The sequence below is a fragment of the Fringilla coelebs genome (assembly GCF_963513975.1).
Source record: "Fringilla coelebs genome assembly, chromosome: 2".
Lineage (NCBI taxonomy): Eukaryota > Metazoa > Chordata > Aves > Passeriformes > Fringillidae > Fringilla > Fringilla coelebs.
In genome coordinates, this window is record NC_140029.1 from 31,554,245 (window position 1) to 31,615,192 (window position 60,948).

General features: G+C 41.3%; 1 protein-coding gene across 1 annotated transcript; it reads left to right on the forward strand.

Moving 5' to 3' along the window:
* Positions 1 to 24,817: 24,817 nt before the first annotated feature.
* CRACDL (CRACD like) lies at positions 24,818 to 60,451 on the forward strand (the record flags this gene model as incomplete). The annotated part of the gene is made up of 11 exons (XM_084225489.1): positions 24,818 to 24,855; positions 35,735 to 35,811; positions 36,770 to 36,935; positions 39,855 to 39,990; positions 40,355 to 40,519; positions 41,138 to 41,206; positions 44,337 to 44,564; positions 46,235 to 47,792; positions 57,480 to 57,679; positions 59,306 to 59,438; positions 60,306 to 60,451. 11 exons carry the CDS (start codon positions 24,818 to 24,820, stop codon positions 60,449 to 60,451), a joined length of 2,916 nt encoding a protein of 971 aa, XP_084081615.1.
* Between the last annotated feature and the right edge of the window lie 497 nt (positions 60,452 to 60,948).

Here is a 60,948-nt window from a genome sequence, read left to right on the forward strand (position 1 = left end):
CCATCAGTTTTCTTCTCTGTGGTCTTGCTTCATAACAACAAGCTCAGGCTTTGGCCCATAAAACATAGTATTTACCCAGCAATGCACAGTTCATTTATCTTTTTGTTACAGAAGCCTAGAAGTGCCTTTCTGCAATTGTAGGTGCTGATGAACTGAATATGGCTTGTTTGTTGAAGTCCAAAATACTAAAGGCCATCCACTTGAACATGGGAATCTTTGTTGGAAGGCAATAGAATGAAGGCTGTTCATGCCAGGATTGTAAGATATTCTTAGAAAAGCTGCTTCATTTCTCAGGTGTGCATATACTGGAAGAAAGTTAACAATCCCAAGAGAGATGAAGTTCAGTCATAAAATGTAATTTATCCAAGATATTAAATATACAGTCTTCTCTTACTATAAGATTTATGGTTCTGTATTATTAAAGGGAGAGTCTGTGCGAAAAGGTCAGGAAAGGAGACCATTTACCTACCTATTTTATTGCAGTGAAACATCCTTTCATGGATGTTGTCACTTAAGGAAGATGGCTTTATCTGTACCAAAGCATTTCTGTGCATTGCTGCTCATCCTCAAGTCAGCAGAACTCCCTCAGAATTATTTGGGTTTGATAAGCTTGGGTCCTTTCAGTTTGTTTTTGAGTTGGCCAATACTTGCACAAATCCCTCCCCAGTGGCTTCTCAGTGTGGTACTGCAGCCTCTCTCCTTCCACACTACATCTGAAGAGGGTTAAGCTGAGACAGGCTCATTAAATCTGTGTCATCTCATAAATTCATTAATGGAAAGGTCTTCCTGATACAGTATCAAATTTGATTAACTTTTTGGAGGTAGATGTGGGTAAAACAGTGAAATATAACCGTGCAATATAAGAGTCTGGCTGCTCTGGAATACATTTAAAATGAAAAGTTTTGAAATTAAACATAAAAGTAAACAATGCAATCAGTAGAGGAATTCTGGAGTACTCAATTTTTTGGTGTCTATAAAGAGTGCACATAGTGGGTTGTAGAATTCTGAGTGTAAAATGCCTACATCTGTTTGATGAGCTATAACAGGATGAAACTAAAAGTCTTGGCAGCTCAAAGCCAACAACTAGGTCTGTTGGCCTCTGGGAAAATGCAGACAGCAGTCTGGGAGCAGAGTGTAAATGTATTAGTCAATGTTTCTGTGAAAACTATCTGCAGTGGTGCTTCTAGTGAAGCTCAGACTTAAGTAATCACTGTCCTGATTTCAAGGGTACCATTTTATTGTTTTCATACCTCTTGCAAATCCTATTACTCTTGATGCCTGTACTCTATATAGCCTCAAAGGGAGTCAACAGAATTCCTCTTGGCAGTAGTGGCTTATCCAGTAGTTGCAGGAATGTAACAGAAAATTGTCTTGGAACATTTCAAACAGCAGATGGTGTATCTGCTTTTGTGCAGTACTTTTGAAATGCACCTTGGGAGCAAGTTTCACTGTAGACATTGGTGATGCCTTAAATTCTGACAAATTTTGAAATAATCAAGAGGAAGATTACATCAAGGACTCAGAGAAATATGGATCAAAACAGGTATAAGAGATGAAGTGGCACTTTTTTAGCAGTTTATCACCATTCATGACCTTGAATGAGTCTAGTGAAGTGTAATTACTAGAGTATTTACTTAGGGTAAATGGTTTTTTAGCCAGCCTGTTGATGTTCAAAGAGAATGAGATTAAACAGGACACAGATTTCTTTGGTGTTTCTCCCAGTGCCTTTTGTTTCTCAGAATTCTCAGGCTCGTGGTTCTCCATGCTCCCAGCTGCTTCAGAGGAGACTTCATCAGTCAGCTCCAGGAGTGTGGAAAACCTACGTGTGTATAAGCTGGCACATACATTCAGTGGTGTCCTCTGCCAGCCGGTTCTCTGCTGAAGTTTGTTGCTAAGTTAAGACAGAAATAGCTTTGAAAAGAGTCCTTCGAGGAAAATTTCTTGACAGTACTTGACAGCACACCTTTTTCTTTTTTGGAAACACAAAATGATTTTAGGGATAATGTCTGAGTTTACAGGCAAGGCACGCCTGAGAGTACACAGTTGTAAGAAGTGCTTCAGCTTGCACTGCTAAGATACAGTCCCCATAAACAGTTTGTTTGTTCTGTGGATAAAAATACAGCGTAGCTCTGCTTTTGTTTATTTTTTTCTTTTTTTTTTCTTTTTTTTTTTTACAGAAAAGGAGTTTATTTTTTTAAAAGTCTATTTATTTTTAATGAAATTGTTTAATATTTCATCCCCGAAAAGCTAAAAACTCAGTGTGTTTTGGTTTGTTTGTTTCTATCTGCAGCACGTAAAAGTTCTGGGCAATAGAGACAGGTAGCATTTTTACTTCTTTGTATCTTAAAGTGGTGAGTGAGATGGGAAGATTACACAATTCTCATTCTCCATGTCATTCTTCTTTTATCACAACAGCTTTGGCAATTCTGCTATATAAAGAGAAGTAGCATATAACAAAGGAACTGCTTCATCTTATAACTCATTGTCTAATACAATGCAATCAGCTGCCTGTATTTTAGAATTATGGGGTTTGTTTGATTCTTGAGTAGATTTCTTTCCTTCCTAAAATGGAAAGTATTCTAGAACTGAACAAAGAAGCTATAAATACAATATAATATGGAACTTAAAGGACTCAGGGCACTGTATGCCATCAAAATTAGTAGCTCTTTTAATCTTACAGTTGTGGCATTCTTTCCTTAATACTGGAATCAGTATCACTAAGGTTTTTTCAAGGTATTGGGGGGTTGGGCAAATGCAGGAGTTGCACTGCATCAGCTGACATGGAAACACGCAAGAGTTTCCATAGGTACTTGGACAAATTGGAGGTTAAGGAGGGACAGACATATGATCTGTCTATCTGTCCTTCTAATTCCATTCCTAGAAGAAGAACAAATTGCTAATTTCTGCAGCTGCAGGCCTTTTGAGTTGGTGTAGTGGTGTTTACTGCATCACCATAGAGTCGACAGTTTCACAGGTAGGAGCACTGTGCAAAACATCCCTATGGCTTGGGTCTCGACTGGTAGGGCTACAGGACGGAGAGATTCCAGACCCACATCGCTTTGTGAGCTGCTCTGCAGTGGAAGGCATGTATGTCTGGTCTATTTGAGGTCTGATTTTTACTTAATGGTGTTAGCTTCAGAAAACTATAGTACAGAAAGGCATCAGGAGAGAAAGAGAATTAATGTCTCTGCTTAGTGGTCCTAATCAGAGTGCAGAAGTAGAGCATGAATGAAGTCTATATGGGAGTATCTGGGGACAGGTCTCCTTTAGGGCTCACAGAAACTTCAGATCTAATTTCCATCCTGTCTTCTGCTCTGTAGGCTGGTTGTGTAGTGTGTTCAGGCATGCTCTCTGGTGTTTGAAAAGAACCATTCATGCTGGTTTAGTAGATATTCACCTCAGAGTCACCTGTTCTGATCAGACCTTCTGAAAGCAGTCTCTTCACCAGAGAACATCAGAGTGTCCAAAAGCGGGGAGATTCCTTGGTGGGTCTGGAAATCACAGAGGAAAGATGAGCAAAGCGTGTCCCCTCAACCATTTTATTTGATGTTTTCCTTGCTGGGTGGGGTGATGTTGAAAGTTTTAGCAAAAGATAAACAATGCAATTTTTAGAAATTTAAATGAAAATCAAAACTGTGCAGAGGTAGTGTGGCATTCAGAAAGACTATAGGTGGCAGCATCATAATAAAATAGAGTTTATTTAAAGTTATTAGTCAAAGAGAAATCAGCCCTTGGGTTCTTCTAAAGCATGTCATGAACAAATATATAAGACAGTGTGTAACAAAAAGAGGAGATAAGAAATCTGGAGTTGATAATCATTTAAGCGAACAGTTAAAATATGCCAATCAGTCTCTTAATCTGTGTGATGTCACTTCTGTAAACATGAATGAACTTGCAGACTTGCAGAGATCCTTCTCCATATCTTTCTTGGTGCATTCAAGCTATTAGAGGTAGCTGAATTTTGCCACACTGGCACATAATCCAAGCAAGAAAAAGAAAATGCTATTCTCATAAGGACTGTTGTGTCAGGATTTTAAAAAGGAGTATTTGAAGAAAGACAAGTTAGTGTACTTTAGTGAAGTGTCCTGTCCTAGGTGGCTAATGTCTTTGAGACATTGAAGGTGGATGGAATAAAGGTTGATTTTTTAATGGAGAGGAGTACTCAACAGTCTATGAAAATGGAGCCCATTTCAGGTATTTTGGATGTAGCTTCCAAACATGAATACTTTCAAGTTAATTCTGAAAAAGAAATCTGGTTTTGAAATAAGGAGGACAACATTTTTTATTTTTGTCCCTCTTACTTGCTATTAAGGTTTATAGAAACTGTTAATGAGGAGCAGTTTCTTGTGTCAATCAGCTGGGTGCTATAATTTTCTCCTAGTACTGGTTTATAGGAGAAATGAGAATTTTTTCCCCTGCAGCCCAGGGAGAACTGTCAGACCCATTTGGCAGGGCACAGATTCACTTTTTTTCTTGTACTAATGCATTCCCCTCGAATCACTCAGTCCAAAATTATCAAAGTGAAGTCATAGGCTGTATCTGGTCCATGGGTTTCTTGTTCCTCAGCAGCCTGCTCTATAAGATACTGTAGAGGTTACTGCCCTCAAATATTCAATTATATATGTACTTCTCTCAAAAGTTATTTGATACAAAATCATGGGATCACAAGTATAGATTTGTTTTTATTTAATCTTGTAGCCTAGCTCTTTTTCAAGTCTTATTGTGAGATGAAGTATGGTGCAGACTGTAAACTCAGTTCGTTTAATTGCTACTGAACCAGCTGGTGAAGAGTGAGTGCTATGCTTTTTTATTGGTTTATTTTTTAAAAGTGAGGTGCCAGATGTATGTTAGTGTTTTAAACTGACTGATTACAGATTACAGAGTTCTGGGTGACTTGCATCAGTGAAAGGATGCTGGGGAAAAAAAGTCAAATGTCACTGTGAAACTTATTTGTTCTTTCTAATGACTTAAGGTTCCCTTTTTTTGATTATGTTTACAAAACCTCTTTGACCAAATGACAGACCAGTGTGAATTAAACTATTTAACTATTTCTGCCTGTCTTGTGTCTCACGCTACTAGGTAGTGTTGAAATTTACCTGAGCAGCTTCAATTTGTTTGCTCAGAGATAGACATGAAACAAGGTTGCAAAGCTGAAATATGCAGGTGGTATTTTTTTTACCCAGCAGAGGGAGGAAAACACTTGCCTGTACTATTACTCCTGTATTTCTTTCTTTCATAAGCCAGTGTAATGGATTAGAGACATTGTACTTTAATATAAAGAGATAACAAAGGCATCACACTCAACACAGAGGCTTTTAACATCTTCAGGGATAATTCCCAGTCAACTGCAACAGGAAGGAAACACCTAACCTCAAAATCTCACTGTGCATCTTATTGGATAATGATTCCTATTCACTGCAAGAAGTGATGGCTCCCACCTGTATTTTTAGGTATTTAATGGCTGTGAAAACTTGACCCTCAATAACTATTTATTTAAAGAGTGAGTGCTTGTAGGGGGTACTTCTGAACTTGTGAGCACTGGGTGTGCCATGTCTGTAGTATACAGACATGTCTGGGTAGTAGCTGTATGTGCATCATTTTCACCCTTTTTCCTTGTTCACATACCCTGATTTCAAGAAAAAAAGATTTGGTTCTGTGAGCAAAGAAGTCAGCTGCCATGTGCCTTGGACATGCTACAGATCTGAACAATTCTGATAGGTGGACAGGGAAGATGCATCTAAACCCCTGAACAGTGCAGGAAATGTTCCTGGCTCAGGCTGTCATTGATCTTGGGTTGTTGGAACAGCTCTGGACACGATTGTGGTTGGATAGGCTGGTGATGGTTTGCAACAAGCAGAGTGGATGTACTCAACCTCTTTTGAAGATCATGAGAGTTTAGCATTCTGGTTTCAAGCATTGACCTGGTGCCACAGAACAGTCCTGAGAGTGTTTCACTTATAAGAGCAGATGCAGCTTGAGACGGAAGCTCCTGGATATGGGCTAGGCTGCATCAACCACATCAAGCAAAGGGATTTTGTCCTTACTCTGGCAGGTGTCAGTAGGTGAGCATTTAGGTATATTGAAGGGGAGGGGAAATTGTGTCTTCTGTTTTGATGATTTTTTTAAAGCATACTTCTATTTTCTGTGGACTTTTTATAGCATGTTCTAAGTCTGTGGACTTTTTATAGCATGGTATGAATGATTTGTGTTTGATCCCACAGCTAGAGAGAGCACTTCCAGTCTGTAGGGCAAAGGAGGTCATTTATGTGTTGCTGTGAAAGGCTGTGGGAGCAAATGCCAATTTTCTCACAGTCACAACTCACACTTCTCTTTACACTTCGGGGCTGGAGGTAAGGTCAGTGGGCAGCAGGGTGCCGACAAGAGTAGGAGTTCACTGGAACAAATGAGTGCTCACGCAGCTAACACTTATTTCTGTCTTTTCTTTTGCTGTAAGATTATAGCCCCTAACTCAAAGATGGTCTAGTACAACACTAGTCCAACAGCTGCTGTAAGCAGAAGATATTCTGGGTATAATTGGACTCTGTACACTGATGACTGATCACACAAATGTGATAAATTCTTATGACAGGATCTGTGGCTTTGAGGTTCATTGTAGAAGCCAGATTGTGCCTTATTTGCTGTTAAGGCTTAATAGAATTGCCCATTGATTTCTCTGCAGCCACGTCCCCCAAGGGATTTATTCATTCAGGGATTAAAATTGTTCCACGGTTGTCTGATTTGTTTAAAGCTCATGCGTTTCTCTTAATTGGAGACAGTGACCTCAAAAATAGCCGAAACCTTCCATTATCTTTATGTGGAAGAGAAAGGTGTACCAAAAAAAACCCTCATATTCTAATTAACTGAAGGCTCCTACATTTCTACTTTTGTACCTTCCTACTTCTGTTTGCTTGAGTCAAAAATTACTTGAAATATCTGTCTGATGAATTTGTTTGGAGTGGAAGGAAGCCAAGAATTATTTTAACAAATGTTTTAGCTTGACACTGAGTATGGAGGCTTAGTTTGCCAAGCTGGAAAAGTGAATAACTAGGCAGTTTTTGTGAGGCTTATATAGGGTGTGGGTCATCTTGAATGTCAGTTCCAATCTGTGTTACATATTTGTAAAGGAGCGTATATCGTGGATGAATTGACATGTTCTCATAAGTGTCGTGTTTCTCTGAAACAGCAGATTAGTTTTGAGAAACTGTGGCACATAGTGCAGTCAGCAGAGAAGCTGAAAGGACTTCAGGAAATCAGCTCCTTCTGTGTGCTGGACAAACTTTCTGAGGTACCCGCAAATGTGTCTGGAGGAGCGTCGTGTTGGGCGCCGTGATGGTGCCAAGGGAACGTGTCTGGTAAGCTGGGGTGCAGAGTACAGTGAGGAGCATTAGGGCTCCTGGGAAAGGTGGATGGAGTTCGGCACAGGAGATGGGAGCCTGTGAGCACAGGGTCCCATGGTTTGGTGGGCTGCAGAGCCGTTGTCCTGTCTGTGGCCTCTTGGCTGTAGAACAGGCGCTCTTGCTTCTTTTGACAGGTGTGCCAGCGTTAATTCTTCCCACAGCTGTGAAAGAAATCAACAAAAGCCACCTGAAAGTCGATCTGCTGCTGCTTCCACTTTTGCACGGGCTTTTGAGATCACAGAGTAGTGTGTATGAAAAGCCATATGTGGGCAAGGCAGAACAAGGATCTCCTGCAAGGTCAGAATTAGGTTGTGTCTCTGGATTCACTAGAGATCTGAGGCTGTCAAAACTTGGGTCAAAACCAGGCTTTTAGCTAATATTAATCTGATGATGAAGCCAGATATAATCCTGGTAATTAAAACAAACCCCAAACAAACCTTGATCCCATGGATGAAGTAGAATTCATTGGAGAGGAGGCAGGCTTCTCTTGAGCATCACTCCCTACTTTGTTCTGCCACCAGTGAAGTGGTGCTCTATCATTAGCCCTTTTTAGGATTTTTTTTTAATAACTATTCTTGCTTTCACTCAGACCTTCTGCAGCCTTTACTGCTGTTTTTTCTGCAGTTTCTCCTTCATTGCTTTCTTCTTTTGCACAGAAACATCTCTGCCATACAAATACCTGCATTTGTGATGGCAATCTTAAGGGACACCTCTCTGCCCCAGAACATCAGTTGCTCCTTTGGACTCGCCATGCATCTGTAGATGATGTTTCTGTTGCTTTCATTGTGTCCTTGGATAAGGAAGCTCTGTTGCATTTTACTCTTGCTTTGAATTGCTTCAGTAATGCTTACACCAGTCATAACAAGGGGTTATTAACTTGAAATTTAACAGTGGAAAATGATAGGAGTAAAAGAAGTATATTTCTTTCCTAGAAGCAAGTGGAAATCATGGGTTTGTAATAATGTACCACTGCATATCTGATAATCCAGAGTCCCCAAGTGGGCTTCAACCCTTGAACAGGCAAGGTTTTATGACACTGAAGGTTAGTCCATTTCAGAAATACCTGAACTGAGTAAACAGTCTGGCTCCTCTGACATTTGCATTGAGTCTGCACTATACAGAAGGATAATAGTAGCTGGCCTGCTGTTTTGACAAAATTATGCTCTTTAAACTGGTTACCAACACTTGTGTAACTCAACACTGTTAGCACAAGCATATGAGTGTTTTTATTTGGACTCTGATGGAGTGCTTTAAGGAAGTGCTGTCTGCTCTAGAGTAAAGAGGTTGTTTCCATGACCTTTTTCACAGTGAGAGGATGTTTTTAGCAATAGCTAATTCTGTGAATCTGATATGAAATGATTCTGTGAGCAGAGAGCACAGTAAATTGTCATGTATACACAAATGATTTTTGGTCAGTTTTCTTGAAACATTCTCTGCAACTCTTGCAATGAGTCTGGTGTAACAAGTTCCTTAGTCAAAGCAAAACACTGGCAATTAAAATTTTAAGTCAGATTCTGTAGTTTTTACTTACATTCCTTCAATAGTGTGGTTTAATAACCAGCTCAGCTGCTTTGTCATCTTATTCTGAATGAAATTCACAAGCTGTAGGTCAGTCACAAGATAAAGAGGGCTATGTGTGCAGATTGGTACATCTCAACTTCCTGTCGAACTCCTAGGTACTTTGGATCTGTGGATGATCTCCAGCAAGGGCTTCTTAGTTCCACCTCCACAGAACAAACTTGCAAATTCTGCTGAAAATATTTCATTGTTTTTTCAACCACATCTGCTCCTATACAGCACTGCATTTGTCAGCTGTATTTCCATAATATAAAGTCTCATTTCCTCCTAGCTTTTTGTCTCTGACCAGTTGTTATTTTAATAGCCTCTATTTCTGAAGCATAGGGCAAAATAAAAGTGACCAATCTAGTTTTAGTCATTGTATTTATAAGTGATTACACCATTTTGTTTTCTCAGTCCAGTCTTTGGCATGGAATGTGGCTGGAATTTACAGTAGCACTGAGCATCATCCTAACTGTTTATTTGGCTGTTAGAATTAGACTGGAGCTGAGTGCTTATACTAGCTCAGCCCAAGAGTCTGCTGTGATGTTATTAAAGCTTTTTACTCCACAACAGTCTGTACAGTTTGTAGTGATCTGGAGACAATATCTGCTTTAAAAGTTTAGGGTAAGGAAGCAAAAGCCATTTACTAGTGAAGGTAAGAGTGCTACTGTGATAGGAACATGCAAATGATCTACTTACATGAGAAGATTCATTATCAAAATGATCTTCAACTTTTAGCTAGTCTGTGTGATGTTTCTTATTACTCAGCCACTTTGCTTACGAAGAGGAAATTGACAAATACTGGGTGAGACCACTTCAGTTTTTAAATGTCTTAATTAATTATATTGGATGTGTAATGCCTGATAAGATGCTGCTTGTTTAACCAGAACGCCCTGGCAATTTTGTGCAGCCTGCTTGTAGAAAGCATTATTTACTTTGCTGAGTCAAAGCACAGGGCTGAGTGTGTAAGAACCAAAGTTCATTGTGGAGCTCTAACCTGCCTCTTGTATGTGGGGGGGACTCCAATTACACCATCCCAAGTTATTCATCCTTTGTCCCCTCACTTGAAGGACCTAAAAGTTACACCACCTGCCAAAGTTGTGAGTGACTGAATATAATGAAGGAAATTAATACAAGTATCACTGTTATCTCTAATAAAATATCACTGGCTTACAGTGAAAACCTGAAGGAAGTTAATCAAGAAATAAAGATATTTTGTGCTGCATAAATCAAGGCTGATTTCATGTAGCTATAAAAGTGAAGATGTAAATTCTTTACATGCAGCTGTCAATTCTAAGACTTTGAAAACCAACTAAAATAGAAAATTACTTTTTCCTGGGCTTACATGTCATTGGAAAAATAAAGGGTACTTAAGTCCCATTTTCTTAAAGGCATTGTAGAATTTTACATCTTATTCTAGATTAGGAAAGTAGTTTGCTCTGCTGTGTAGTTATCAAATCAAATCATGCAATATTTAGTAACTAGATCACACCCAACTTATTTTAAAACAGATTATTTAAAAACATACCATGTAGTTAGTATAGCTTGGAAACAGAAGATATATTTAAAAAGAAGAAGGAACTTTTCTGCTTCTGTTTGGATATTCAGATGACTTTCTGGGCATGTAAAGGCTTTGTTTTCCTCAATTTTCTTTCTATTTCCCCTTTATTTTTGATATCAGTCTTTCTTGCCTCTAGTAAAACCCAAGAAAAACCTGGACATGAAATAAGCTGGAGAACTGGACTCACATATCTAAAACTAAAAATTGTAGCAGGGCAGGAGAATAAGAAAAGGAGATTATTAAAACAAACTGTATTTGTAGAAATTTTTTATCCTTTTGCTTCAGAGGTTATGTACAGTAGCATGAAAGAGGGTGCCTATTTCTTCTCTTCTGTCTGACTTCTGCCTGGCAGCTCTGCATGCAGGCACCCAGAATCCAGTCCAGGTGGGCTTAGCTCAGTGCTGGTGGTGGTACTGCCCCTCCTGCTCCAATGATGGCTGTAAGGAAATGGAGATAGATGGCAGTTCTGGGAGTGTTGTTTGAGTAACACAGAGCACTTGGGAACTCAAGTGGTTGCCCTTTGAATCATTTAAATCATAGTACATGTGTGAGGACATTGGTATCACTCTGTGTTGCGTGGAGTTTTGGCTTTTTAATTCTTCTGAAATTGCTTATGCTTCCTCTGGACATTGTCCTTCAATAGTAATAGAACTTTTATGACTAGTCATGAAACAGTAAAAATTGTAAAACCCAGCCTAGAGGTGATACAGTTGTGTCATCATAAATGTATTCAGAGCATACTCATAGACACAGAGGGAAATGAGCTACACTGGTACTTGGCAGTGCTAGATTAGCAGTTGGACTCGGTGGCCTCTAAGATGCTTTCTAGCCTAAATGGTTCTGTGATTGGCACCTAAATAGCGTATGCTGAGATCTGCATAGAAGGTCATTGTTTCTTTCTGTAGTCTTCACATCCCAACCAGCCAGTGTATGCCTTGGGTACTGTACTGTATTATGTATATTATAGTGGGCTGTTTCAATGGCTACTGGGTGTGTTTGCATCACCTTCAGCCTAGATGGAGCAAGAGCTGTGAACATGCAGAGACATGGACTGCAGTCAGCCATGGACTGCAGTTGGCCAGCAGGCTAGCCAAGCCCTCTGAGGACTGAAGATGCCGTGTTGTTCTCTTTTCCTTGTTGCTCTTATAATATGAACATGTCCCCAGCCTAAATAATCTCACTAGATGGTGTGAGCTGTTTAGCCCTCAAAGCAGAAAAGAATCCTTTGTTCCCCATCTCACAGCTCCTTTGCTCAGGAGATCCTCTCTTAGCTACCATGGATATGTAGACTGGAGGTACAGTCTTCCCATCCGTTATTCATACACCTACTAACATCTGCACCAGTGCAGCTTTCAAATATAGGTCTGGCTTGTGCTGGATCTGGCTAAATCTGGAGCTGTTTTACACATTTCTTTGACACATTGGTTTTGGCTGGTCGTTCTACCTTTTTGAGCAGATGTAACATTTCATAACTTGTCACTGAATTTTTATCCTTCCATTCATGATGGTGACAACCAGAAATCTGATTGTTAACCACCAATGTGAAGCATATAAAGCAGCTTGGGAATTTCAAGAAATTTGTTTCTCAGCACCCCTCCCTTGAACATTGGGTGGTGTATGAAGTATGAGGTTACATGGAGACCTGGAGTAGGTGGGTCAATTCCATACAGTTCAGCAGCAAAGGAATTTGCATTGCAAAAGAATATATACATCTTCTTCTTCAGGGGCACTCAAGCCTAATTGCGTTTGATTTGACACTAACTGGCTAATTAAGGAATCTTTATGCTTCAGTGGACATTGGATCAGAGCTGCTGAGACCAAGGGCACTGAACCACCTGGTTAGGTTTATTACCTTCATAACTAGGTAGGAAGCTCTGGAAAACTAGGACCAGCTCTGTAGCATCAGCATTTATCTAAACATTAAGAGATAAAGACACTGCAAACCTCACACTGTTCCCACTTACTTGACCATGTAATGTGTGGAGAAAGTGGAGAGTAGACAGGCTACTGGATGTCAGCTGAGCCACAGAGGAAACAGAAAAAGACAAGTGTGTTTGCAAACTTAAATATACAGAGAAGCATTGAAGTGGGAGTTCTCAAGCTTTTGTTCACTTGCACTGTTTGGATAAGCTGTTGGTCTTTTGTGGCATTCAGATATGAAATACAGTTAATATTTTTTCTGTCTTTACCTATAAAAGAAAGCCACAATAGTAATGAGAGTATTAAAAAATAAATGTGTTTGTTAAGAGTGTTGCTGTGGTTGTGATTTTCCAGAGCTTTGTGAGGTATTCTCAAGTACAAATAGCATCAAGGTTTTTACTGCTCTTATTATTTAATTGTATTCTTACAGTATTTAAAGGACTTAACCAGCACAAGAAGCTATTGTGCTTAGAACTGTGCAAACACTTGAGACAGAATAGTCTCTAAAAAATTCTGAGTTTAACGCAACAAGACAGGTAAAACATGTGCATTCAGGCAGCTCCGTAATACCTTGCTGCTAGGCATTTAGGTGGGGTCATAACAAGACTTTTTGTCACCTTTCCCTTCCTCCTCCTCTTATGCAGCTTCTTCCTCCTCCTGACACCCTGCCGAGCCAGCTGCTATTGCAGTTTTGCAAGCTCTTGTTCTGGCACTGCCTCTGTAGTGCAGCCCAGGCTGGGCACCCTGCAGGGTGCAGGCATGGTCCCATATCCACATCGGTTATTTCACAAGAGTCTTCATACATTTTCACTGAAAAGAACAAGACAGTTGCTGAGGACTCTGGAAAATTATTTGAAGGTTCCAAGTCAAGTTTTTTCCCACACAGCATTTGTTTCTTTTGGATGTCCACATGCAATTCTCTGCACTCAGCTGCTGCACAACTTCTCTTCTCTTTGTACAAGAGCACGCACAGCCAGCTGCTGGGGCTGCAAATCCTGCTTCCGAGAAATAGCTGCAACACAGACCACTTTCCATCACTGAACACGGTTCACAGCTCTTCTTGGTACCTGTCTTTCGCTCTGGCGTTGTACTTTGTTCCCTCTTAAAAACTTTGCTCCAACGCTGATGGCTCTCAAAGGGACAAGGAGAAAATTCCTGTTGGTGGAGCAAGGCATTACCCGGACCTGCCAGTCTGCCTGCCATGCTATTTTGGATGCCAAGTTGACAGAAAGAATGAATTTATGCCATGAGATTGAAAAGGAAGTGTATCATTCAGCTGTTTGGACCAGCAGATGGCAAATGTAAAGGAAAAAAAAAATCAATCTAAGAGCCAATTCAGAGAACAGACATTAAATAAAACCATCTGGCAAACATATGAAGGGAGAGAAGATGGTGAGACCAAGTTCTACTTTAAATATCTGCTCACATTGAGAGGAAGTTGGTGGGAACTTGTACCATGGGAGAGCAGGATTGGAGTCTATAAGGAGGGAGTCCTGTGTAGTGTCCAAACCTGTGGCAGTGTTGAGGACTTATAAGGACCTTAAACGATCAAGCATAAGTAGCAGCATTCCTACCTGTGTGAGGTCCTGGTGATATTCAGCACACAACAGTGAATACAGAGCTGCTTGATCCCCCATGATGGGTTTGAAAAGACCACACCTAGGAAACTCGTTTGTAGAAAGAGACTAGAAAGATAAGCATGGAAGTAAGCAAAGAGGGTGATCTAATTAGTTGTGGAAGCCCCATCCTTGGAAGTGTTCAAGGCCAGGTTGGGTGGGGCTTTGAGCAGCCTGATCTGTGGAAGGCGCCCTTGCCCATGGCAGAGGGGTTGGAACTAGATGATCTTTAGAGTCCCTTCCAACCCAAATCATTCTATGATTCCATGAGATCAGAAATTCTGAAAGACACTGATAAATCTATTTTTATGCCAACGCCGTGGCATTTTGTTACATTGCCCTACTACATTAATTCCTGGAGGAGAAAGATGTTTGTGGCTTTGCACTTAGGCTTTTATGTAAAATTTCAAAAGAGAAACATGGTCCCATGAAAATGGAATTGGTATCTTACATAAGTGCCCAGCCTTTCTTTTGGAAACTTGCTCTCAGGGAATGTGATTTCAGAGCCCAGAAGTCCAGCAGATGTTATTACTATTTCTATTTTACAGGTCAGTGCTTTTGGTTTTTATGCTCTGAGAAATGCCTACAGCTGCTAGCCTGTCTTTTATGTTATAAAAACAAGTCAATTCAGTATCATATTCTTAATTTATACATGATTTTTTCTTTTTCTGAGGATTCTGTTGAACAATGCAAAAACATCTAGTAACCAACAGTTTTGTTGGCAGGCTGTGTCATCTTATTTCCATGAAGGGCAACAGTGGATAATTGCACAGTGAATTTTGTCCTTGATATCCAGGCCGGTGGCATTAAACAGAACAAATAATCCCACCATTTAACTGCAGTAAAAGGAAAATATTTCAGTATTGTAACCTAAGTTTTTAATGCCTCTGTTGATAATAAGGTTCACATGAGTGATGATGTCATAGCAGTATTTTGTGCATTAACTGTTGTTTTGAGACATTTACACGGGAAAAAGTTGCCAGCTCTCACTGAACAAAATTTTAAAATATCTATTTTCTTTCATTTCATCTGTGTTGTTACTGATTCGTTGCTGTATCTGAGAAAGTTTTCTCTAGTTTCCCTCAGTGTCTAATAGCCAGACTAACAAAAAGGCAGTATTTCTGTCCCTCTGATCAGATGAATAATTCATTGCCCTGCATTTTCTTGTGTCAAGTAAATTTCAACTCTTGCTTTTGTAAAGATGGTTTATGAGAGGTCCTGGACACACAGAAATTAATTTGCTGCCTTCAGGCACGTCATTATCTTTGCTGAGAGGGAAGTAACAGTTCATTTCTGTTAAATTTTGGTTAAAGAATTTACTATGCTGAGTGTTGGAGGGATGGTATCCTTTAATTGAAGTTGGAGTTTGGCAGGTTTTTTCAGTGCTGTTCTGCTGCTATTCTCCCCAGCTGAGCTGAACAATGGGCTGGAGAGATGCTGGCAGTGTTGCTTGGTTACAATTCATCAGCGTGAATCAGTGCTGCACGCAGCTCCTTCTGCGGCTGAACCACCCGGAGACTTCTCGGCACTGTGTCGCTGATGTGAGCGGAGATGTGAGCAGATTAGGGACCATCTCAATTACTGCAATACTACACCTTTGCAGAGGGATTTGGACAGCTGTGTTTGACTTTCAGTGGTTGAAGTCAGGCAATTTGGAGCTGTCTGTTTTACATGGCTTTACAAGTATATAGCCAAGTAAAGCAAATTTTTAACAGTGTGTTTTGTTGCAAGGTGTGTTTGACAAGTTTGGTACTTTGGCATCCCTCTGTATTCATCAAGGAGATTAAATCCTTCATTAAGTATGTTCCTCTGGAATAGACATGCTGTTTGCTGAAGCCTGCCTGCAGGCAAAGTGAAACACGTGAGAGGAACTGCTACCTTCCTCTTATTGCATTTGACCAAGTCTTAAGCTGGCATAAAATGAAGCTGGTGGAGTTATGCCAGTTTAGACAATAGGAAGATGTGACAGATTATTTTTAACACTATGGAGGGAATTTTCTCTACCCCTCTTAAATCCATTTTACTACTTACCTGTTCCTGCTGTTCAAGGCATGACTGGAAGAAATAAATGTCAGAAGAGAGGAGAGGTCTCCGGTTTGTGCTTTCCATGGAATCAGCCTTTCCCACAGCATTGGTTCCATCTACATATTTTTTCTAACTTTTACATGAATCCTGAAATTATTTTCTTCTTCCTCTCTCTTTTGGGCTCAGGAATTCTCCGTTTGTTCTCAAGTCTACCATACTTGTGTCTTTTTATTTCTCTTTGCCTCTATTAAGAGCCTCACTAGTAAAAGCTTATATTTGCCACACCTTTGATCTTGCCAAGCTTTCTCTGTTTTCTCTAATATCTGCTATTTAATGCAGCTTGTTGTGTGGCTGAACATTAAGACCATTTGGAAGAATCTGTAGGAAAAAATGCACTGAAGTGCCATGCACTTCACTTGGTTTGCAAAACCTGAATCGATAGTAAAAAAATTAGTCTAGAGCTATCTAAAACACGAATATTTCTATGAGTAGATTCTCTGCACTGTTTTGCCTCCTGGTGATGGTATCTGTAAGATGGCCTTTCAAGATTATTTCAGAGTATCTGCACTGCTTAAAAATCAGTTGCGCTGCACAAAGCTGTGATTTCTGATTTGTGCTCTGTTGTTACATGATCAGTTTTTCTTTAGCAGCCGATGAGTATATATTTAATATTTTAAATTTTCAGTATGCTTCCTCTAAATGCCTGTTGGTTATCTACAGGGATTTATATATTTTGAGTCTATTTAAAACCTGGATTAATTTAACCCTGCTGTATTCAGACTGTGGCATTTGTAACTATTAAGTCTGGAAATTTAAGTGCTTATGGGATAGGACTTAATTCTGGCCTCTTCCTGTTTCTGCAATAAAATGAGAATGGGGAATGAATGAAAGAACTATAATTTTCCTATCAATATGATGAGCTTCAGCTCCTGTTCAGAAATGGTACTTGAAGCACCATAATACTCATCTAGTTTTGGGCAGTTATATTTGCTGCAGGAATAGACTGATTCCCTAGATAAATAGGGACATTTATGGGGAGGGAGAGATCTGAAGCGTAGCTAAGAGACTGCTTCCTGACCTCAGGCCTGTGCTGAACACAGATTTATCGGGCCACTGACGCTGGCTACAGTGAAAGGAGAACCTTTTTGGGGATCCACTGCATGCATTAGGAGTAAGCTTTAGGTGTGCCATTGCACATCTGAGCTGGGCTGGCGTTCTGCAATGCACTTGTGTGCCCTTCCCTTCCATTAAAACATTGCTTTGCTTCTACCAGCTAGAAGGCTATTGTGGAGTAATTCCTTTTAAGGTTATAGCTGGACTTCTCTAGACATGACAGGCCAGTTCTCCTGTCCCTGAGAACCTTCTTTAGGAGAGCAGTTAGGTGGTAGAGACACCCATTCCAAACTCATGCAGAGATAGGGAAGCTACTGCCCTGTCTGAGCTGGAGTCCTTACAGATATTCCTTTTGGGGACTGGCAGAATCTACTTGAGCAATGAGGGAGCTGCTCACGTGTGAGAATGTGCTCAGATGTGATGCAGAAGCAGCTGGCTGGAATGAAAGGACTTGTTTCTGCCCCGATACCCCTCAGCCCTCCCAGCCTCATGGGCCCCTCCAGCCTGTGGGAGCTTTGCCATACATGGTGTGCACAGCACTGCTTTCATGCCATTTTTGCCAAGAAGTTCCTTGGAGCCAGTAGAAAGCAAACAGGCATCTTTTCCACATAGCTGGGTCTTTGACATTCGTGTTATGCTGCATACAAGGAGGCATTCTTTCCTTTGGCCATGAGGATGATAGGGCCAGGTATACCCCATCCAAGGGACTCAGTGGCACTTTAGCTCTTCAGGTCTGGCTCAGCATTTACTTTTCATCTTTTAGAAAATACATCTTGAGGAATTTGCAAGCTAAATAGAATAATTTGTACAATGGCATGGGAATAACTTAAAATATTTACATGGCCAGAAAATGCAGAGTGCTTATGTCATCATAAACTTCCCTGATTTGATTCCTTTCAGTTTTATATGTTGAGTTTGGCTTTAGGTTATGCTTTATATTGTCATGTATGGGATAACATTTTTTTTTTGTTTTCATATGCTTAATATTCTCTCATTGCATTTGTTAATGTTGAGGCTGTGCACATGGTGGGTGGTTTCTTCTGCTTTATTTAATGACCAGATTTAAAATAGATCTTACTTTAAGGTTAAAAACTTTCTGGTTTCATTGGCATGAAGAACAGACAATGTTACCCTCCATTTTTGTATGTGTACTTCCTATTTTCACAACAGGTGCCTTTTTATCATAAAAATAGCTCAGCAGCTGTTTCTTTGTCCTGGATGCTACACAGTGACCTTTACAAAGCCAGGAGTAACTTTTGGCATGGCCCTCCCTTTCCAGGAAGGACCCAGCTAAGCTTCCTGAGTAACATCAGCCTCTGCTAAGAATTCAGGTCAGGATCTCCCTGCTTGTTACCTAGCAACTGGGGGATACTGGTGCTTTTTCCTCTGACCGACTCCTTCCGCGTGAGATCCAGGGATCACTTGGGGAAGGATCAGGGCAGTGCTCATAACTCATGCTCCGGGAAGGCAGAGCAGCTCCATGCTGGCTATCTGATGAGGTGTAGGATGCGCTGTCCAAGTCGAACGGAATTGAGACTTTCAGAATTCTCTGCACAAACTTGAAAGTGCCTCTGCTGGTTTTGCTATCACTTAAATGTCTGGCAAGGTGACAGATTCCTTCTGAAACACCAGTAGCCTTTTGTGGTGTGTTGAATCTGACAAACAGGAACCTAAGCAGGTAAGCAGCTGAAGAAAGTTTATGTCTGAGGTACTTTAAGGGTTGTTTTCCTACAGGTGAAATGCGTTTCTTGGTTACACAGGTGCACAACATTCAGTTCTGGGACTATTGACCTGCCTTTGTACTTATTAAAGTTTCATTGGATGGTAAGTAAAAAAGTTAAGTAGAAAGATGAACTGTCTTCCCTTGTTCTTCGTGGTGTGTGTTTCTGTACAAATTGTTGAAAACAACCTTTAGACTTCTCTAGTTAATTTATTGTAGAGCTGGCTAATGAAAAATCCTTAAGTGATCAAGAGTTATTGGTTGCCATGCTCTCACTGCAACTCACTGCTGGTTGCATATTTGCAAAATAGAAAGCAGCAAGTCCCTCTAGCTGTGTATTGTTTGCAGAGGCCAGCAATCATTGCCTCTGGTTAGTAACACAATGGGATTTTGTTTCCCTGTGATAGATTACAAGTAGAAACCCTTTGTCAAATGTAAAAATTAGGGCGATGTGCCATTCTAAGAAAAATACTTACCAAAAGAAAAAAAGTCTCCCTTGTGTTGTAGCTTCTCTTCTCACAAATAGTAGAGATGGTGGGAATCGAACCAGAGTGTGTTCATATCTAGTGCTGGTACAGGGCTGGCATGATACTTTTCTGAAGGACCACTCCTCACAGATTTCCATATTTTGAAAAACATGGAAATTAATGTTTCCAGGTGCATACAAGCTGTTTATTGCCTTTTTCAGAAGTCTACAAGCAGCACGTTCCATCTCTTCAGAAATATGAATTGATACAGCTCAAATTGACTTGAGCAAAGGCATGATGAGTGACATCAGCCAAAGATCTGGCTGCACATCTCTGGGACAGGTGCACTGTAAGCATGTTTATGTGGTTTTTGCACAGAAGGTTGTAGGGGTAGATTCTGAACAGGGAAATAAAAGACCAGATTATTTTTAAGCAATATATTTTAATTATTTCTAATACAGAGCTGTTTAATTTGAGTGCTGACTCTAAGGTGTTCAGAACCTGATTTCTTCAGAGAGACTAAGTGCAGCTTCAATTGATATTTTCCACATTTAGTATTCAGAAAAACAATTCCCGGAGTCTCACGTTGCATACCTGATACAGCAGCTGCTTTTTAAGTGTGCAAGTCCAATTTGGTATCCCAGCCTTTTTTGTCTCTATCATACTTCTGGGAGTGCTCATACATTCATTCCTAGCACTTGCAGGGTGTGTGTCCGCATTAGAAAAGTGAAAAAATACATACCAGGTCAGTATCTTGATGCAGTTCACCATGTCCTTTATTACAAAAAGCTCTCCCAAGTGTGTAACTTCATACTACTGTCTGATTAGGTGATGTAGGACAGAGTAGGGAAAATATCTGTTTGAGGAGGTGCTTCACATTTCATTTAATTGTTCTGGTCTCTAGGTCAACGACTTTCAGGAGGCAGTTAACAGCAGAAACCTCTTCAGTAGCTTTCATCCAGCTCTCTCAGTAAAATAGCACCCTCAGAGCATAGTGTGGGACCCGAGAGATTAAGTCACCCAGCACCTCCTGATCTTTTCTCCGTTCACAAAGCCTGCTAGTGTCCTCTTAGCAATGCTCTTCTGGCAGAGCTAGGAGGTCTGCTAGATAGCTCATTCCCTACCCGTTGCTGTGACTCACAAATATTTTTAAAATGTTTAAAAAAAGGAGGCCCCTAAGCAAAGAGGATCAGAATTTCTTCAGGCTTGAGCTAGTATATTTGCCAACTGCATGTAAAAGGCTAAATATTTTCCCATTATACCTACACCACAGACACTCTGTAGATACACAGATGGCTGGGCCCTTGCAAATTCAGCCAAGGGAGCGTATGCTGGCACTTCAGGGTTTGAAAAGAAGCTGGAATGGGTCCTGTAGTCTGGTATTGGCAGTCAGCAGCAGCATCTGGGTGGTTGGACCTAGGAAAGAGCCAAGTCTGGAAAGGTTATTTCAACACTGACCTTGCATGAACAGTGTTTTTTGATAAAACACTGTAAATAGCTCAAACATGTACTTGGACTCTTCAGTAGTCAAGAGGAGGCAGGTGAATGCTTTCTCTCTATTTGTCTGTCAACATGTGCAAGCCTAACTAGGAGCTGGGAAGCTTAAATCCAAGAGTTATCTTTGTGTCATTTAGCTATAGAGGCTGCCTGGGACCCAGTGTCTGGTTCTGGGCATCTGGCTGCCAGAAGAAGTAAGCTTGGAGTAGGGCAGGTGTAGAGAAGAGTTAGTAAAAAGTCAGGAAAATAGAGAGCTTCTATCTGTGAGGAAATTAAGATGTCATGACTTATTTGCCTTTGCAGATGAAGGCTGAAAGAGGAGACAGACATCTTCTCTAAATACCTGTGGCAAAAGAAAAAGGCTCCTTCAAGTAAAGTATTACATTAGCACAAAACCAAGCAGGTATACACTGGTCATTTAGTCTGGGATTTTCTAACTGTCAGAGTTACCAAGCTCTGGAATAGCACTTGAATTTGAATAGTTTTCAAAATAAGACTTTAATCAGCCTATGAAAGGCTTATATTGAGGGTTTGCTTGCACTGAATGCTCAGGTAATTTGCTCTGATAGTATGTTCCCAAGTTTTATTCTGAAACACAAATGTGAAGCTCGAAGATATAAGTGTACCAAAACATTCCTCAGGATTTTCCTAAGGAGTTTTCACCACATGAGAGAACTGAAAAAGTCCAGGCAATGCATGGAGCTCCTGCACTGAGAAGGGCCTGATAGGTGGGATGCATCTGATAGTGATAGGTCTTGCAAAACCCCAGAGCTAAAGAGCCTTTGTGAGCAAAATGACTCATCTGACTTTGGACCTGCCCAAGGGACCAGCAAAGGCCAAGAAGTGCTGGGACCCTTTTAAGATCCCATGAGACTGATTATTTTGGACTTGAGTTTCTGATTTGTTGCTGTAACTAGCTCCATACACATGGAATTTTCACCTGCTTCCCTGGGAAAGCAAGCAAAACACAGCAGTTTGAGGCAGGGAGTTCCCTCCCTGGGAGTGATGGGGTGACCCTGGAGGTCTGTGCCATGCCTGAGAGACAAGTTGTTCCTGTCTGAAACCACTTTGGTGGTTTCACTCTGCACCACCTGCCTTGGTAGAAATTATTGCAGACTCACAGGAGGTGGGAGAGAAGCCCACACAAATAGGGTTTTTTAAGCACAGCTTTGCTTTTTGAGCTTTGATTAGGAACACTGCTCTGCCACCCTCTCTCCCAATGGTGTCCCTTTTGCTGCCCATGGGGATATTGTCTGCTTCACTGTTTCTCTTCCTGCATCTGGGCTCTTTCTAGCATATGAAAGGCAATGGCATTTAATTTATGAATGCTGCAGTACGTTTTGTTGTGCTTATTTAAATAAGGCAGAGATCATGCATTGTATTTTCACATGTAAAGGTGATGGCAGATGAGTGCTCTTTATGTCACGCTGGATTTCTGCTGCACACTTGCATTTATATTTGCCAAATTGCAGGCAGGAAATTTTTGAATTAATGACAAATATTTCCCAACAGTAGTTACTTAAGTGCCTGCACATGTTAAATTAACCATAATAATCTTGTCATAGTCATGAATTAATAACCTGTGTCTCATTGGGCTTTTGAGAATTGAAGTAAAACATTTGTGGTACATTCAAAGAAGGGAACCTGGGGGATAAATGGAATGTCTCCAAATGGCTTTACATTCCTGTCCCCACCATCCTATCCTCCTTGCCAAGTAAGCCCCAAAGGCTTACAGGAACCTGAAAATTAGGTTTAAAAGGGGCAGAAAGGAAGAGATCTCCTCTGCAGAGGGGTGTCTCTTTCAGGTGAAGTGATTTAGTCTCATTCACTCCTGAAATGTCGTCCTCTTTCCATTGCTGAGAGGGAGATGCTGCCAGAGGCAAGTGTGCACGCAAGAGATTTCTGACAGAGATCTTAAGCAGTGAGGAGTTTAACAAGGAAGGTGCTTATCTTGTCAGAGGGGGATGGGAAGAACTTCTGTCCCAGTGGCAGAAAGGAGAAGAGACTTGGGGCAAGTGGTGATGCGGGAAAAGGGAGACATTTCTCACAGTCTATTCCCCATCCGTGGACCATGGAACCCCTTCCAGTGGAGACCTGGACAGCATGATCAAGTTCCCTTTGCCTCCTGAGTTCCACTAGCCCACAGGGTGCCAGGGGGATCTGGGCCCTAGGCCAGAGAGGGCACCTCAGTCTATGCCATTAGCTCCAGTTTAGCTGGACCAAGGGACAGGCCTGGAGCTGAGCATCGCTCCTGCATGACAGGCTTACTCTGGTCCCTGCTCTGGGAGTAACTTGAAAAACATCAGGAGAAGCATGTAACCTCTCTTGTGAGGAGAGGCTGCAGGAGCTGGGCCTAGTCAATCTAGAGAAGAGAAGACTGAGAGGGGATCTTATTAATGGATATAAATGTCTCAAAGGCAGGTGTCAGGAGGATGGTGCCAGACTCTTTCTAGTGGTGCCCAGTGACAGGGTGAGAGCAAAGGCTATAAACTAAAACACAAGAAGTTTTATCTCAACATGAAGAACATCTTTATGTATGAGGATGACAGTGCAATGGAACAGGTTGCCCAGGGAGGCTGTTTAATTCCTCTCTCTGGAGACATTCAAAAACCCTCCTGGACATGTTCCTATGTCACCTGCTCCCAGTGACCCTACCTTTGGGCCAGATGATCTCCAGGGCTCCCTTCCAACCCTAACAATTCTGTGATTCTGCGCTACGCTTTCCACTTCCCAGTCCAAGGGAATGAGTGGGCTTGTGCAGGTGGCACACTAGAGACTTGCTTCTGGATTTCTGATAAGGTGGCAGTAAAAACTATTAGGCTGCATTCAGGGTTTTGACTTTCAAAAGTCTGCAAGTCTGAAGCAGCAGCTGGAGGTGATGCATACAGAATGGCCAGAGGTTATATTTGCTGAGATTATTGCTGCAGGGAAGGAGTGAATGAGAAAACAAGAATCTGAGCTAGTGGCAGTTATTTCCATTTGCTCATATCTTTGCTTTGGAACACAGTGTGGTTTGGAGCATGGACCTGCAAGTAAATGAGATAAGAGCTACAGAAAAATATTTCCTCTCTTTCAAATATAAAGAACAATTATGTCCTGAATAGATAATAAGTATGAAAAGGTTGCAAGTTCATGTCATGAAGGGAGGAAATGACAAATAATTATAGCTCTTACATTGGTGAAATCCTGACTGTTTTTCTTATAGACTGTGGAGAAATGTTCCAAACAAAGATGAAAAGAGTCAGCTGTGATGTTTACTGTGGCATGGACAGAAAGCAACCTTCCAGTCTTTTTGTGTAGGAAATTATTTGGATTATGAAGTCCAACTTAACTGGACTTCTACCTGAAACCTCTGAGGAAGTCATGCATTATAGTAACCTTATGTTAAAAATCTCTTTCTTCTAGTAGTGATCTGAATGTTACTGGTGTGGAGGAAAGATAAAGGAGCCCGTGGCTCATATGTCTTCCATCAGGGCTCAAGAAAATAATTATCATTTGAAGGCTGAGAGTGCCTAAATTAGGAAGGGTCAAAAGAGGCTAAATGAGGTCCTTTCCAAATGAAAGCCTGCCACATGTACTACCTCAGAGCAAGCCTCCTACAACAGTTAAACAAGAGGCTGTTCAGCTTTGCGTTTGACCTGTGGGGTTTAATGCAACAGGAATGTGGAATGTGTTTACAAGGTAGCAGTTATTGCTGAAATATGTGAATGCTGTTGCCTGGGGAAATTTCAGAGGATTGTGACTGTGCTGACAGTGGCTGTAACTCTTGGGCGGACTGTGTGGATGCTGGGGAGGGAACTGGCCCCATAGTCTGCAATCTACAGAGGGAAGGCAGGGCACCATGCTCCCCTTCCCCACCTTCAGCTGGATCTCACTCCATTCTTGCCGCTCCTCCGTGCTAGGATGACCCGGGAGTGTGACCTGGTCCTTGTGCTGCAGACATGGCTTCTTGTTATCCCTGCATCCGAGGGGACTCCAGGTTAGCACGCGGCCGCAGCTGGTTCAGCAGAGTGGGCTGGGCTGGACGAGGTGGAGCTGGGGACTGAGAACCCCTGATGGCTCCTTTCATGAGCAGGTCCTGGAAATCAGCCTGCTTATGTTCTGCCTAGTGTCAGCTGGTAGGCTGGTGTTTCTCTGCCTGGAAGGACTCGGGCTTCTCCTAGAAATATCCATCTTGTTCTCTTTGCATTTCCAACTTTCTTTTTTTTTCCTCTCTATTTTAAATGTCCAATATTAAGACTATTCTGCACATGGTTCATGGATGATTTCAATAATTACTTCATCCTTCCAGCACAAGAATTCCCAAGGAAGCTGGTAAAGCCCAGCTTAGTCTCTTTATTTCATTCACTTTCCTTCTTACTTATGTTTGTCTAATTTTCATCACACTAATGGCAAAATATTTGGAAGTAGGCCTAGGATATAACTATATTCTGTATTCAGTAGAACCCAACATTTTTAAAGATTTATCATTAACTTTTAAAGAAACTTCATAGAACTGTTGAAATTACATTGTTGGCTATAACACACATTATGGACCTGTGAAATTTGGGCCAAATTCAGCTCTAGATGTTAGCAGTTATCTCCTTGTCTGGCTAACTTGGCCCACTGAGTCTCCTTCAGAATAGCAGATAAAGCTGAACAAGGATCTCATTCCAGGTACTGCTCAACACTTTCTGCATCTTAAACTCCCATTAACCTCTGCACTGTACAAGAACACCCTTACATTAGCCTAATTGATGGGGCAGCAGGTGTCAGTGAGCCATTGCTCAGGGCTTGCTGTGCTTACAGGGGAGACTTACTTTTCCTTCACCACAAAGGAAGTGTGTGTATGTAGGTGAATAGACAATTTATTGTATTCATGGTTCCAAAAAAACAAGGAAGGATCAATGAAAGCCCTGTTATATTTCCATGAATTTAAAGGCACTGAGACCTTATAACACTGTTGATATTTCTACTCATTCTGAATACCAAAAGACCTAGTATAATTATTTTTGTGAAATAGCTTCAGGAATGTTCTGAATGCTGAATTCAACAGTAATTGCAATTGCAATATGTAGAATCAAATGTAGTTTTGTTCTAACTAAAGAAAGGCCTTTTGCTTTATTTTCTCTTTTGCTTTTCAAGGAAAGGCACAGTGAATTTTTAATACTTCACTGACACTTGACTCTGAGTGATGTTAGCCTGCTATTGTAAAAAAATATGACCTTCTTCAGAACATTATTAGCAAAATACTCTATGTGAACACTCAATATAATTTAAGTTAAAACTACAGGTTGTGCTTCTATCAGTAAAAATGGCTGGCACAAACCTAAAATCTGGTAGTGTACTGAGCTGTTTGTGCTCATAAATATAGCAGAGGATCTCTGGTAGGTAGCTAGCTAGGGGAGATCTTGTGTTTCTGTATAAAACAGCTATGCCTTTATTGTCCCTAAATGCTGAGGAAGAAGGAGAGCCAATGTGGCTTTTTTACTTTAACAGTTCTATTTATAATCATGCCTTCCATGTTGGTGGAATAAATCTCCTGGCCCCTCTATTAAATCACAAAAAGTAAAAGACCGAAAACAAGAAAGAAGGATTACTGCATAGGAATAAGACATTTCACATGAGTTTGCTTTATTCTTTTGCCCATGCAGACTCCTCCCCCCACCCCCCTTCCTGTAATTCTTTTCTATGGTTGTTTGTTTTGCTTTGGTTTTGCTTTGTTGGTGTTTTTTGTTTGTTTAAAGAAAGCATGCAAGTCAAGCTAAGGTTTTTCCTGTGAACAAGTGTGACCTTTGCAAAGGTGTATACCCTCAAGTTACTGGGTTCTATCAGGAAAGAAAGTTCCCTTCACCCTTCTGGAACAGCTGACTCCCTGCACTATCCAGGACACCAGACTGGGCAGCCCTAGTAATGCCTTCTGACCTCTTTTTTTTGTGTTCTGTAACAATGCACTGTTTTAAAAAATAAAAATCTCACTCCTCACAAACTGCTTGGGAGGAAAGTTTATTTTATGAAGTGTTTCTCATCTCTCTCAGAAATGCTGAGAGAAGGAAGGACTATTAATTCTTGGGGGGAAAAAAGAGGTAGAAAATGAAGGGGTTTACCTCTCTCCCATCTCTTGGAAATGCCCTGTGCTTGTAATAGAGAAAGGAATGCGCTTTTGGCAGGGGCATGGCAGAAGGGCTGATGAGGATCTGATGAGAATCTGCACAGCCTTTGGAATAGCAGGGGCAGATGCATCAGAGGGTAATTTGGGCTGGTTAGGCAAAGGAAAATACACACTGCCCAACAGCAGTGGAAGACTGAAAACAACTGAATGCCCAGAAAACCCTTCAAGGATTGGGAAGAGTTCTCTGTTGTAGCCCCTAAAACCTCACCTGTGGTACATGGCAGGCCTTGCCCTGTTTGCACAAAGGCTCAGGCTTGAAGCCCATGCAGCAAACTCTGTCCTATCTCCCCTGTCCAGTCTTCCTTTTAGCAGGTATTTTATTACATGACATCCCCTGATGTCTCTTCTCAGTGATCACAGGGACATCTGGCACCACCTTATGTTTACATATGCAACAGGAATTTGAGTGATAGATGTAAGAACTGCAAAGGCAAGGGCTGATGCCAAGGGGCAGGAGTGTGTCAATAATTACACATTGCTGGTCCTTGTGGCACAGCTTGGTATTCTTCCACCTCCACCTATGCTGAGGGTGGAAGAATAGAAACTCTGGTGCAAAGAACAGCATTGGAAGAGATATGTGCTGGTGCAACTGACTTTTATTAGTTATTTCTGAGAGAAAGGGCAAATCACTCACAGTAGCTCTGTTCATTATGACAGTGAGTGGGAGGAGGATCAGAGGATTCTGAACTGGCAGAGTTTTAAAAGAGAAGGCCATTGACTTATGTTCAGGATGTGTGTTACCTGGATGCTGGCCTAGGACTTGTGCAGCCATGGAGAGGATGCTGGCAGCAAAGACACTTGAGCCAGCCTTGCTCTGAGCACGAGGAGTGGCTCATAGGCTCTCAACACACAACCTGGTTGTGCAATATGCAAATTATCTTTTAACGTAAGAGCGTGCTACAAACATTGCATTAGCTGGAGATAAATGTTAGCCACAAGCAAGAAAACAAAGCCTTTTATTAGGCAATAATGCAGATAAGAAAAGATGGGTAAAGTGTACCAGCTTCAGTGAGAGACAGACAAAAATGGATAGCAAACTATCGTTTAGGCAGCCAACCGTTTGTGCAAATACCACATTTTGTTGATGTTCTCATGGACATCAGTGTAAAGTGCTAACAGCAAAGAACATATGAAGTCATAGACTTTGCAAAGCAAAACTTTTTGTTTACTGATACAACAAAACAAAATGGAAGGAGATGATTGTCTGCCCAATTTTGGAAACAAAAGGCAAAGTTGTATACAAAAAGTGAAAGGGGTTTTTTTCCCTGGTTTGGTATGAAGTTTATTTTTGATATTTTATTTAGACTTGGTAGTACAAATCAGTGCAGAAAATGTCTCAGAAAATATCTTTTTTTCTCAGAAAGTGTCTTCTCTGTGTTAAATTATTTTTAATAATTCACAAATTATGAGGACACAGCTAGAATGTATACTGTGGAGGTGCTGACATATGGTAGGAAAGGCAGAATGACCATTCAGTCCCAGTGCTGGCACTATGGATAAAGCTTCTAGGATGGCTGTGTGTATGTAAGCATGCACTCAGGTGCATCTATTCCCTTGATTTAAAAATTGGAGGCCAAATAAAAAATGAAAAGTGAAACTCCTTTGACCTAGTGAGACGTCTGAAGCAAGAAAATATATGGCTTTGGAAATGGTGTTGCAGTTGTTATGAAATTCTCCTGTCCTTTTTATGAGCTTTTTGGATGTGTTTATACAGACTAATGAGATTCCCAGAGACCTGCTCCTCACTCATGTGGACACTCCTAATACCTGGGCTCATACGTGCTGTGCTAGCTTGGGGGGAGCACTTCACTATGCTTTTTAGACCTCCTCTTGCAGGTGATTTATCTTAGAAAGAAAAGCTCAAGATGATGGCTGCCCTTTGGAAATGATTTTATAATTGGACATACTGTGGGAGATTTAGTTTTGGCTAGGCTCAAGCATTGTCTCTTGGGAGCACCGAAAGTTGTTTGAGAGTTTGAAAGGAGGGGACAGTGATCTCTGTTAGCTGGAGGAGGTCTGAGCAGAGAGGTGTGTTGAACAGCAGGGTTTCTTGGGCTGTGTGAATACCTGCCTGCTGTCCTACACTTCCTTCTGCCACACCCTGCGCAATGTTTTCAGCACAAAGTCTCCCCTGGCTGCAGAGATTAAGCTTTGTGTGGGAGGCAGGAGATCACAACACACTTTTGAACCTGTGCTATGCCAAGGCATAGCACCCTGGGGCAGTGTCCAGGTGGTGCTCTTGCTAATGCACATTTCGGAGAGCTGGAGTGCCTCCAGGCTTGTGAAAGCACTGCTGATGTGCCTGGGGTGGCAGAGGACCATGGCAGGCACTCTGGGCTTGCTCCCTCTGGAAACAGTGAGATGTCCCAATTCTGCAGTCCAAGTGACAGGAGAAGAGGCTGCGTGGCCTCTGGATGGGGCCTTCATTTCAGGTCTGAGTCCTCAGGGAGGGGAAGGATGAGAAAAGGCTGCCTCAGTCTTTGCTCCAGGCACTTGGTTTTGGGTTGGTTACTCTCTCAGCTAGAGGAGTATCTCTAAGTATTTGTGTTTTCTTTATATCCCCAGAATCCCTGCCTTATCTTCTTCTTCCCCACCCCCCCCCCCAAAATCTTCAAGACTGTGTAATACCAGAGGGAATGTTAGTTTATATGTTAGTGTATATTGTGATGTTCTGAGAAAAGGGCAGCTCTTTGTCTCATGTGAAATCATTTCCCTAAATTCAGATTTTTTTAACTCCTCGTGTTTCTACTATTCTTATACAAAAGAGAAACGAAAGGTGTAAATTGCTGTTGGTTTTTGGATACACACTTTGGAGTGTACCAGCCTTTGGAAGGGATAAAAAGGGAAATAAAAACTTGTTACGCTGCTATATTCCATCTCCATTCTCTGCAGTGGCACAGTCTCAGATGTATTTCTTGTATCTCAGCTTATCTAGAAAGGACCTAGGAAGGAAGGAGGAAAGTGAAAAAAGTCTCTGCTGGGAAAAGTCCAGTATAGCAAAAATACTGTTATAAACAGGTAGGATTTAGCAATTTGTCAGCAGACATTATATTTGGCTTATAAAAGCTCATAATAAATTGATAAACCAAGTATCTCTAGTATTCCACTGTGAAAAGAACCACACATACAATGTGGGGAAAAAAAAGAAGAAAAGGGTGTGACTGCCAGTGGTGTGGTAAATCTTGCCCTTGCTAACAAGGGAGAACCAATGCAGGTTGCTTCTTTAGGATGAAAATCCTGCTGAGTTTTCAGATCACAGGATGATTTAATTAAGTGATGGACTTCAGTAAATCCTTGGGGAAACTGGAAATGAGAAAGCTCAGCAGCCAAGCCTCTAGATCCAAGCATGAGTGCACAATGAATGCCACCCATCCCAGTGGGTGCCAAATCCAAAGCTGCTGGATTTTGTCAGTATTTCATTGCACAGCTCTTAAGCTTGTAGACCATTATAGATTTTAAACAAAGCTTTGAGGGGGAAAAAACTTGGCTCCAGAGCAAAAACTGCAATCTCTGTTTACATCAGGGAAATGACAAGCAGTTACAGCCATATCAAGGGTAAACCCTGGATTTTTTTGTTTCTCCTCTTAAGTATCATGATTTAATCAAATCTTTCCCATGATGAAAGTATTAATACTGGAGGGCTTGTTGCAGATGTTGAGGAAAAGGCTTGAAAGATTGAAAATCTGTCTAAAGATACTGTTAAAATACATTATAGTGAAAGAAAAAGGGAAGATATAGATAGTATGGTTCTCTAAGTTTATATATTTGGGAAAAAAATAGGATTATCTCCTGGTGGTGGAAACCCGTGTTTTCACCAAAGGAAGCCCAGTTTCCCCCATGTTAATAAAAACAACACAGTAAATTTTAAGGTAGAAATGAATGTGATTGTCTACAGCTAGGTTTGGTGAAACACTAAGGCAGGCAGTGCTTGGCTTGCAGATCATCACAGAGGGATCTCTGGCAGCTGCTGGATGCTCAGCAGGGACCAATATTTCTTCACACTGTCTTGGGATATTGCTCCAATGCAAACCATCACTTGGCAAAGTACTCAAGTAAGTGGCTAAGTGTCAGTTTCATTGTTTGCTCAAAACCCTGGTTTTGAGCAAACACTAAAAATGAATCTGTTGACTTTTGAGCATCTTTCTGAAAACCTGAACACCAGCACACAGCCCAGAAGCATTTTGTGAGTTCTTGCAGTCCTCTCTGTTGCCTGCTGATTCGCCCCCACTCTGTGACCTTCTCAGGTTAAGGAAGCATGTGTCCATTCATTCTTTGATGCAAAAAAAATCTCCCTTTGGTAATAGAAGGCATGTGGCATTTACATTCTCTGTAAAAATTCCTTCACCCAGGGTTTTTCTCCTAGGAAGCTGAAAGGCAGCGAGAGGCCTCAGAGAAAAGGAAAACAATTCTTATCTCATTTGCCTCTCCTGTGTTGTGCTCATGTGGAATGTGTTTGGAGATTGTTTGCCCACAGGTGATTGCCTGATTGGACTCCAGTGTGAGTTGTTTTGACTCATTGCCCAAATAGGGCCAAGCTGTGTCGGGACTCTGGAAAGAGTCACGAGTTTTCATTATTATCTCTTTAGCATTCAGTAAGTATCTTTTCTGTATTCTTTAGTATAGCATAGATTTTTTTTAATATAATATAGTAAAATAAAATAATAAATTAGTCTTCTGATAGGATGGAGTCAGATTCATCGTTCTCTCCCCTTGTTGGTGGCCTCACATTTACAATAAAGGCACAAAACTCTTCCTGCATCCTTGGTATGGAGCAAGTGGCTGCGCCTCACTGCTTTTGTCATGGTGTATGTTTGCACAACACAGTGACTGCTGCAAGGGCTGCTGTCACCTCCTCCTCTGTGTCAGCCACCACTGGCCTGGGACGGTCACACCCAGCCCTGGGTTTGGGCAGGAAACTTGTCTTTTGAACAGAAAACCAAATCCTTATAGTGTCATGATGAGTTGAGAGGCAGTTTTTATTAAAAGCCTTACAGTCCCCCCACTGCAAAGCCAGTACTGCTTACCCAACCCAAACTTACAGGATTTATTTACCATCATTTAAAATAACCATTTCCTTGCAGAGGTTAAAGGAGTCTCTGGGCTCCTGCACAGGAGGTTGAGGCCACTGGTATTTGTGCCTGATGTCTCCTGCACTCAGGTGCCTCTGACCCACACCTTGGATTGCTTTCTGCCTCACTCCAGAGTTATCTCACCTGGACAACCTTCCTCCCTGCACACAGCCTGGGTCTCTTGGGCAGCCCTCCCACAGCAAAGCAGCCAGGTTTTTCCCCAGGTGACACTGGGCTGTCTAGGGGTGGCTCTGGCAGCAGTGGTGGGACCTGGTGTTATGGAAATTACACATGCCAGCACAATAACTGGGTTCAATTATGTTTCTGCTCAATCAATAAGCTGAAAGACAGATTCCTTTGTAAAAGCATTTAAAAATTATTTTTTATTAATAGCATTACAGCCTGAGTTGGGCATCTCTCAAGAAGGTCCTTAAACAAAGAAATCCCTGCATAAAGCAGTACATGGAAAAACAGTATATTTCAAACAATCTTTTGTGTTTTGCTGGCAAGTAACAAATCATTTACATTTTGGACAAACTTAGAACCCCTAGGTAATATAATATCTTTCTGATTTTCTCTTTGTCACTCTGACATGTGATCCTTAAAATAGTTGCAGATGTCAGAGGCATCTGGGTCCAGAATTACACTTGCTACTATATTGTATTATAATAAATAATAATAAAATATTATTAAGATTCTGGAGAGTCATTCCCTTGTATCTCAACAGTACCCATTACAATCTTTTCTAGTACTCATTTTATATTACTCTGGTCTCTGTCTACATTCTTGTACTTCAGTAAAATTTACTCATCTCCTCACAAGCTCTAATCACACTATGGGAGTTATCTCTCTCTGATTATAACAATCCCAACCAGGATCAATGTGAAGCCAGACAGCCCAACTTCCCCTTGCCACTAGGTCAACTCACATGTTTTTTTAAAATTTCTTTATCTTGCTCTTGTGGATAGAACAACTCCTTCACCAACAGGCCAGCATTGGCCCAGGATGGGTCATATCCAGAACAGATAATATAAAATAATGATGCACATTGACCAGCATCTTCCCTTAACATAGGAATTTGATTTGCCCACATACCCAAATCCCCAGGATTCCAGGGGTTATGGAATATGGGTGCCACATACACACGCACATGGAGTGCCCAACCACCTCCTTCCTTCTCACAAGCCAGGGCTCCAGCTCTGTACTCTTGCAAGAGACACAGTAGCAGAGGGCTGCCTTCCTCTGAGTAAGACACACATTCTTAAATAATGTGAGGAAACACCAAAAATGTGGTGGGCCCAAAGAAGTGCTGCATGAGGAAAGAAGGGAGTGAGGATCTTGCTTCAAAATGCTCGACTGGCAAGAAGAGAGCCCATTCAAGGTTAAATGTCCTTCAGTTTCCTCTAAGTGAGGAGATTTATGCTGCACCCCTGCTTACCCTTTCCCTCAATGTTTGAAGCATCCAGTGGAAACACTCTTTGTGACCTCATATGTCACAAAATAAATCACGCTAATCTTTGCATGCATTATGGCGGAGCTAACTTTTTTTTTAATTGGCTTTATTCTCTAGAAATTTGGCTGCCAAGGTTTAGGACAAGAACATAATTCTGATTTGTCAGGAATATAATACACTATCTGATTGAATTTTGCCAGAGGGAACATGTTTATACTTGCCTGCATGTTTCCAACAAACATTGTCACTGTGTGGGAGTTTATCTCCAAGTGGCTTTACTATAGAGAACTAGTGAAGTATGACATACAAACATTTGGATAAAAAATAATATACCCTCACCTGAGTGCAGCTGAATGCAGCAGGCTGATGCCAATGAACCACAGATGGGGATGTGAGTTATGTCATCCACAATTTATGCAGAGACTGTAGAATCCCCCTTCTGGATGTGTGTAGCTTATAGATGCTACAGGGCATGCTGAAGTTTTAAAGATACTGATTTACATTCCTGCCATTGCTACTGCAACGTGACAGGAGGAATCTGAGACACCCTGTTTAACTATTGACTAGGTATGCCACAGCCCAAAATACATATTTATCTGTCACCTCCCAGTGGACATTTACTTTAAAAATAAAGGTATCCTAGACCACAGAATTGCTTGTGTTGAAATGGACCTTAAAGAACACCTAGTTCCAAGCTCCTTGCCATAGGCAGGGACACCTTCTACTGGACTGGGTTGCTCAAAGCCTCATCCAGCCTGACCTCGAATACTTCCAGGGGTGGGGTATCCACAGCTTCTCTGGGCAACCTGTTCCAGTGCCTCACCACCCTCATCCGTTTTTTTTTTTTCCTAGGGTAAGTGCCTTATTAATTCTCCGTACTTTGGGCAGGTGCCCTTGACCAAAAGTTGCTCACCCTCATGTTTGTGTTAGCTCTGATTTGGTACCGGTGGGTGGTGGCAGGGGGTGTTTCACACCAAGCTGTGGGTCTGTCTGGGGCAGCAGCCCTGGAGCTGCCAGCCAGGAGAGGTGCCTTTGCTGTGGCTGCCCTGCAGCCCTGCACTGTGGCCCAGCCCAAGCGGCTGCAGATGGCTCAGGTGATGTGTTGTTGTGTTTTAGGTTTGAGTAATAAAGGATTCATTTCCATTTCACTAGCTTGTTGGATTTACAAGCCTTATTTCTTAAATCTCCTGGTACTTCAGTGGATCAAAACAGCCACAGTCTACTCACCCTCCCATGCAGGTTGTGGCATGAGCATCTGCCTCTGTTACAGCCCAAAGAGTGACTCTACAGCATTTAACTCACTATCCAATCAATGGCATCCATGACTTTCTTCTCCCTTGACCATGAAATTATGGCTCTCCAAATGAAGAAAAGAGAGCACAAACAGACTACTGCACCAGAAATATAATTTAAATTACGAATAAATTGTCTTCAGGCTTTGGACATGTGCAGTTTTGCAATTATTTTTTAGTTTAGGAACCTTAATAAGCAAAGTAATATTTCACTTCTGAAAAGTAAAGAAAGAAGAGAGAAGAAAATAAGAAAATCAGTTGGTTTAGTTTTACTTGTATTTCTCTGTTACTAATTCTCCCTAACTCTGTTATCTTTACAAAAAGAAAGGGATGGAAAGAATCTCTACCTTTTCCCAAGTTTCTTTAGAAAGAAGAAAAACCATAATCTCCAGAATACTTAAAACTGGACATAAATAAGGGAAAAATATGTGGGATTCTCTACTATTGTTACTTGCACACTTGCTCAAATGCTGTAATTTTGTCATTTTGTCTCTGGACCTGAATGGGCTGAGAAAGTGAAAATCGAAGAAGCCCATCTTCCCTAATACATATTTTTAGAAGCATTCAAGGATTCACCAAATTCAGTCTTGAGACAAGAGGGGCTGGTTGACTAAAATGTCAAGTACTATTGTCTTCTGGAAGTGGAAATAGTCTGTATAATCTATTCTACCTCTCTATAGCCTAATAAGTACCATATGGGATATTTTTATATATTATGTATGTTTATATATAAAATACACACACGTATGTTCAGACATGTATGGAGACATATATTATGTAAGCATACACATAATGTTCTATTCTCTATCTTTGTATTTTAGCAACTTGTACACATATACAGTGAAGTACTGTTATTTTGTTGGTACAACTAACAGGTTTTGTTCCTCCTTTAGTGATTGCCACATGAGTTCCTCAAGGACAATGGACCCTAAGATGAGAGACACTGAAGGAGATGGAGAGGACAATTCAGGTATAATTTCTCCCTTCCCTGGTGAATGAAAAGCGCTGTGACTTCTTAAGCTTCTATGCCTTAGCTCTCTCATAGAAGTGCATTTTGTTTGTTTAGAGAATGCACTCTGCCTTTCTCTTCAGCTTTTTCCAAGAGCTGTTACATGTTTTCAGCATTTTCACAGGCCTGAAATAAGATTTTTATAGCATTTTGTGACCAAGCTAACTTTTTTATCCAACAAGATCCAAGAGTGAATGAAATGCTGACAAGGATGCTTCGCGGTACTGTCATGTCAACTTAAACAGGCCAGGCACAAATTGTTGGAATTCTTGTGGAAAACAGTGATTTAATTTGGATAGTTTCCTTCACAGAGCTGCAACTGATCCTAATTTAGGTCTTTCCTCACTGGGCAGACTAGAATTGCTTTTCAAGGTTATTGCTTGATTCCTAGATGAATACTTTGTGACCCATTGAATCTTGTAATCAGCATTAAAAATATTCTCAATGTATTATAAACCCAACATTTTAACAGCATTAGCCTCCCAACACTGTACAATCACCTTTGTATGCCTTTTCTACATTTAAATTGGTTTTGGTAGCATTGCTCTTATCATCACTATTTAGCTTGCTGAACAAAGGCAGTGGGTTTCCAAGTAATAATTTCTTTTTCATATCCCAGGCAGTTAAGACAAAATTTTTCCTTCACAGTTTAATTACCTCAAGAGGCAAGTAGAAACTCTATTAGGAATGATTCTACACCATTGGTTATTTCTTATGTCTCATAAACATTGTAATCCATTCTCCAAGATAACAGTAATTTCATACCATCTGTACAGTCTTGAAAGACATTAATGCAACAGTGGACTGTGTTACATTTTCCAGGAAAAAATCCACTTATGTAAAAAATTATAAAGAAATGTTATTTTTCAAAAATTTGCACATGCTGCTGGTTGCATCTTCTTTATGTTTTTTCACTTAGGAAAGAAAAAATCAAAGTTCAAATCTTTCAAAAAGTTTTTTGGTAAAAAGAAAAGGAAAGAGACATCATCTTCTGTGAGCAGCAGTCTGAAGCTGTGCCAGTCAACAAATGATGTTGCAGCCTCTCATGACATGCACACTAGCTATGATTCTGAAGATGAACTTGAGTAAGTCTTTGGACTCTGTTTGGTGAACAAATACAAAATTGCTACAATGTCTGTAGATTAAAAACGCCTCAAAATTGCCTCCTCCCCTTGTGCATAATTCTGTATTTTCAAATAGTTGCTTTTCCCAGGAAAGTACAAATTAAAATGGTTGATGCCAGGCAAATCAAAAGGGAATTGAGTGGGGTGTAGCAAGAAATATTAATGAAAAATGCTTTCATTTAATCATAAATAAGCCTTGGGTTATAATTTCAAAAGAATGTAATTCCCATCTTCAAAAATGAATTAGATAATCAGTTTATATCCTACCAGGATATAAACCTTATGTCCCTAACATGTGACTACTAAGGATTGTTAGAGAAGGTTAGATGACTAACCCTTTATGCCAGGGTTTGAAAGCAAGGAAGGAGTAATGGGCTGACTGCAACTGAAATCAGCAGGGTCCAGAGGCTCTGAAGACTTCTTTTCTTCTGTATATGTGGATCCATCTGACCAGATGTCTAATTTTGAGTTCTAGAACCACAGATTCCTATAATGGTAGGAGTTGGAAGGGTCTTTAGAGATCATCTGCCGCGGACAGGGATAGTTAGTTACCAGCTGCCTTTTTTAGTCAGAGAGAAGTCAGCATTACTAACAAGATTGTATCACCCTTATGCATGAAATAGGCTCTGGAAGTGCCTGTATCTCTCCACTGAATGTAAACAGGAGCCTGGGATAGCCACCTCCAGTGTAAATAGCTGCAATTTGATGTCTGGAGTTAGACCAGATGAGTCCCATCCTGTGTACCTCTTTGCCTCTGAAAACCCTGTCTCCATTTTACCCACTATGAAAAGTGACCATGAGAAACCCAGTCCAAACACTCAGCTATGTCTCTGGACAGAGAGGTGGACTGAAGACCCCCTTCGATAACTAAAGAGCAAGTCTTTGCGTTGGTGGATGTTGTGCTCTTCGGAACAAGCCTTCTGGTCCTCAAGCAAGGGGCGCTGCTGTGCCCAGGAATGGGAAAGGAAACCATCCCGGCCATTTAAAACGACATTATTCTATGTGGCCACCAGGCAGCGCCAAACAACCAAAAGAAATTATTAACACTCTTTTTATTTTTTTTCTCTTTGATGGTTTGGTTTTGTTTTTTTCTTTTTGCTTTCATGGCATTGGCAATAGTTAGTTAGTTAGTGCAGCTTGAAGCCCTCGGAGTTCTGGGCTGGCAGCACCAGGTGGTGTGAAGTTCTGTTGTTTGACAACTTATTATGTCCTGTAAGATGTGGATGGTGAGATTTTCTTTGCCCCATGTGTGCCTTAACAAGGCCATGTCTGAGTGGGTGCCATCTCTGGCTCTCATGGCCATATTTCTGCGCTGTAACCTGAAGCGTTGTTACATGATTGTTTCTTAATATTCATGTAGACAGACTAAGACCAGGAAATTATTTGAAAGGAAGGAACACTCTTAATCTGAGGAGACATGCAGGGTACTTCCATTAAGTGTCTGGGAGGGATGCATCCGCTAGAAAGAGGAACTGAGGATGGAATGCTGGGATAAAGGTGCCCATGCAGTGACACGGCCTGTGTGGCTGCCGCCCTTGTTGAGTGCTGGTGCGTAGGGCACCGCTGCAGCCCTGACTGGCACCCACTCTGCAAATTGCTATAGATCTGTCTGACCTTGGATGCTGTGCAGAGATCACATTTGCACTCAGACAAATTGTTCTTCTAATGTCTCTAATCCATTAAGCAGACGTAGCAGGCTTTCCTTCCTTCTGCAGCAAGAATGTGGATCAACTCTTTCCTGCTATTGTTTTATCAAACATATTTATAGCAGCCACTGTGTGGAAAATGTTACAGTCTGCCATGATTGTTTATGTTTGTCTTCAATGTCCCTATGACAGTATCTAGGATCCAGAAATACAGTTCTTTTTTCTTTTCTGCTCAATTCACTTGATAGTTACATAAACCCAAACAATGATCTCTTCTGCACTCATTTACCATTTCATAGCTCGATTTAAAAAATTTGAAAAAGGTACTCTTAAAAAATGCTGTGTGCACACATTTCTTGTCCCTTCTCAGTCAGGGTACGAGCTAAGCTGAGGAAAATGAGCACAAGGAACCTCCTAGCAGCTAGCTGTCTGTCTGTGGCCCTCCTCTACCATTCCCATGAGGAAGCATGGTACTTATGCCCCACATGCACCATTTGCAAAAGAAGTTACATGCATCAAGAGTAGGAAACAGAATATGAGAGAAGCTGCCTACAAAGCATCTCTTATTTCCCCCAACTAAGCCACAATGATTGTCAATGAAAAAATGCATCCCACAGGCTCATAAGAGAAAATCTGAGGGACCTTGATATAGAGCACAGCACCTTTTAAGGATCTTTTGCACCTGTGCAAAGGATTCCATGTAAGGACTACATTGCCTGAAATGTTTTTGCTAATGATCTGTGTGGCAGAGATATATTAAATGCTGTACCACTTAGTAAAAGGTACTTATTCTTCCTAGGATAATGGTCACTCATTTGCAAGACATGGTCTTACATTAGCAAGAAGTCTCAGGACAGACTCGTTCATGTGAACTCAATTTTGCACCTGGGCTTGCCTGTGGCGCTGTGACACCACCCAGCTGCTGGCTTCCACCCAAGGGGCAGTAGCTTTTTTCATAAGACATAACTCATCTTCTGGGGTTAAACTGTCTTTAACCTTGATTCAATTTGTTAACATGACAGATAACAGCATTTACAATTTTTTTTTTTTTTTTTTGGTTTTTAAAGGTGTTACTTAGATTACCCTGAATGGCTGCATTTATGGAAAGTCTGGAATCTTGTTTGTGATGTATGCTGTGCATCCTTGTGTCCCATTCCACCTTCAATAGACCCCTTGAGTTAAGAGAAATGGCAAAAAATTTACATGTTTTCATTCATTTGTTATATCATTCTAGGACACATAAAGGCATTATGGGAAGCAGAGCTTTGTCACATGATAGCATTTTCATTCTTGAGACTGGGCAAGAGCCTGCAAGGCCAGTAAGAGTCTTTTCTCAAGAAAACATTTCTGATCGGATTAGAGCTTTACAGGTAATATAGACAATATCATATTTTTTCAAATGTAAGAGATGGAATGTCTTTCCAGGCTTGATTTTTTTGTATAGTATTTGTAGTTGAATGTTTGATTAGTAAGTAATATCAGGCTGCAGTTTACATCAACTGTTGCATTTGTTGATTAGACAGCAGTATCCTGTCTTGGTTCTATATAAATGATAGCTGAAAAATGGGTAGTTTATATGGCTCCCTAAGAGAATGTGTAAAGTCAGATGTCCTGTGCCCTGGATCATTCAGTTGTGAAGTTAAAATAATGGTAACTCATTGACCTCAGCTAACAAATGTTCTGGGGAAATCTCCATCACTATCACAAACTAATGTATTTTATGCCACACTGAAGTTGAAACTCCAGCCTACCATGAAATTGGGGCCTCCGCCTCCATTTGGACTTCATGCAAAGCGAACAGAGGATGCTGGGACCAGTTCTGAAGATGATGGATTACCCAGGAGCCCTCCAGAAATGTCTTTGCTTCATGAAAGCCTAAACTCAGGCATGACAACAAGAGTGAGTAGTTCCAGTGTCGACAAAAATGGGTGTTTAATGACTTGTTTTACCTATATGGGGATGGTAGAATAAAGTATTTGGTTTTACGTATCCCTATTTTACCTCTGAGCAATCCAGAAATACCTCACTCAAACTGGGAAAACACTCTCTCTCTGTAAACAGCTACTTAGAATCTGTGTTCCTGCTAAAACATAAATATCACACCAGAAAATGCAGAACTAGGAAGAAGAGTATGTGATTGTGTACATGCATGGGAATGCTGTGTTTTTTATAGAGACTAAAAAGAGCTTCCAGGCATAAAAAAATAAGGCCGAAAAATCTGTATTCCCCCTTGAGTGTGTTGATAAGAGAACTCTCTAATGTTCTTTTAGGTTGTCATTGGAAAAAGAAACATAAAATAATCTGATTTTTTTTTTAATGATAGTATTGTTAGACATTATTTCATTCTTTATCTGCATGTCTTACACTTTATGTTTGCAGTGTCCTTGCTAATCCTTAAGACTGTAGAGAAAACTTACATTGTCAGTACCTTTGTGCACTTTGTGTAGATAATTTCTGCGATTATATCCACCTTGTTTGTCATCTTTTGCTGAATCTCTTCCTCATTCCATCCCACAGTTCTCTGACTCTCACAAGCACCTTAGCTCTTTGAGTTTAGCTGGAACAGGCAGTGAAGAAGAAGAACAGGTAACTTCTGCCAAATGTATTAAAGGACATGTAATTACCCATAGTAGTTTTTAAAAGAAATATTTTAAAAAATATTATTTTGTTTCCTGTCTGCTGCAAAAAACAATTTCGTATGCATGTAATTGCCTGCCTGTCTGTTTGCTGTTTTAATGTCTGTCTAACATAAAAAAACTGTGATTATTTATCAACATAACTCTGATACAAAGTCATCCCATTATTATCCCATTGATACTAATGAATGTCTCTAGAAAAGCTCATATCCTTTAGCCAACTTTATAGACATGATTTAATCTCCAAGCACAACCAACCAGATTTAGACACTGAAGCAGTGTCCATTTTTTCAAAGATGGGAAATTGCAGTAAAGGCTGCTTGAGTTACATGCACAGGATAAGGGAGAAAGCTTATTGAAGAGATGGGAACAGCTCTAGATCCTTTGAAATCTGCCCAGACCCTGCTTTAAGTACAAAGTTACCTCACACTGACACAGAGAGTGTTTGCTTGATGATAGTGGCTGACATTGCTGCTTAGGAGTCTGAGTTCAGCCTTCAGTCAGATTCTGGCTGTGAATTTTGCTGAAGTGATGTTTTTCAGAGCTCAAGTATAGGCACATGGATGGCTTTCTTCAATCAGAAGCCAGCCCTTCTGGCTGATTAAAGGGCTGTTTTGGAAAGCTCTGAAGAGTCTCTTTTAGCTGTCTGCAGCTGGAGTCATGGTGGAAACAACGCAGGGGTAGAGGGAAGAGCATTTTCTAGGAATAGGAGGAGGGGTGGAAGGAAATTGCAGAAATGAAACAGAGAAACTAGTCCCGAGCTGACCATTTCTTGGTAATTATGCAAAATGTATTGCAGGACCAGCTGAAGCAGGGCTCAGCAAAGATTTCTGGCCTTACTTCTCAGGAAGTATTTCTTGAAAGCTGTTATGGGTTCACTGTAATTGTGCCCAGTCCAGATGCATGTTTGCTGAAAGAGGATTTATGTCTCCCTGTTGTTCCATTAACATTACTTTCTGACTCACTTGCTGACTCCTGAGTCGTGGTGATGACTACACAGCTGTTTAGCTTTTTCCACATGCCCTGTCGTTTAGCACAGAGCTCTCTTCAACCCATGCCAGTTTGAGAGTGCAGCCAGAATGCAGCTCCATCTAAAGGCTTTCCTCCCAAACCACAGGATCTACTACCTGGCATTTCAGAGAAATTAGCCCTGCTTCTGTAAGTCAGAGGAGACCAGTTCACAGGGCCGAGGAATTTTGCACCACCCAGTCCTGAGGTTTTGGGCAGCAGTGACACCTTGCTGTGCCTTGGCAGCAAGGACTTTCTGGATTGAAGAAAGGAATCACAACTCTCCTGTCTGGGCTTTGGGGATGGAGTTTCCTCCTGGCCCCCCACCTTGTGCCACCCAGCACGACCAGCTGAAGGATGATTGAGCCATGTGCAAATGACATTTGGAGAAAGGGGTCTGCCAGCTCTTTCCTTCTTCAGCAGGCTTTGTCAAAGCCAAACTTTGTGGGACAAACAACTTCTGCAGCCGGCTCAGAGCTGGCATTCACTTAAGGCTGCTGAAATTTAAGTAAGAAACCAGATTTTGGATTTTCCGGTGTAATGGCCAACACTGAGCACTGCCAAGGAGAAGACATGCAAAATTCTCGAGGAAAAGCAGGAGCCAGAAGAAAGGCAGGCAAATAATGACGTGCTTTGAAAGAGAACATGTGCTGTGCTTTTGTCATGGAGCTGAAATGTCAATGTATTCACTGTTAGCTACTAATGTATAATGCAGCCACCTATCGTTTGTTGTACATTAGTCATGTTTGACTACTAGACTGCAGATATTGTAGAGTTAAAATTAATGAGAGCATCCATTATCCATTATTCAGCATGTCTGAGCTACCTTCTTTTTCTTAAGTAGAAAGTATGATTAGAAGGTGTAGATCCAGCTTCTGCTAAAATCAATGGGAGTTTTCCCCTGGCCATTGAGCAAGCTGCAGCAGGCCCTCACTACACTACAGAGCATCTTTGGGCTGCAGTGCATATTGCAGAATTCTACTTGCACACAGTGCTGATGCTTTTTCCCTTCCAAAATAAAATGAACACCAACCTGCCCTGCCCTTCTCCCATCCAACTTCCTTAGTAAAATACCACTTCCAGAAGAAAAGAAAAAAGAAGGAAGAAGAATGCCCACAGAAGAAAGTGTGAAAAAGGAGGAAATCTCCTCCAAAGAAGTGAACCAGAATTTCAAGCCTACAAATGGAGTGCTGTAATGAGTTGCCAGAGGTGATGTTAATGCTGTGAGAGATAGTTTGGAAATACCATTTTGCCTACTTGCAAAACTGAATCTGAGAGGAAGGAGGAACCCTTTCTAGAGTTTATTTTTAATAAATTTTCCAGCGTTCTTGTTGCAGCATCCCTGGAACTAGGGTAGTTTTTGGTGAAGCTCAAAGGCAAGCTGAATTCCAACTTCATGGAAGTATGACATCCCTTGCAGCATTCAGAAGCTGTTTCTGGATGGGTTATTGGCCTCTAGTAGGAATTATCCATTGCTTCCTTCCCCAGAATGGTTTACCAATGAAACTTTACATTTCCAGTAAATGCAGATACAAATGTTTTTACATGATGTAAAAACACAAGCTGACTTAAATGTCAATGCCACTAATTCTTAAATTTTTTGTCTTTGGGAGGGTATTGTAGAGTTAGAGGGGACCTGCTCACATATAGGAAGCTAAAGATGCTCAGCCCAAAACAGCTGTGGATAGGAGCCTAGACAAAGATGCTAGAACAGACCCAGAAAGGAAAATGGCCCTTTAGGTTCTGTAACTGAGTACTCTTCATAAATATGTCTTCTAAAACATGCTGGCCATGTATTTGTGTGCTTTAGATCTTTGTGTGCTTTAGATATCTTTAGATATCCTTCCCCCTGGACAGTATATCACAATATTCAAGCAGCTAAAAATGCAGAATTGCTAACACTAGTACATCACATGCAACATTAGGAAATGCAATGCATTTTAAAGAAAAGTCAAAAAGAAAAAGAGGCAACCTTAAAATGGTAATAAATATGCTACTTATTTGTAGAATTGTTATTTTTGTGTCTTTGTTTCTTTGTTTGATTCTTCATTTGGGGATTTGTTTTTTTTCAGATTACACTGGGTTCTTCTAGATCTCGCTCCACAGACGGTCAGCTGTTCTTTAGGCGTGGAAGTAGCAAAGCTGGCTCTCCCCGGACATCTGACAGTACCATCTCCCCTACAGCCAATTTTGACACTCCACCTGAGCTTTCTGCTTTCTTGGATAATTCTGCTGCCAAGCATAAGCTTTTAATAAAACCCCGGAACCACAGATCCAGTAGAATGAGAAAATTTTCTCAGGTAAATGTGAAAATAAACAGTGTCACTTTTGACACAAACACAGAAAGTTCTTACTGGAATTTTTACTTCAAACTCAGATATGATAAATGAAAGTGCATACTATTTTAAAAAGGCTATTTAAAAGTGTATAATCTTTTTGAAAAAATCTTTTTTTTCTAAACCATCCTAAACACAATTTATCTGATCCCCTATCATATTTTTTGAAGGGCAGAGCTTAGTTTTTCTTCCTTCTTTCTTTCCTTCCTTTCTTTTAGCACTAAAGCTTTCAAATTTTACTACAGTATTTATCCTTTATTGTTTGTGTGCTTTTTCCAGTTTTAAATACAGTAAAACCATTAATTTGGCTTGCTTAATACCAGAAATATTATTCCCCCTGTCTCAAAATATTACTAGCTGATATTCTGTATTTCCCCGAATCTGTGAGTAACCTTTCAGCACAGTAGAGCACTGCTGTGAGCAGCACAATGATGAGGCCAGTTATTTAGAAAAACACATAAAGCAATAATTCAGTGATCAATCCCTCTTTTCCATTCTAAAGTTGTTACTAAAATATGATTGCTTTGTCCAGACTGCCTATAACTGCCAGCTGACTGAGCCCTTCTGGACTCCCACAGAGAGTGTTCACATGTTTTGATGAAACAATTTTTTATGTTTTCTTGCCCAACTCTGCCTGTGCTCCTTGCTTCTGGATGATATCTTGTGCTTTTATGTTCTCGTGTATATGGATTGTGGCATTGCAACTGGGGTTTTTTTGCAATTGCCTTTGCAAAACAAGAAGTCATAAGCACCCTAAAATATCTTTAAAGTGCAGGTTTTGTGTTCTTAGGGCCTACATCCAAAGTATATATTTACCCAACAAACTATGAGGAAACAGTGAGCTAATACAGGCACCATATGAAAAGGCATATTCACCAGCTCACTACTGTGCTTTCAGATAATCCTGTGTACTTAGCCAGTCCTCACATCAAGTTTAATCACAAGACTTCACAGATAACTACATATGAATTTGTTAACTTTTAAACTACATACGAATTTATAAACTTTTATCAAGTAGTTTAACTCTTGAAAGAAAAAGAAAGCTTTTACACAAAGGAGCAAGGCTGTAACGCTTTATGACAGTGGGATTAGAAACAAGACTGCCATATGGGGCAGATACTCAGCTGGAATGGAGTGTCATAACAGGATGGATTTGTTAGGCTTTTGCTCTTGCTTCTATGTACCCTTTCCTCTTCAGAGTCATGCTTAAGGAAGAACGGGTTGTTTTATTTTTAATGCTAGTATGGAGTAGCAAAACACAGAGACAGATTTTTCTCTTTCAAGTGTTGCTTTTTTGCCCGAGAGCAGCACAACATAGGCAGTATGCTCTGGAGAATCAACTGCCAAGGACAGTCCAATGGCCATTGTTCTGATGGACTTCCCATCTACAAGGGCATGAAAGCACTAGTTGTGCAGAAGCAAATGTCACACATTGCTTTTATATTGGTAAATTAATTACTCCAGGATTTGCTTAATTAAAAAAGCATCCAGTCAGTAGGTTAAGAAAACTGCAAGTTCAGCTCTGGAGGCAAGTATTGCCTTCCTCTAAGATCTCAGCTGTAAATGTAATGATGAATAAGAAAAAAAGTGGAACTGTACATGGTGACCGGGCTTTCTGTATTTCTTTTTTACAGAGGACCCAGTCTGAATCTCTGACTGATTTGAGCTGTACCCCAGAGGAAGAAGAAGAGGATGATGCTGTATTCAAGCCCAGCAATCAAGAACTGCCATGCAGAACAGCTGCAATGCAGGATGTGGCTTTCTGGCCAAAGCTCAAAATGCCTGAGGACCTCTCCCCTGCTTTGAGACCAGTGATGACTCAGCCTGCTTCCGAGTCTGCTGATGGACAGGAAACCCTGCTACCAGAGAATAAGCCAGAGGACTGCCAACCAGCACTGGAAATTAAGTGTGAGGAGTCTGAGTCCTCATTGTTGTCAGGAGGCAAAGACTCTGCAACTTCTTCCTATTCCAGTTCAGACAGAGGAGTACAAAAGCGAGAAGATTCCTCAGAAACACCGGTTCTCTTGTCTGGGGATGGGTCAATCAATATTGTAAATCAAGAAAATAAGGAGCTTCATACTGTGTTTCCATTAAATAAAGAACCTTCTGAAGAAAATATTTCAATTGGTAAGAATAGTATTGTTTGCTTGGCAAGGTCAGAAGAAAATAACCAGAAGGATGATCAGGTACATGTGGAAATGCCCTGTAATAAAGGGGCAGACAAAGAGTTTACTCTATTGTCAGAGTCCAGCAAGGAGTGTTTCATGGGTTCTTCCCAGCCCACAGACTCATTCCATGTTTCACATCCTGTTTCCTCAATGCAGATGGGATCATCTACTTTCTGCTCTCTAGAGAAAATAAAGACTGCACAGGAGGCAGCTGCTTCTGATAAGGAGAACAAGGAGGAACAGCTGGGGAAGAAAGCTGAAAAAGCAGTCAATGAACTCAATGCCTTCAAAAAGTTTTCTGTTTCCTCTGCACGGGAGAGACCAAGCACCAGAAGCCTGTATTTCCCAGAAAGATCAGAATTGGAAAGCCCATTAAATACTGGATTCCTGTCCAAAGCAAAGGTCTCCTCAAGAAATGAGAAATGGCAAGATGACTTCCAGAAGGGATCAGATCTGGACGAGGAAAAAAGTAGCAGCAAAAAGGAGACTTTCCTGCCAGAGTCCTACTCAGAGGACCCAGGCCAACCTACAGAAGGTTTGGCTGGTTATATTTTCCCAGCTGTTGATGCAGTGCCAGTGCCAAGCAATTCTTCAGTGGTATCTCAGAATCAGCCAAGTTTTAAAGATAAAAGTCCTTTTCAAGTGAAACTTAGATCCACCTCACTGTCCTTGAAATATGAAGACAACTCACCACCAGAATCAAAAGGGATTAAAAGATACAGTGCAGAATTTAATTTAGAAAATGAGGGATTTCCTTCCTTTCTAAGAGGTGATAGGGCAGAGATGAGAAAAACAACCAATACAAATACTGGTGATTTTTTAAATGAAAAGATCAAACCCAAAGCAAAGTCCTCTGAGCAGCTTAGTTGCAAACCTCCATTGCCAAAAAAGCCAGTGTTGCAAAGCATAACCATTCCAAACACTACTGCGAGCAAGGAGAAGCAGGACAAAGCTATTCACTCTCCTGAATCCAGAAATGAAGACAGAGACTTGGAGAAACAGTCAACTGCTTGTAAAGTGCCTGGTAAGACTCCCAAAACTTTATGAAGTCACCTTCGCTTGCAAAGAATGATCTTACATGTGAGAGAGTGTGAGGCAGCACTGCTGTGTCTGCCTGGTGAGCACGAGATGATGGATCTGCCTTCAGTGAGGTTGCTCCCTTATTTTCCCTTGCTGAAAAGATTATAAAAAAGACAGAAGGGAAGAAACAGCAGACAGAATAAGATATTTTTATGTCTGATTTTTGAATTTCAGGGTATTGTTTAAAGCATGTTCAAAGTGACACTCAAAAAATAAAGTACACTAGCATGTATTGGAAAACAGAAAGAGTAAGCCACTAAGTGTCCCCATTTAGACCTGCTGCATGGCAATTCAAAATCCAAGAGCCCATATTAAGTGTAGTGCCCTGTGTGGGACAAGTGACTCAGACCTCTAGACCTTCTTTTTCACCATAGCATTGAGGCAGAAATGCAATGAGGCCCTGCCACTGCCTGCCATGGTAAACACACCACTTATTTATTGCCTCCTGTGAGGTTTTCTTATTCATTTATCTATCTTTGTCATTAGTCATTCCTTGTTTAAAACAAAAATTAACAACCCTGCAGCTTCCTGGAGTTCAAAGGCAGGAGAGACCATAAGATCGTGGCTACTGCAGACTGTTATATTTTACCCTGTTGTCTGTATTTCTGCATTATATAATTGGGTTAGAGATTGAAAAAAAAATCAGACCTCTGGAGACTAATTATACACTGTGGACTGCAGGCAGAGAACAGAAAAGACTGGAAGTGGCACCACTGTCTGGGGTCTTTGCAATGACAATAAACAAGTTAGGTGAAGCACACTCAAACAGTTCTAGCAGGAGACCTCTGCTCTTCACTTCAGAGAACAGCTGAGAGGGGAAAAAGTAAATCTTTAGGTCTTCTGATATGTGGAAGAGAAGTCTTCCTTTTCCTGGACTTGTATGGGCATGGGTTTGATGTTATGAATGTGAGAAGATGCTGGACAGGTAAATAATAGGCTGTGTCTGTGCCATTGCAGAGCTTCCCCCAGTCTCATTGCTCTTCTCTGATTGGGGTCTGTCTCTGAGCTTTGTACTAGGGAAACACCAAAACAGATCTCAGGGCACAGGACTCCACTTGTCTCCTCTAGGGTGAGTAGGTTGCCTCCTGGCCCCAGAGGCAACTTACTGATGTCCTGAGTGACATCTGATTTCAGTTGTCTTCTGCTGCAGCACCACAGATATTTTTGCAGGACTTTGGCCACGTTTACAGTTTCCTGCTCTCCCAGCCATCATAAAGGAGGGGATTCATTGAGATCCACAGCTGGGTGAGATCCCCACAGGCATCCAGCCAGAGCCTCCCCACACCCTGCAGGCAAGGCAGGAGATATATGTATGTACATAATCCCATCACTCCCTTTAAAGGCATTTTCCCTTCTGTGCTGCCCTGAGAAGTTGATTATTTGTAGTGATGCCCATGTATCTGATGGAGTGAGATTTTGGGGAGGGTCATTCTGGGACAAGAGAGGAGAAGACCTAGCATAGCAGGGTTGTTCTGGCAGGGTATGGAGGAGAGCAGTGGGATTAGTGCTCCCTCCCACAGCCCTTTATCACATCCCTCTTGCTGAGTCCCAGAAGGTGGACTGGAAAGTCTTTCTGCAGTGAAAGACAATGAGTGCTGGAGAAGGAAGAAAGGAAAGAAGCCAGGGAGCACATTTCTCCTCCAGGCTTCTCCTGTGGCTCCTCAGCCCTAGGATGAAGGAGACTCTGCCCTGAGATGCAGAACTGCCCTCTGCAAAACAGGATCTGTGGGTGGGAGTTGTGCCTTGGTCTCCCTGATAGAGATGCATGCACCTGGAGTTTGAAACAGGGTTAAGAAGTCCTGCTGTGTTCCCCTCCCCCTGACAGTATTACACCAAATCTGTATGGTCTGAGGTTCTTTAAAATGATGGTTCAAATTGGTCTGTGTTGGCAATTAGTTTTCTTCCTTGTCTACTGCCTTCTTTAGACACCTGACCAAGCACCTCCCTGTGCTAAGCTGCCACATCAGCTTAACCTGGCCACCTAAAGTCATGGGTGAAGGAGGTGTGCCCACCTCCTCTGAGTGCCCTGGAACCAGCTTTATTGGGAAAAGTTTCACAGTGACCCCAAAAATTATGTCCCTCTGTGAGGCATAGGAGAATCATGGGATGCAATGAGGACTTGGCAAGGAAATAGCTCTGCCCAAACATAATTTTAAGCTCTTTGAAAAGTTTCCCTCAGCTCAGTGAGTCAGGACCATGTCTTTGCAACTGCAAACAGGAGAAATCTGAGAAACACAATCAACACAGCTCCTCATGTGTCTTATCAGGCATCTCTGGCCTCTGAATCTGCTTGGATACTCACTTCTTTTTTTTACTTTACACCCAGCCAGCCCTCTCCTAGCCCTTGAGTTCATCAGCCTTTTCAAAGAGCTGTAGTCACCATCAGGAAATGCTGTTTATTTATGCTGTCAGGGAGTCTCCACTGCATGTTAGGAAATCTGTGTGCTGAACAAGAAGACAAGTTGTGAAATGGTGATACAAGGGGATGCAGTTCCCTTCTCATGCACACTCATTTCAAAAAAGTCCTTTTGCTGTGTCATTGAGGTCAGCTGGAGCAATGTGGTTCATTGGGTTCACATTATAGCTTTTCAGCACTTTTGGTACCAAAGGAACAGGAGAGCTGATGGGATGCTGGCTTACCACCCCAGGTAAAAGCAGCACTCCTCCTCCCCAGAGCTTCCTAGGAACTAATGAGGGACTGCTTTACCTCTCCCAGGCTGCAAGGAAGCCCTTTAATGTCTGTGTGAAATTAGTCACTCCAGGAGGAGTCATTTTTAAATTTCTGGAGCTAAAGGCACAAGTCCTTGCAAGATTTAAAAGGTTAAGCTGTGTTGTTTGGAGTTGATACACTTTGCTATAAATCCTGTAAAGGGCAGAAGCAATTACCATATGTTAACAGGTTATTACAACAGCGAAACCATAAGCAATACTTGTCTGAATCTGCATATTAGGAAAAACAAAAATCAGCAACTGAGGAGCTGTAGTGGGCAGACATCCTCTGAAAAGAGCAAAAGAGCTCAGGGAAAACGATGGATGTTATGGTGAATGAAATTGGTGTGCACTGCCTGGCAAATAGAGGCTCTGAAATGACAAGAGAAGTGTTTTTCTCTACATCAAAAAGACATTGCTTTAATGCTGTCCAGGCTACAGCTGAAAAACAAGTTGTCTTTTTTTTTTCCCTTCCAAAAGAAGTTGCTTTCTCAGTTGTGTCAGGCTATTTTGCAACATGGCTGTTTTCCAGCAGTGAAATAGACTTTGATGCAAACAGCAGTTTCTTGTGTAAAAAAGACTCTTCTGGCATCAGTGGTATAGATCCAATCAAACGTCAAATATCTCTCAGAGCAGCTTAGGGAAAAAAGAAATGTCAGAAACACTTAACCAAATCTTTAGAATAGCTTTGTCTGAAATTAAGGAATTGGGTGTGTATACTGACATGAATGCATGTAGTACTTTAATAAACAAAGGGAAATATGTAGGCCAGGATATTCTAAATGCTATATGCATTTGTAAAGCCCTTCTTAAAATAACTGGAGTTTTATAAATGAGCAAAGATACAACAGTGTGGAATTAAATATGCATGCATAAGCAGTGTTATAAAACAATGACACTTACATACAGAGGGTGTTAGCTCCCTGTGTAAAGTTGTTTGGATTAGTTTTGAGTATGTTTGCTTTTAAAACATTCAGGGAATCCACAAGCTAGCGCTGCTTGCTGTTAGTGGTTTGACTTTCAAAAGACTCTAAATTCTAAAGGCTCTGACCTTTCACCTGCACACATGTAGGGCAAGAATAACCACTCTTTGCAGTCCTTGCAGGCATAAGATGTTCTTTTGCAAGTATAAGAATTATATGCCGTAAAGAACCTCCTCTACAATTTGTGTCCACAGAGGCTTTTAGATGTAAAGAAAGCAGGTCTCAGATTTAAAGAAATCTGAGGCCATCTCTAAAAAAGACAAAGTTAATCCCTAAATCTCAGGGTAATGGTTAAATAGGTCTTTGCTGTGTTTATCCATATAAGCAGCACACACAGGGAGATACATTTGAATACATGGAGTATATCTGTCTGTCAATAGACAGAAGTAGGTATGTATTTTTCTTTCACTTCCTGCATGTGTGTACAAACCCATGCACAATAACAAGTCAATCATAGTTCCTTTTGTATATTAAGATTAATGTATTATCTTCATCTTATTTTTTTGTTCATACAACCAGTCTGACACACGTTGCAGGACAATATCCAAATATCAGTGAGAAGTGTACACATTTATTTCCACAATATTTAGGCAGAAGACATTTCATCTATAAGATCAGACCTTTAGTCTGAGGAAAAAAAAAGGAAGTTGTTTTAGTAAGATACTAAGAGAAACAGGTACCTGTATTAAATGGGGTTGCAGAAGGGGAGTTTCCCCCTCTAGAGGACCACTGAGGCAGCCAGCCCTGGTGCTTTCAGACTCAGTGTAGGAGAGCTCAGGGGATTCTGATCTGCAGGAGGGAATTGAGAAGGTGGCTATGGTTCACTTGGCTTCAGAGCTATCCTCAGTGGTTGGTCTGGAAGCTATGGAAGTGGTGAAGAATGCAGCAAGAACAGCTGACCTTGTGACTGTCCCATGTGTGTGTGTTGGCTCTGAGGAGGACATGAAGGGAAGGCTTCAGCAGCCTCTGGGTGTGGTTTCAAGAGGCAGCCGCAGGTCTCAGCTTACATTAATTGCTGGCTTTAATACATGGTGACATTATGCACAGACTGGCTTGACAAGTTCTGACCTGGTATCTTTCCATTGTTGGTGGCTTATCCCAAGGGGAAGAAGGGGCTCCTCTCTTTCAAAAAAGCCTGAGGCCAAGCCAGCTCCAAGGAAACCAGGGAAAGATTCAATCACAAGGTTAAAGATGTGAATGAATGAGAGAGAAATTGCTGCCAGCAATGTCCTTTATTAGTTTATGAAGTTATTAAGGAATGAATAGCACATTGTTTAAAACAACATGTTGTAATATGAAATGAAGAATATTATTTAGATTTTTGTTTTGTTCTGAAAATCTCTCAAGTGCAACAGAGAAAGAAGAGGCTCAGCCCTTCTTCAACAAAGGAGAAATGAAACACAGGGCATTTGTGGAGGCTGTGATCTGTCAAAACTGGCTCAGCTTTGGATAGAGCGTACCACTGCTTGCATTTTGTACTTTGTTATCTCCCTAAGAGTGGCATTTACCCGCTGGGAGTTTCTGTGTCAGCTATTATGCATGTGACATGCAGCAGAAGCAGGAATTAAAATCATCCTTTTGAGTACTTTTGGTTCCACTTTGGCTCCCCAGTTCCTTAAATGCTGTGCTTTGCCACGTGGTGAACCATTAAAGCACATGGACTATCCCATGACTAGATAATACAGAGCTTGTTCAAGGTAATCATACAGTCATGAACCCAGAGAGATGTGTGAGCAGCACTTCCTTTGAGAACAGTCACTTCCTGAGAAAGCTTTTTGCTTCTTTATGTCCCTTAGGGTACCAAGAGCTTCATAGGACAGTCTCAGGTCACCTTAAACTGCCAGCTCTCTTCATCATGCTATCTCCTGGATTACTTCACCACCTTTCATCCTTCTGGCTGGAACAATGGTGCATATATACTGCCAAGAAACCTTATCTAATTGGAGGTGGGAGGATGTAAAGGACCTCTGGGCAATGGGATAGATAATAAATAGTGAATATGCCTCTTCTACCTCTTACAGTAATTCTGGCTGATGGATGAGGTAGAAAATCCTGTGTGGGTTGCATCTGATGGGTTTTTTTCTGAAGATAAGGCACTTCCCCTGCCTTGTCTGCCTGTCTGGCTTTCTGCAGCAAAGATGCTCAAAGGAACAAGGGCAGAATGTAATTGCTCAAAGATACAAGAAAGCCTCTTCCAGCAGCAAATCAGTTCTTGATCCTCTGTAGGTGATACTACTCTGCTGTACTAAGTTGGCCTGTACATATATATATATATATATATATATATATATATATATATATAAAATCTATATATAAAATCTTCAAGATTATGATGAAGAGTTTTTGTACCCTATTATCAAAGGCACATTTGGATACCACCTCTTATGGAATGATACCTGTCTCTAATTTGGCTGCCTTCTAATTGGCATGACTAGGATGTCTGGCATCTTACCAGGGAGAACTGCCTGAAGAGTAAGGGTGCTTGATGCCTTCATTAGAGCGTCTGCCTTATGAAAAACATTGTTATAGTAGCAGCCTCCAGATGTATCACTGCAGGACTGGGAACCCAGGGAACTGGGAACTCTGTTGTCCCAGGCAATGCACAGTGAAATAACAGCAGGATGAATCCTAAGCTCATGAGGATGACAGAGAAATGTAAGCACAGGTAGCAATAAGACCATTACATGTAGTGCAGTAAATAGAGCCTGGGCATAGCATTCATTTTTTCAGTGTGGATTGTGTGGTGGAAGCAGAGAAGAAACAACCTTGATGTTTACATAAAGCTCCTGTGGTGTGACAGGAAAAATGGGACAAAACACAAAGGGGGATTTAGAGTCACAGCAGCTAAGATGTACACCACTAGCAGCATCAAGGCAGAAGCCAGGTTCCCAGTATTATCAAAAAGTGTGGGTGGATTGAAAAGGACCTTCAGCACAAAGACACTGGAATTTTTGAGCATCAAGACATTACAGACGGTGAAGGAAGGTAAAGAGGTGGTAGAAGAGGATGCATGTGGTGGTGTGTCTGCAGCTGTACAGCCAGAGAGCTGCTCCTCAGCTCTGAGGAACACGGGACATCACCTTCAGTCGTGGCTCATCCCCGTGCCACAGGGGTGCTTTGGGAGCTGATGAAGCACTGCACCTGGTTTTATTGGACAATGCACTAATAAGCCATGCCCAAATTGCCCACCACCTGAAAAGGTGCAGATGGCTGCAGATGGGCTTAAGGGCATGGTTGCAAGCAAAGGAGGGAATGTGATGGCAGATGCATTAGCAGACTTCACATCCTTTCAACTGTGTGGCTTTACTTAAGATCCCAGCGAGGTTTGTCCTAAGATACTGAGATAAGATGGCTAGCAGACTTTGACTTGCTAGTGGTTATCTTGGAGAGCTGTGGAAGTTAAGGGGCACTGACTGACAAGTACAGAAAACCATTCCAGGTGTAGTCCTTCCATGTCAGCTGATGCTAACACTGTTTCATCTCAAGTGCCACTTCTGACCATCATATTTGAAGGAGATTTGACCAAACAATTGGTCAATTGCTACAAAAGAGTCATCTAGAGAATTAACCAGAAAAGTTAAAAATGTAGGGAAAATGTGGTCTAAGTCTTCAAATGCATAACAAGCTGCTGCAAGGAGACTATGAGTAATCTGCTCATGTCCATAGTGTGTAGGAGAAGTAGTTACAGATTTAAATTAGAGCAAGGAAGATTTAACTCACCCAAGAGGCAAAAAAAAAAAAAAAAAAAAAAAAAAAAAAAAAAAAAAAAAGGTAGAAAAAAAGAGCTGTGCCATAGGATAGGTTGCTTAGGGAGACCTGTCCTGTTTCTGGAGAGTTAGATACATATTTGTGAGGAAACAGTTTCTAGGAAACTGATCTTTCAGCTGATCTTGCCTTGCAGTTGAAGGACAGACTACATGACATATTGAGATCTCTCCCAGCCTTATTCTTTAGCATCCTGTAAAAGAAGATAAAAACGAAGTAAGGAGAGCCAATGGAAGGCTGATTAGAAAAAAAAAAGAACACAGTGATTGGAAAAAGATTATGGGAGGAACGGCTGTTGTCATGCAAAGATGGGGGTTAGGTGGGATGCACAGAATTAGAGTAACATGCTGTGCAAGAGGGAGAGAAGCTCCTTCCATGTTCAGGGACCCTGTTTTATCTGTGCTGCATTTGCACAGCTGGACTTCTGAGTTGTTTCTTCCAGAGGTCTTCCTGCAAGATTGCATGAGGTGAATGTGAAGAGAAATGCAGGCATCAGCTGGCAAAACATCTTGCTTTGGCATTAAAGCACTGGGTTTTTTCTCTTTTTCATTTTTTAGCTGACATAGGCTTTACAATGTTTTCTTGTTCAAATAACTACTCTCTCTCTGGTGAGGTATAAAAATGACTTGAGAAAATCCCTGAGCAAAGCAAGTTTGTGGGCTTTCATAAGATGCCTGTGTTGGCAGACTCCAGCTCTTGGGAGTGCATCATCCCTTTTATCTTCCATGCCTTCATGAGGCATCTCAAATGTGCCTTCAGAGACATTTGCCTGCTTTCCTGATCAGTGCCACATTCCACCAAACTAGACCACAGTGCTCCAGAAATGTGTCTGACAGCTCCACAGGGTCCTGTGGCTGGCTCTACTGTCAGCAGAGCAGCTGAGCCCCCAAGGGACCCTAGGGCAGTAATCCTTTCTGGCTGGGTCTGCCTCCTCCCAGGCCCCTGAACAGGATGCTGACCAAGTAATAAACTTTTCCAAAGAGTGGGACCACATGTGATTAGAAGATCAGAAGCTTAACCTCTGCTCTGCAAGAGCCTTCTGTAAATTTTGGTACCTCAGTGACCAGAACTGGCTGGGAAAGGTGAAATCAACCTCCTTGGGTCTGAAGTTGTTAGTACTTTTCTTTTTCTTCATTTAAACTACACAAAAGCTCTACCATTCATTTGGGAAATCCAATTTTGTGTTCAGTGTGAGTGAAAAAATGGAGAATCAGGGGGATGGAGCCAATAGAACTGCTGAGGCTCTTCTCTTGACCGAGTTCTGTTCAGTGACTAGACAGGATTTCCCTTCTCAGAATATTTGAATACAGAGTATTTCTCTTTCCCATAACCCTGGATTCTGCACATCCTTGGGTAGTAGTTGTGAGGTCAGCAGGGTAGTACTTTTGACTTTCTTCTCCAGAAATTGTGTTTTTTCTTTTTTGTGTCACTCAAGTCTCATTTCTGGTAGAGCACAGTGGAAGTTGCTGGCTCCAGTGAAGACCATGGTCAGCATCAGCAGGGATAAATCAATGTAAACCCCACATCAAAAGACTGGAAAGTCCCTCTGTGGTTTTAGCAGTGCTTCTGTGTGCTCAGTCACCACAGACCACTCTGCAGAGGCACCATGACTGGATCTGCACCTGCAGACTCCACAGAGCTGCAAGGTGGGGCTGCTCCAAAAGGGGTGGAAGAAAAGCAGGGAACAATTAAGGCATGGGCTGCTGCTGCATGTGGGGAAGCTGCACCTGCTGCTGCTGCATGGACATCAGAAGAGGGAGAGCTGAGGGTGGCCACAGTGGGTAAAGTTTGCCTTTGTAGCACCACAGTTCATCTGTGTCCATCTGTGGACTTTCTTGCTGCTTGCCTCTAAAATATTGTGGGAGAGGGAGCAGAAGGGGCAGACCTTGGGAAATGGGTAGATTAGAGAAGTTTCACTCATGTTTCTGCATCTCCCTCACGTGGGGGCAGTGACACTGCGACTCCAGCTGAACAAAGCTTTTCTCACCAGCAGAATGATAACTTAAACCTGTGAGCATGGGAAAATTACTCTCTGGAGACTAAACTAAACAGAATTCCTATTTATCCAGGCTGGTTTCATATCCTGGGACCAATCAGTACATTGAGAAAGTATGAGCTGAAGCTGATTACAACTCTTTTTCCTCTAACTATGTACATAAATAATCTGTCAACAGAGAAAAGCGTGCCTTTCCCCATGGCTGCAGGAGACTCTGGAAAAGATCCTGACACTCCTACTGAGCCAACCTGGATTTCCATTGCAAGGCAAAAGCAGAGGGGCATGCACCAGGAGAAGGAACTCGACAGAGAAAAGCTTGTGGCTCCAGATAATAAGTCAAATACAGAGAAACAGAATAAAGGAAAGGAACAAACAGAGGTACTTGCAGTACAAATTTGTGAAGCTTTTGTATCACCTCCTGTAGTATTCTTTGGATCTGCTGCTATGTTACCAGTCAGGCCATAATGATTACAGTTACTTAATGAGTGTAACTGTAACTGAAAAAGACACCGTTCCCATAAATGTGTTACAGATTCAAAGTTCTCTGATTGTTCAGAAATGTAATTTTGTGTCTCCAAGAAATCAAAATCCTGGAACTATGTGAAGCGTGTAAAATTTCTTGGCATACCTACCAGATCTAACACATGTATTGCATGCTGAAATATCCAACAGGAAGTGCTAAATTGTAGTCTTTGATCCTCCTCAATGCAGAGGAAATATGTTCTCTTTTAACTATCCTTCTAAGCACAGCCTTTCATTGAACCTCTTATACCTCCTGACTGAGTTAACACTGAATGAGCAGCTTGGTCCCAGAAGCTCCTAGGTAACAATTTTTAGAGCCCTGAGAAGTGAAATAGGATAAAAATAACTTTTGCATTTGCAGAGAGTGCCAATATATAAATTCTGGTTCCCTGTACATGGACAATTCAGAAGCCCATGTTGTGCCATGGAATATGGGCTGACACTGCCTCTTCAGAGATTCCATGCAAAACAGAGTGATTCCTGTAGCTAATGATCTTCTCAGATGGCCCAGCTGTGCCAGTGGAAGTGCTTGGCATGGATCCAGAACACTCACCTGCTGCCTGTTTTGCATCCTGCACAAATAAGAACCCTGCTCTGATGCAGGAGCACGTGTGTCCTATTCCAGCATGGCATACCCAGTGCAAATGACCTAGTTTCTTGCTTCAGGTGGCACTGCCAGCACCCCAGACAGGTGCATTATATCCTGGAATAAGAGATGATGAAAAATAGCAGTGGTTAGATTAACAAGAAGTAATACCTAATAAGATGTCTAGGCCAACTTCTGAACTGCAGTAATGCCCAACATGATCCCAAAATACAGTTTCTATGTCAGAACAGGAAACTCCAGATTTTAGCTGGCAATGATCCTTGAAATTCATGCCATGCATTTTATTTCCCTGTAGCAGCTAGCAGAGAAACATGCCAAGATGCTTCTGACTGCAGCATGTGAGGCTTGGTGCCACTGTACTACTCCCACTTTCTCTTTCTCCCACATGGCACCAGGCACTATCACTTCAGGGTAGTTTTTGATACTGGCAAGAAAATCTGTTGGAGGATATGTTTGACTTCTTTTTTATGAAAAATCCATTTACCACCAACTGTCCAAAAATACAGCGTCCTAGCCCTCAAAATTTGGGAGATGGAAGGAGAACATGAGAAAATGAGGCTGTTTCCAAATCCTGTGTATGCTTGTAGAGATGTGCAAAGTACTTGGAATACATTTTGCAGTGAAGACTATAATTATCTACTCATGCCATTATGGATAAGAGATACTGAGGGATAGTTTCAATTAGTAAAATTGAGTATCATGGATGTTACATGAAAACACTGTTACTTTCTGAACAGGTGTCAGCTCAAGGGAGAGGATTGGGACCAATGTCTGCTGAACTGTGGCAGACTCCCTATCCACTACTTTGTTTGTGTTCTTCCAAACTGAACTCATTCTCCCTGAATTACTTGGATTTTGTCCCTCTCTGTGCCTAGGGGCCAGTGAAACAACAATGGAGTAAACCTTCACACTTGGCACCTAAAACCACTTCTGAAGAGCAGAGGAAAGACACAAAGTCTGAAGCAAAGCCCCTGCTGAGAGCCAATTCATTGTCACACAGTGTCCCTGGTAAGAAGCAAAATTCTTAAAATGTAGGCTGTTACCTCTCAACCTTGTCAGAAGAAATCCTGCTTGAGTGTGCTGCAAAAGGAGTAGGGGCTACATCCCAATCTCCTCCTCAGCTCCACATCAGCCAGGACAAAGAGTTTTCTCAGTACTCGTGTCTGGGATTTTATTTACTGTTTTATTTATTATTTTATTTGAGGTTTTATTTTTTTATATTCTTCTGACCAGTTTGATATCAAACAAAAGAGTAAAAAGGAGTAGTCAAAAACTTGTGTTGAAAGAAATGTGAATCAAAAACTCCAGGCCCTTTCACAGGACAGAGGCCCAAATGCACTATCCCAGTGTAAAATGTAAACAAAAATATTTACAATAGCACTCAATTTAAATGTGGCTTCCTCAGCAAGCTGAGGAATGGTGCAATTCCAAACTGTCTGACCATCAGTCCTCCCACAATGAGTTTGTTGTAAATCTCTTTGGTAAATTCAAATTTGAAAGAAGGGCAGAAGTTTTGAAGTAATAAAATTCCTGTGAACTGGGGGCTGAGTAAAGGAGGAATTCACATGTGAACACTTTATCTAATGAAAAGACTCTCTCTTCTTCAGCCTGGGAGTTAACATAGGGCACAACAAGGAATCCAGGTCATATTGAGTTTTGGTAAATTTAGGGATCAAAATATGTTAGTGATGAGAAAAACATTGTATTATTTAGAGCACAGAATGATAATTTTCTCAATAACTTACTGCACAAGAAGCTTCCATGTGAAATGTGAAGATTTTCTACCACAGGGCAAGGTATGGAAAGTATTTAATAAAAGAGAGTGCTTAGTTGTACAGCGGGTAAGTGTAAAATGTCCATGTGCTTTATTCCCAGTAGCTCCATCACCTGCACTGGTGGATCAGGAAGAAATAAGCCACTTGAAGAAAGCCAGTAATGCTGCTCCCAATCAGCCATCGTGGATGGAGCTGGCCAAAAAGAAATCTCAAGCTTGGAGTGATATGCCGCGGATTATAAAATAGAAGGATGCAAACAAGGAGCATCTTTCATAACTACTTGACTGAACTCCTACAGACCAGCAAATCACAGTGAAGAATCTCTTGATACAGAAGGGTTTTATTATGCAGCTGTGGAGAAAGTGTGCAATAGGTGCAGTCAAAAGGTTTACCTTCAATTTTGTAGCAATCAGAACGCAATGGCAATGGATTACTTAAATTATGTTAAGGATGTACTTACACTTTGGAAAATAAAACTTTTGCCTTATGTATTTCCTGCATTTTCTGCTTTTACTGATGTTTGTATCCAAACAGGATCTTTGCTAAACTTTGATGAACTTCTGTTGTTGCTGGAAAATTCTATTTGTTACGGTCTTCTCTGTTTACAGTTATAAATTGTGCACTTACATCCTGATTCTCTTGATGTGTTTCACTGGAATCACGTGACACACTTTCTACCAAAGCTGTTAGGCCCATGGAGGTATTCCTGAATAGCTGCTAGTGAGTAATCCATTAAAATGTGT